A 72,089-nucleotide genomic window follows, 5' to 3' on the forward strand; every position below is an offset into this window, starting at 1 on the left:
GTATGCCAAAATGCATGAATGTTGTGGAAATGATCATTCATTCGATTTTCTGCCTTGTTGAGCTGAGAAAACGCGTTTGCTGCGTTCTTAGAGCTGTACGAGCTCAGGAAAGTGGTTTTCTCACACAACTAATGGATATTTATGTAAAACATTCAAAATAAGTTTGTAAACATTTTTAAACAGCAAAATCTTAAAAATAATAAACAAAAAAGTTGTTTTTTAAGATGTATGCCAAAATGCATGAATGTTGTGGAAATGATCATTCATTCGATTTTCTGCCTTGTTGAGCTGAGAAAACGCGATTGCTGCGTTCTTAGAGCTGTACGAGCTCAAGAAAGTGGTTTTCTCACACAACTAATGGATACTTATGTAAAACATTCAAAATAAGTTTGTAAACATTTTTAAACAGCAAAATCTTAAAAATAATAAACAAAAAAGTTGTTTTTTAAGATGTATGCCAAAATGCATGAATGTTGTGGAAATGATCATTCATTCGATTTTCTGCCTTGGTGAGCTGAGAAAACGCGTTTGCTGCGATCTTAGAGCTGTACGAGCTCAGGAAAGTGGTTTTCTCACACAACTAATGGATTAGTATGGATAATGGATAACATACAAAATAATGTTAATGGATAACATACAAAATAAGTTTGTAAACATTTTTAAACAGCAAAAACTTAAAAATAATAAACAAAAAAGTTTTTTTTTAACATGTCATTCAAAAAACATGAATGTTTTGGAAATGATCATTCATTCGATTTTCTGCCTTGTTGAGCTGAGAAAACGCGTTTGCTGCGTTCTTAGAGCTGTACGAGCTCAGGAAAGTGGTTTTCTCACACAACTAATGGATATTTATGTATAACATTCAAAATAAGTTTGTAAACATTTTTAAACAGCAAAAACTTAAAAATAATAAACAAAAAAGTTGTTTTTTAACATGTCATTCAAAAAACATGAATGTTGTGGAAATGATCATTCATTCGATTTTCTGCCTTGTTGAGCTGAGAAAACGCGATTGCTGCGTTCTTAGAGCTGTACGAGCTCAAGAAAGTGGTTTTCTCACACAACTAATGGATACTTATGTAAAACATTCAAAATAAGTTTGTAAACATTTTTAAACAGCAAAATCTTAAAAATAATAAACAAAAAAGTTGTTTTTTAAGATGTATGCCAAAATGCATGAATGTTGTGGAAATGATCATTCATTCGATTTTCTGCCTTGTTGAGCTGAGAAAACGCGTTTGCTGCGTTCTTAGAGCTGTACGAGCTCAGGAAAGTGGTTTTCTCACACAACTAATGGATATTTATGTATAACATTCAAAATAAGTTTGTAAACATTTTTAAACAGCAAAATCTTAAAAATAATAAACAAAAAAGTTGTTTTTTAAGATGTATGCCAAAATGCATGAATGTTGTGGAAATGATCATTCATTCGATTTTCTGCCTTGTTGAGCTGAGAAAACGCGTTTGCTGCGTTCTTAGAGCTGTACGAGCTCAGGAAAGTGGTTTTCTCACACAACTAATGGATATTTATGTATAACATTCAAAATAAGTTTGTAAACATTTTTAAACAGCAAAAACTTAAAAATAATAAACAAAAAAGTTGTTTTTTAAGATGTATGCCAAAATGCATGAATGTTGTGGAAATGATCATTCATTCGATTTTCTGCCTTGTTGAGCTGAGAAAACGCGTTTGCTGCGTTCTTAGAGCTGTACGAGCTCAGGAAAGTGGTTTTCTCACACAACTAATGGATATTTATGTAAAACATTCAAAATAAGTTTGTAAACATTTTTAAACAGCAAAATCTTAAAAATAATAAACAAAAAAGTTGTTTTTTAAGATGTATGCCAAAATGCATGAATGTTGTGGAAATGATCATTCATTCGATTTTCTGCCTTGTTGAGCTGAGAAAACGCGTTTGCTGCGTTCTTAGAGCTGTACGAGCTCAGGAAAGTGGTTTTCTCACACAACTAATGGATATTTATGTATAACATTCAAAATAAGTTTGTAAACATTTTTAAACAGCAAAAACTTAAAAATAATAAACAAAAAAGTTGTTTTTTAAGATGTATGCCAAAATGCATGAATGTTGTGGAAATGATCATTCATTCGATTTTCTGCCTTGTTGAGCTGAGAAAACGCGTTTGCTGCGTTCTTAGAGCTGTACGAGCTCAGGAAAGTGGTTTTCTCACACAACTAATGGATATTTATGTAAAACATTCAAAATAAGTTTGTAAACATTTTTAAACAGTAAAATCTTAAAAATAATAAACAAAAAAGTTGTTTTTTAAGATGTATGCCAAAATGCATGAATGTTGTGGAAATGATCATTCATTCGATTTTCTGCCTTGTTGAGCTGAGAAAACGCGATTGCTGCGTTCTTAGAGCTGTACGAGCTCAAGAAAGTGGTTTTCTCACACAACTAATGGATACTTATGTAAAACATTCAAAATAAGTTTGTAAACATTTTTAAACAGCAAAAACCTTAAAAATAATAAACAAAAAAGTTGTTTTTTAAGATGTATGCCAAAATGCATGAATGTTGTGGAAATGATCATTCATTCGATTTTCTGCCTTGGTGAGCTGAGAAAACGCGTTTGCTGCGATCTTAGAGCTGTACGAGCTCAGGAAAGTGGTTTTCTCACACAACTAATGGATTAGTATGGATAATGGATAACATACAAAATAATGTTAATGGATAACATACAAAATAAGTTTGTAAACATTTTTAAACAGCAAAAACTTAAAAATAATAAACAAAAAAGTTTTTTTTTAACATGTCATTCAAAAAACATGAATGTTTTGGAAATGATCATTCATTCGATTTTCTGCCTTGTTGAGCTGAGAAAACGCGTTTGCTGCGTTCTTAGAGCTGTACGAGCTCAGGAAAGTGGTTTTCTCACACATCTAATGGATATTTATGTATAACATTCAAAATAAGTTTGTAAACATTTTTAAACAGCAAAAACTTAAAAATAATAAACAAAAAAGTTGTTTTTTAACATGTCATTCAAAAAACATGAATGTTGTGGAAATGATCATTCATTCGATTTTCTGCCTTGTTGAGCTGAGAAAACGCGATTGCTGCGTTCTTAGAGCTGTACGAGCTCAAGAAAGTGGTTTTCTCACACAACTAATGGATACTTATGTAAAACATTCAAAATAAGTTTGTAAACATTTTTAAACAGCAAAATCTTAAAAATAATAAACAAAAAAGTTGTTTTTTAAGATGTATGCCAAAATGCATGAATGTTGTGGAAATGATCATTCATTCGATTTTCTGCCTTGTTGAGCTGAGAAAACGCGTTTGCTGCGTTCTTAGAGCTGTACGAGCTCAGGAAAGTGGTTTTCTCACACAACTAATGGATATTTATGTATAACATTCAAAATAAGTTTGTAAACATTTTTAAACAGCAAAATCTTAAAAATAATAAACAAAAAAGTTGTTTTTTAAGATGTATGCCAAAATGCATGAATGTTGTGGAAATGATCATTCATTCGATTTTCTGCCTTGTTGAGCTGAGAAAACGCGTTTGCTGCGTTCTTAGAGCTGTACGAGCTCAGGAAAGTGGTTTTCTCACACAACTAATGGATATTTATGTAAAACATTCAAAATAAGTTTGTAAACATTTTTAAACAGCAAAATCTTAAAAATAATAAACAAAAAAGTTGTTTTTTAACATGTCATTCAAAAAACATGAATGTTGTGGAAATGATCATTCATTCGATTTTCTGCCTTGTTGAGCTGAGAAAACGCGTTTGCTGCGTTCTTAGAGCTGTACGAGCTCAGGAAAGTGGTTTTCTCACACAACTAATGGATATTTATGTATAACATTCAAAATAAGTTTGTAAACATTTTTAAACAGCAAAATCTTAAAAATAATAAACAAAAAAGTTGTTTTTTAACATGTCATTCAAAAAACATGAATGTTGTGGAAATGATCATTCATTCGATTTTCTGCCTTGTTGAGCTGAGAAAACGCGTTTGCTGCGTTCTTAGACCTGTACGAGCTCAGGAAAGTGGTTTTCTCACACAACTAATGGATATTTATGTATAACATTCAAAATAAGTTTGTAAACATTTTTAAACAGCAAAAACTTAAAAATAATAAACAAAAAAGTTGTTTTTTAAGATGTATGCCAAAATGCATGAATGTTGTGGAAATGATCATTCATTCGATTTTCTGCCTTGTTGAGCTGAGAAAACGCGTTTGCTGCGTTCTTAGAGCTGTACGAGCTTAGGAAAGTGGTTTTCTCACACAACTAATGGATATTTATGTATAACATTCAAAATAAGTTTGTAAACATTTTTAAACAGCAAAATCTTAAAAATAATAAACAAAAAAGTTGTTTTTTAAGATGTATGCCAAAATGCATGAATGTTGTGGAAATGATCATTCATTCGATTTTCTGCCTTGTTGAGCTGAGAAAACGCGTTTGCTGCGTTCTTAGAGCTGTACGAGCTCAGGAAAGTGGTTTTCTCACACAACTAATGGATATTTATGTATAACATTCAAAATAAGTTTGTAAACATTTTTAAACAGCAAAATCTTAAAAATAATAAACAAAAAAGTTGTTTTTTAAGATGTATGCCAAAATGCATGAATGTTGTGGAAATGATCATTCATTCGATTTTCTGCCTTGTTGAGCTGAGAAAACGCGTTTGCTGCGTTCTTAGAGCTGTACGAGCTCAGGAAAGTGGTTTTCTCACACAACTAATGGATATTTATGTAAAACATTCAAAATAAGTTTGTAAACATTTTTAAACAGCAAAATCTTAAAAATAATAAACAAAAAAGTTGTTTTTTAACATGTCATTCAAAAAACATGAATGTTGTGGAAATGATCATTCATTCGATTTTCTGCCTTGTTGAGCTGAGAAAACGCGTTTGCTGCGTTCTTAGAGCTGTACGAGCTCAGGAAAGTGGTTTTCTCACACAACTAATGGATATTTATGTATAACATTCAAAATAAGTTTGTAAACATTTTTAAACAGCAAAATCTTAAAAATAATAAACAAAAAAGTTGTTTTTTAACATGTCATTCAAAAAACATGAATGTTGTGGAAATGATCATTCATTCGATTTTCTGCCTTGTTGAGCTGAGAAAACGTGTTTGCTGCGTTCTTAGAGCTGTACGAGCTCAGGAAAGTGGTTTTCTCACACAACTAATGGATATTTATGTATAACATTCAAAATAAGTTTGTAAACATTTTTAAACAGCAAAAACTTAAAAATAATAAACAAAAAAGTTGTTTTTTAAGATGTATGCCAAAATGCATGAATGTTGTGGAAATGATCATTCATTCGATTTTCTGCCTTGTTGAGCTGAGAAAACGCGTTTGCTGCGTTCTTAGAGCTGTACGAGCTCAGGAAAGTGGTTTTCTCACACAACTAATGGATATTTATGTAAAACATTCAAAATAAGTTTGTAAACATTTTTAAACAGCAAAATCTTAAAAATAATAAACAAAAAAGTTGTTTTTTAAGATGTATGCCAAAATGCATGAATGTTGTGGAAATGATCATTCATTCGATTTTCTGCCTTGTTGAGCTGAGAAAACGCGATTGCTGCGTTCTTAGAGCTGTACGAGCTCAAGAAAGTGGTTTTCTCACACAACTAATGGATACTTATGTAAAACATTCAAAATAAGTTTGTAAACATTTTTAAACAGCAAAATCTTAAAAATAATAAACAAAAAAGTTGTTTTTTAAGATGTATGCCAAAATGCATGAATGTTGTGGAAATGATCATTCATTCGATTTTCTGCCTTGGTGAGCTGAGAAAACGCGTTTGCTGCGATCTTAGAGCTGTACGAGCTCAGGAAAGTGGTTTTCTCACACAACTAATGGATTAGTATGGATAATGGATAACATACAAAATAATGTTAATGGATAACATACAAAATAAGTTTGTAAACATTTTTAAACAGCAAAAACTTAAAAATAATAAACAAAAAAGTTTTTTTTTAACATGTCATTCAAAAAACATGAATGTTTTGGAAATGATCATTCATTCGATTTTCTGCCTTGTTGAGCTGAGAAAACGCGTTTGCTGCGTTCTTAGAGCTGTACGAGCTCAGGAAAGTGGTTTTCTCACACAACTAATGGATATTTATGTATAACATTCAAAATAAGTTTGTAAACATTTTTAAACAGCAAAAACTTAAAAATAATAAACAAAAAAGTTGTTTTTTAACATGTCATTCAAAAAACATGAATGTTGTGGAAATGATCATTCATTCGATTTTCTGCCTTGTTGAGCTGAGAAAACGCGATTGCTGCGTTCTTAGAGCTGTACGAGCTCAAGAAAGTGGTTTTCTCACACAACTAATGGATACTTATGTAAAACATTCAAAATAAGTTTGTAAACATTTTTAAACAGCAAAATCTTAAAAATAATAAACAAAAAAGTTGTTTTTTAAGATGTATGCCAAAATGCATGAATGTTGTGGAAATGATCATTCATTCGATTTTCTGCCTTGTTGAGCTGAGAAAACGCGTTTGCTGCGTTCTTAGAGCTGTACGAGCTCAGGAAAGTGGTTTTCTCACACAACTAATGGATATTTATGTATAACATTCAAAATAAGTTTGTAAACATTTTTAAACAGCAAAATCTTAAAAATAATAAACAAAAAAGTTGTTTTTTAAGATGTATGCCAAAATGCATGAATGTTGTGGAAATGATCATTCATTCGATTTTCTGCCTTGTTGAGCTGAGAAAACGCGTTTGCTGCGTTCTTAGAGCTGTACGAGCTCAGGAAAGTGGTTTTCTCACACAACTAATGGATATTTATGTATAACATTCAAAATAAGTTTGTAAACATTTTTAAACAGCAAAATCTTAAAAATAATAAACAAAAAAGTTGTTTTTTAACATGTCATTCAAAAAACATGAATGTTGTGGAAATGATCATTCATTCGATTTTCTGCCTTGTTGAGCTGAGAAAACGCGTTTGCTGCGTTCTTAGAGCTGTACGAGCTCAGGAAAGTGGTTTTCTCACACAACTAATGGATATTTATGTATAACATTCAAAATAAGTTTGTAAACATTTTTAAACAGCAAAAACTTAAAAATAATAAACAAAAAAGTTGTTTTTTAAGATGTATGCCAAAATGCATGAATGTTGTGGAAATGATCATTCATTCGATTTTCTGCCTTGTTGAGCTGAGAAAACGCGTTTGCTGCGTTCTTAGAGCTGTACGAGCTTAGGAAAGTGGTTTTCTCACACAACTAATGGATATTTATGTATAACATTCAAAATAAGTTTGTAAACATTTTTAAACAGCAAAATCTTAAAAATAATAAACAAAAAAGTTGTTTTTTAAGATGTATGCCAAAATGCATGAATGTTGTGGAAATGATCATTCATTCGATTTTCTGCCTTGTTGAGCTGAGAAAACGCGTTTGCTGCGTTCTTAGAGCTGTACGAGCTCAGGAAAGTGGTTTTCTCACACAACTAATGGATATTTATGTATAACATTCAAAATAAGTTTGTAAACATTTTTAAACAGCAAAATCTTAAAAATAATAAACAAAAAAGTTGTTTTTTAAGATGTATGCCAAAATGCATGAATGTTGTGGAAATGATCATTCATTCGATTTTCTGCCTTGTTGAGCTGAGAAAACGCGTTTGCTGCGTTCTTAGAGCTGTACGAGCTCAGGAAAGTGGTTTTCTCACACAACTAATGGATATTTATGTAAAACATTCAAAATAAGTTTGTAAACATTTTTAAACAGCAAAATCTTAAAAATAATAAACAAAAAAGTTGTTTTTTAACATGTCATTCAAAAAACATGAATGTTGTGGAAATGATCATTCATTCGATTTTCTGCCTTGTTGAGCTGAGAAAACGCGTTTGCTGCGTTCTTAGAGCTGTACGAGCTCAGGAAAGTGGTTTTCTCACACAACTAATGGATATTTATGTATAACATTCAAAATAAGTTTGTAAACATTTTTAAACAGCAAAATCTTAAAAATAATAAACAAAAAAGTTGTTTTTTAACATGTCATTCAAAAAACATGAATGTTGTGGAAATGATCATTCATTCGATTTTCTGCCTTGTTGAGCTGAGAAAACGTGTTTGCTGCGTTCTTAGAGCTGTACGAGCTCAGGAAAGTGGTTTTCTCACACAACTAATGGATATTTATGTATAACATTCAAAATAAGTTTGTAAACATTTTTAAACAGCAAAAACTTAAAAATAATAAACAAAAAAGTTGTTTTTTAAGATGTATGCCAAAATGCATGAATGTTGTGGAAATGATCATTCATTCGATTTTCTGCCTTGTTGAGCTGAGAAAACGCGTTTGCTGCGTTCTTAGAGCTGTACGAGCTCAGGAAAGTGGTTTTCTCACACAACTAATGGATATTTATGTAAAACATTCAAAATAAGTTTGTAAACATTTTTAAACAGCAAAATCTTAAAAATAATAAACAAAAAAGTTGTTTTTTAAGATGTATGCCAAAATGCATGAATGTTGTGGAAATGATCATTCATTCGATTTTCTGCCTTGTTGAGCTGAGAAAACGCGATTGCTGCGTTCTTAGAGCTGTACGAGCTCAAGAAAGTGGTTTTCTCACACAACTAATGGATACTTATGTAAAACATTCAAAATAAGTTTGTAAACATTTTTAAACAGCAAAATCTTAAAAATAATAAACAAAAAAGTTGTTTTTTAAGATGTATGCCAAAATGCATGAATGTTGTGGAAATGATCATTCATTCGATTTTCTGCCTTGGTGAGCTGAGAAAACGCGTTTGCTGCGATCTTAGAGCTGTACGAGCTCAGGAAAGTGGTTTTCTCACACAACTAATGGATTAGTATGGATAATGGATAACATACAAAATAATGTTAATGGATAACATACAAAATAAGTTTGTAAACATTTTTAAACAGCAAAAACTTAAAAATAATAAACAAAAAAGTTTTTTTTTAACATGTCATTCAAAAAACATGAATGTTTTGGAAATGATCATTCATTCGATTTTCTGCCTTGTTGAGCTGAGAAAACGCGTTTGCTGCGTTCTTAGAGCTGTACGAGCTCAGGAAAGTGGTTTTCTCACACAACTAATGGATATTTATGTATAACATTCAAAATAAGTTTGTAAACATTTTTAAACAGCAAAAACTTAAAAATAATAAACAAAAAAGTTGTTTTTTAACATGTCATTCAAAAAACATGAATGTTGTGGAAATGATCATTCATTCGATTTTCTGCCTTGTTGAGCTGAGAAAACGCGATTGCTGCGTTCTTAGAGCTGTACGAGCTCAAGAAAGTGGTTTTCTCACACAACTAATGGATACTTATGTAAAACATTCAAAATAAGTTTGTAAACATTTTTAAACAGCAAAATCTTAAAAATAATAAACAAAAAAGTTGTTTTTTAAGATGTATGCCAAAATGCATGAATGTTGTGGAAATGATCATTCATTCGATTTTCTGCCTTGGTGAGCTGAGAAAACGCGTTTGCTGCGTTCTTAGAGCTGTACGAGCTCAGGAAAGTGGTTTTCTCACACAACTAATGGATATTTATGTATAACATTCAAAATAAGTTTGTAAACATTTTTAAACAGCAAAAACTTAAAAATAATAAACAAAAAAGTTGTTTTTTAAGATGTATGCCAAAATGCATGAATGTTGTGGAAATGATCATTCATTCGATTTTCTGCCTTGTTGAGCTGAGAAAACGCGTTTGCTGCGTTCTTAGAGCTGTACGAGCTCAGGAAAGTGGTTTTCTCACACAACTAATGGATATTTATGTAAAACATTCAAAATAAGTTTGTAAACATTTTTAAACAGCAAAATCTTAAAAATAATAAACAAAAAAGTTGTTTTTTAAGATGTATGCCAAAATGCATGAATGTTGTGGAAATGATCATTCATTCGATTTTCTGCCTTGTTGAGCTGAGAAAACGCGTTTGCTGCGTTCTTAGAGCTGTACGAGCTCAGGAAAGTGGTTTTCTCACACAACTAATGGATATTTATGTATAACATTCAAAATAAGTTTGTAAACATTTTTAAACAGCAAAAACTTAAAAATAATAAACAAAAAAGTTGTTTTTTAAGATGTATGCCAAAATGCATGAATGTTGTGGAAATGATCATTCATTCGATTTTCTGCCTTGTTGAGCTGAGAAAACGCGTTTGCTGCGTTCTTAGAGCTGTACGAGCTCAGGAAAGTGGTTTTCTCACACAACTAATGGATATTTATGTAAAACATTCAAAATAAGTTTGTAAACATTTTTAAACAGCAAAATCTTAAAAATAATAAACAAAAAAGTTGTTTTTTAAGATGTATGCCAAAATGCATGAATGTTGTGGAAATGATCATTCATTCGATTTTCTGCCTTGTTGAGCTGAGAAAACGCGATTGCTGCGTTCTTAGAGCTGTACGAGCTCAAGAAAGTGGTTTTCTCACACAACTAATGGATACTTATGTAAAACATTCAAAATAAGTTTGTAAACATTTTTAAACAGCAAAATCTTAAAAATAATAAACAAAAAAGTTGTTTTTTAAGATGTATGCCAAAATGCATGAATGTTGTGGAAATGATCATTCATTCGATTTTCTGCCTTGGTGAGCTGAGAAAACGCGTTTGCTGCGATCTTAGAGCTGTACGAGCTCAGGAAAGTGGTTTTCTCACACAACTAATGGATTAGTATGGATAATGGATAACATACAAAATAATGTTAATGGATAACATACAAAATAAGTTTGTAAACATTTTTAAACAGCAAAAACTTAAAAATAATAAACAAAAAAGTTTTTTTTTAACATGTCATTCAAAAAACATGAATGTTTTGGAAATGATCATTCATTCGATTTTCTGCCTTGTTGAGCTGAGAAAACGCGTTTGCTGCGTTCTTAGAGCTGTACGAGCTCAGGAAAGTGGTTTTCTCACACATCTAATGGATATTTATGTATAACATTCAAAATAAGTTTGTAAACATTTTTAAACAGCAAAAACTTAAAAATAATAAACAAAAAAGTTGTTTTTTAACATGTCATTCAAAAAACATGAATGTTGTGGAAATGATCATTCATTCGATTTTCTGCCTTGTTGAGCTGAGAAAACGCGATTGCTGCGTTCTTAGAGCTGTACGAGCTCAAGAAAGTGGTTTTCTCACACAACTAATGGATACTTATGTAAAACATTCAAAATAAGTTTGTAAACATTTTTAAACAGCAAAATCTTAAAAATAATAAACAAAAAAGTTGTTTTTTAAGATGTATGCCAAAATGCATGAATGTTGTGGAAATGATCATTCATTCGATTTTCTGCCTTGTTGAGCTGAGAAAACGCGTTTGCTGCGTTCTTAGAGCTGTACGAGCTCAGGAAAGTGGTTTTCTCACACAACTAATGGATATTTATGTATAACATTCAAAATAAGTTTGTAAACATTTTTAAACAGCAAAATCTTAAAAATAATAAACAAAAAAGTTGTTTTTTAAGATGTATGCCAAAATGCATGAATGTTGTGGAAATGATCATTCATTCGATTTTCTGCCTTGTTGAGCTGAGAAAACGCGTTTGCTGCGTTCTTAGAGCTGTACGAGCTCAGGAAAGTGGTTTTCTCACACAACTAATGGATATTTATGTAAAACATTCAAAATAAGTTTGTAAACATTTTTAAACAGCAAAATCTTAAAAATAATAAACAAAAAAGTTGTTTTTTAACATGTCATTCAAAAAACATGAATGTTGTGGAAATGATCATTCATTCGATTTTCTGCCTTGTTGAGCTGAGAAAACGCGTTTGCTGCGTTCTTAGAGCTGTACGAGCTCAGGAAAGTGGTTTTCTCACACAACTAATGGATATTTATGTATAACATTCAAAATAAGTTTGTAAACATTTTTAAACAGCAAAATCTTAAAAATAATAAACAAAAAAGTTGTTTTTTAACATGTCATTCAAAAAACATGAATGTTGTGGAAATGATCATTCATTCGATTTTCTGCCTTGTTGAGCTGAGAAAACGCGTTTGCTGCGTTCTTAGAGCTGTACGAGCTCAAGAAAGTGGTTTTCTCACACAACTAATGGATATTTATGTATAACATTCAAAATAAGTTTGTAAACATTTTTAAACAGCAAAAACTTAAAAATAATAAACAAAAAAGTTGTTTTTTAAGATGTATGCCAAAATGCATGAATGTTGTGGAAATGATCATTCATTCGATTTTCTGCCTTGTTGAGCTGAGAAAACGCGTTTGCTGCGTTCTTAGAGCTGTACGAGCTCAGGAAAGTGGTTTTCTCACACAACTAATGGATATTTATGTATAACATTCAAAATAAGTTTGTAAACATTTTTAAACAGCAAAATCTTAAAAATAATAAACAAAAAAGTTGTTTTTTAAGATGTATGCCAAAATGCATGAATGTTGTGGAAATGATCATTCATTCGATTTTCTGCCTTGTTGAGCTGAGAAAACGCGTTTGCTGCGTTCTTAGAGCTGTACGAGCTCAGGAAAGTGGTTTTCTCACACAACTAATGGATATTTATGTATAACATTCAAAATAAGTTTGTAAACATTTTTAAACAGCAAAATCTTAAAAATAATAAACAAAAAAGTTGTTTTTTAAGATGTATGCCAAAATGCATGAATGTTGTGGAAATAATCATTCATTCGATTTTCTGCCTTGTTGAGCTGAGAAAACGCGTTTGCTGCGTTCTTAGAGCTGTACGAGCTCAAGAAAGTGGTTTTCTCACACAACTAATGGATATTTATGTAAAACATTCAAAATAAGTTTGTAAACATTTTTAAACAGCAAAATCTTAAAAATAATAAACAAAAAAGTTGTTTTTTAACATGTCATTCAAAAAACATGAATGTTGTGGAAATGATCATTCATTCGATTTTCTGCCTTGTTGAGCTGAGAAAACGCGTTTGCTGCGTTCTTAGAGCTGTACGAGCTCAGGAAAGTGGTTTTCTCACACAACTAATGGATATTTATGTATAACATTCAAAATAAGTTTGTAAACATTTTTAAACAGCAAAATCTTAAAAATAATAAACAAAAAAGTTGTTTTTTAACATGTCATTCAAAAAACATGAATGTTGTGGAAATGATCATTCATTCGATTTTCTGCCTTGTTGAGCTGAGAAAACGCGTTTGCTGCGTTCTTAGAGCTGTACGAGCTCAGGAAAGTGGTTTTCTCACACAACTAATGGATATTTATGTATAACATTCAAAATAAGTTTGTAAACATTTTTAAACAGCAAAAACTTAAAAATAATAAACAAAAAAGTTGTTTTTTAAGATGTATGCCAAAATGCATGAATGTTGTGGAAATGATCATTCATTCGATTTTCTGCCTTGTTGAGCTGAGAAAACGCGTTTGCTGCGTTCTTAGAGCTGTACGAGCTCAGGAAAGTGGTTTTCTCACACAACTAATGGATATTTATGTAAAACATTCAAAATAAGTTTGTAAACATTTTTAAACAGCAAAATCTTAAAAATAATAAACAAAAAAGTTGTTTTTTAAGATGTATGCCAAAATGCATGAATGTTGTGGAAATGATCATTCATTCGATTTTCTGCCTTGTTGAGCTGAGAAAACGCGATTGCTGCGTTCTTAGAGCTGTACGAGCTCAAGAAAGTGGTTTTCTCACACAACTAATGGATACTTATGTAAAACATTCAAAATAAGTTTGTAAACATTTTTAAACAGCAAAATCTTAAAAATAATAAACAAAAAAGTTGTTTTTTAAGATGTATGCCAAAATGCATGAATGTTGTGGAAATGATCATTCATTCGATTTTCTGCCTTGGTGAGCTGAGAAAACGCGTTTGCTGCGATCTTAGAGCTGTACGAGCTCAGGAAAGTGGTTTTCTCACACAACTAATGGATTAGTATGGATAATGGATAACATACAAAATAATGTTAATGGATAACATACAAAATAAGTTTGTAAACATTTTTAAACAGCAAAAACTTAAAAATAATAAACAAAAAAGTTTTTTTTTAACATGTCATTCAAAAAACATGAATGTTTTGGAAATGATCATTCATTCGATTTTCTGCCTTGTTGAGCTGAGAAAACGCGTTTGCTGCGTTCTTAGAGCTGTACGAGCTCAGGAAAGTGGTTTTCTCACACAACTAATGGATATTTATGTATAACATTCAAAATAAGTTTGTAAACATTTTTAAACAGCAAAAACTTAAAAATAATAAACAAAAAAGTTGTTTTTTAACATGTCATTCAAAAAACATGAATGTTGTGGAAATGATCATTCATTCGATTTTCTGCCTTGTTGAGCTGAGAAAACGCGATTGCTGCGTTCTTAGAGCTGTACGAACTCAAGAAAGTGGTTTTCTCACACAACTAATGGATACTTATGTAAAACATTCAAAATAAGTTTGTAAACATTTTTAAACAGCAAAATCTTAAAAATAATAAACAAAAAAGTTGTTTTTTAAGATGTATGCCAAAATGCATGAATGTTGTGGAAATGATCATTCATTCGATTTTCTGCCTTGTTGAGCTGAGAAAACGCGTTTGCTGCGTTCTTAGAGCTGTACGAGCTCAGGAAAGTGGTTTTCTCACACAACTAATGGATATTTATGTATAACATTCAAAATAAGTTTGTAAACATTTTTAAACAGCAAAATCTTAAAAATAATAAACAAAAAAGTTGTTTTTTAACGTCATTCAAAAAACATGAATGTTGTGGAAATGATCATTCATTCGATTTTCTGCCTTGTTGAGCTGAGAAAACGCGTTTGCTGCGTTCTTAGAGCTGTACGAGCTCAGGAAAGTGGTTTTCTCACACAACTAATGGATATTTATGTAAAACATTCAAAATAAGTTTGTAAACATTTTTAAACAGCAAAATCTTAAAAATAATAAACAAAAAAGTTGTTTTTTAAGATGTATGCCAAAATGCATGAATGTTGTGGAAATGATCATTCATTCGATTTTCTGCCTTGTTGAGCTGAGAAAACGCGTTTGCTGCGTTCTTAGAGCTGTACGAGCTCAGGAAAGTGGTTTTCTCACACAACTAATGGATATTTATGTAAAACATTCAAAATAAGTTTGTAAACATTTTTAAACAGCAAAATCTTAAAAATAATAAACAAAAAAGTTGTTTTTTAAGATGTATGCCAAAATGCATGAATGTTGTGGAAATGATCATTCATTCGATTTTCTGCCTTGTTGAGCTGAGAAAACGCGTTTGCTGCGTTCTTAGAGCTGTACGAGCTCAGGAAAGTGGTTTTCTCACACAACTAATGGATATTTATGTATAACATTCAAAATAAGTTTGTAAACATTTTTAAACAGCAAAAACTTAAAAATAATAAACAAAAAAGTTGTTTTTTAAGATGTATGCCAAAATGCATGAATGTTGTGGAAATGATCATTCATTCGATTTTCTGCCTTGTTGAGCTGAGAAAACGCGTTTGCTGCGTTCTTAGAGCTGTACGAGCTCAGGAAAGTGGTTTTCTCACACAAGTAATGGATATTTATGTAAAACATTCAAAATAAGTTTGTAAACATTTTTAAACAGCAAAATCTTAAAAATAATAAACAAAAAAGTTGTTTTTTAAGATGTATGCCAAAATGCATGAATGTTGTGGAAATGATCATTCATTCGATTTTCTGCCTTGTTGAGCTGAGAAAACGCGTTTGCTGCGTTCTTAGAGCTGTACGAGCTCAGGAAAGTGGTTTTCTCACACAACTAATGGATATTTATGTATAACATTCAAAATAAGTTTGTAAACATTTTTAAACAGCAAAATCTTAAAAATAATAAACAAAAAAGTTGTTTTTTAAGATGTATGCCAAAATGCATGAATGTTGTGGAAATGATCATTCATTCGATTTTCTGCCTTGTTGAGCTGAGAAAACGCGTTTGCTGCGTTCTTAGAGCTGTACGAGCTCAGGAAAGTGGTTTTCTCACACAACTAATGGATATTTATGTATAACATTCAAAATAAGTTTGTAAACATTTTTAAACAGCAAAAACTTAAAAATAATAAACAAAAAAGTTGTTTTTTAAGATGTATGCCAAAATGCATGAATGTTGTGGAAATGATCATTCATTCGATTTTCTGCCTTGTTGAGCTGAGAAAACGCGTTTGCTGCGTTCTTAGAGCTGTACGAGCTCAGGAAAGTGGTTTTCTCACACAACTAATGGATATTTATGTATAACATTCAAAATAAGTTTGTAAACATTTTTAAACAGCAAAATCTTAAAAATAATAAACAAAAAAGTTGTTTTTTAAGATGTATGCCAAAATGCATGAATGTTGTGGAAATGATCATTCATTCGATTTTCTGCCTTGTTGAGCTGAGAAAACGCGTTTGCTGCGTTCTTGGAGCTGTACGAGCTCAGGAAAGTGGTTTTCTCACACAACTAATGGATATTTATGTATAACATTCAAAATAAGTTTGTAAACATTTTTAAACAGCAAAATCTTAAAAATAATAAACAAAAAAGTTGTTTTTTAAGATGTATGCCAAAATGCATGAATGTTGTGGAAATGATCATTCATTCGATTTTCTGCCTTGTTGAGCTGAGAAAACGCGTTTGCTGCGTTCTTAGAGCTGTACGAGCTCAGGAAAGTGGTTTTCTCACACAAGTAATGGATATTTATGTAAAACATTCAAAATAAGTTTGTAAACATTTTTAAACAGCAAAATCTTAAAAATAATAAACAAAAAAGTTGTTTTTTAACATGTCATTCAAAAAACATGAATGTTGTGGAAATGATCATTCATTCGATTTTCTGCCTTGTTGAGCTGAGAAAACGCGTTTGCTGCGTTCTTAGAGCTGTACGAGCTCAGGAAAGTGGTTTTCTCACACAACTAATGGATATTTATGTATAACATTCAAAATAAGTTTGTAAACATTTTTAAACAGCAAAATCTTAAAAATAATAAACAAAAAAGTTGTTTTTTAACATGTCATTCAAAAAACATGAATGTTGTGGAAATGATCATTCATTCGATTTTCTGCCTTGTTGAGCTGAGAAAACGCGTTTGCTGCGTTCTTAGAGCTGTACGAGCTCAGGAAAGTGGTTTTCTCACACAACTAATGGATATTTATGTATAACATTCAAAATAAGTTTGTAAACATTTTTAAACAGCAAAAACTTAAAAATAATAAACAAAAAAGTTGTTTTTTAAGATGTATGCCAAAATGCATGAATGTTGTGGAAATGATCATTCATTCGATTTTCTGCCTTGTTGAGCTGAGAAAACGCGTTTGCTGCGTTCTTAGAGCTGTACGAGCTCAGGAAAGTGGTTTTCTCACACAACTAATGGATATTTATGTAAAACATTCAAAATAAGTTTGTAAACATTTTTAAACAGCAAAATCTTAAAAATAATAAACAAAAAAGTTGTTTTTTAAGATGTATGCCAAAATGCATGAATGTTGTGGAAATGATCATTCATTCGATTTTCTGCCTTGGTGAGCTGAGAAAACGCGTTTGCTGCGATCTTAGAGCTGTACGAGCTCAGGAAAGTGGTTTTCTCACACAACTAATGGATTAGTATGGATAATGGATAACATACAAAATAATGTTAATGGATAACATACAAAATAAGTTTGTAAACATTTTTAAACAGCAAAAACTTAAAAATAATAAACAAAAAAGTTTTTTTTTAACATGTCATTCAAAAAACATGAATGTTTTGGAAATGATCATTCATTCGATTTTCTGCCTTGTTGAGCTGAGAAAACGCGTTTGCTGCGTTCTTAGAGCTGTACGAGCTCAGGAAAGTGGTTTTCTCACACATCTAATGGATATTTATGTATAACATTCAAAATAAGTTTGTAAACATTTTTAAACAGCAAAAACTTAAAAATAATAAACAAAAAAGTTGTTTTTTAACATGTCATTCAAAAAACATGAATGTTGTGGAAATGATCATTCATTCGACTTTCTGCCTTGTTGAGCTGAGAAAACGCGATTGCTGCGTTCTTAGAGCTGTACGAGCTCAAGAAAGTGGTTTTCTCACACAACTAATGGATACTTATGTAAAACATTCAAAATAAGTTTGTAAACATTTTTAAACAGCAAAATCTTAAAAATAATAAACAAAAAAGTTGTTTTTTAAGATGTATGCCAAAATGCATGAATGTTGTGGAAATGATCATTCATTCGATTTTCTGCCTTGTTGAGCTGAGAAAACGCGTTTGCTGCGTTCTTAGAGCTGTACGAGCTCAGGAAAGTGGTTTTCTCACACAACTAATGGATATTTATGTATAACATTCAAAATAAGTTTGTAAACATTTTTAAACAGCAAAATCTTAAAAATAATAAACAAAAAAGTTGTTTTTTAAGATGTATGCCAAAATGCATGAATGTTGTGGAAATGATCATTCATTCGATTTTCTGCCTTGTTGAGCTGAGAAAACGCGTTTGCTGCGTTCTTAGAGCTGTACGAGCTCAGGAAAGTGGTTTTCTCACACAACTAATGGATATTTATGTAAAACATTCAAAATAAGTTTGTAAACATTTTTAAACAGCAAAATCTTAAAAATAATAAACAAAAAAGTTGTTTTTTAACATGTCATTCAAAAAACATGAATGTTGTGGAAATGATCATTCATTCGATTTTCTGCCTTGTTGAGCTGAGAAAACGCGTTTGCTGCGTTCTTAGAGCTGTACGAGCTCAGGAAAGTGGTTTTCTCACACAACTAATGGATATTTATGTATAACATTCAAAATAAGTTTGTAAACATTTTTAAACAGCAAAAACTTAAAAATAATAAACAAAAAAGTTGTTTTTTAAGATGTATGCCAAAATGCATGAATGTTGTGGAAATGATCATTCATTCGATTTTCTGCCTTGTTGAGCTGAGAAAACGCGTTTGCTGCGTTCTTAGAGCTGTACGAGCTCAGGAAAGTGGTTTTCTCACACAACTAATGGATATTTATGTATAACATTCAAAATAAGTTTGTAAACATTTTTAAACAGCAAAATCTTAAAAATAATAAACAAAAAAGTTGTTTTTTAAGATGTATGCCAAAATGCATGAATGTTGTGGAAATGATCATTCATTCGATTTTCTGCCTTGTTGAGCTGAGAAAACGCGTTTGCTGCGTTCTTAGAGCTGTACGAGCTCAGGAAAGTGGTTTTCTCACACAACTAATGGATATTTATGTATAACATTCAAAATAAGTTTGTAAACATTTTTAAACAGCAAAATCTTAAAAATAATAAACAAAAAAGTTGTTTTTTAAGATGTATGCCAAAATGCATGAATGTTGTGGAAATGATCATTCATTCGATTTTCTGCCTTGTTGAGCTGAGAAAACGCGTTTGCTGCGTTCTTAGAGCTGTACGAGCTCAGGAAAGTGGTTTTCTCACACAACTAATGGATATTTATGTATAACATTCAAAATAAGTTTGTAAACATTTTTAAACAGCAAAAACTTAAAAATAATAAACAAAAAAGTTGTTTTTTAAGATGTATGCCAAAATGCATGAATGTTGTGGAAATGATCATTCATTCGATTTTCTGCCTTGTTGAGCTGAGAAAACGCGTTTGCTGCGTTCTTAGAGCTGTACGAGCTCAGGAAAGTGGTTTTCTCACACAACTAATGGATATTTATGTATAACATTCAAAATAAGTTTGTAAACATTTTTAAACAGCAAAATCTTAAAAATAATAAACAAAAAAGTTGTTTTTTAAGATGTATGCCAAAATGCATGAATGTTGTGGAAATGATCATTCATTCGATTTTCTGCCTTGTTGAGCTGAGAAAACGCGTTTGCTGCGTTCTTGGAGCTGTACGAGCTCAGGAAAGTGGTTTTCTCACACAACTAATGGATATTTATGTATAACATTCAAAATAAGTTTGTAAACATTTTTAAACAGCAAAATCTTAAAAATAATAAACAAAAAAGTTGTTTTTTAAGATGTATGCCAAAATGCATGAATGTTGTGGAAATGATCATTCATTCGATTTTCTGCCTTGTTGAGCTGAGAAAACGCGTTTGCTGCGTTCTTAGAGCTGTACGAGCTCAGGAAAGTGGTTTTCTCACACAAGTAATGGATATTTATGTAAAACATTCAAAATAAGTTTGTAAACATTTTTAAACAGCAAAATCTTAAAAATAATAAACAAAAAAGTTGTTTTTTAACATGTCATTCAAAAAACATGAATGTTGTGGAAATGATCATTCATTCGATTTTCTGCCTTGTTGAGCTGAGAAAACGCGTTTGCTGCGTTCTTAGAGCTGTACGAGCTCAGGAAAGTGGTTTTCTCACACAACTAATGGATATTTATGTATAACATTCAAAATAAGTTTGTAAACATTTTTAAACAGCAAAATCTTAAAAATAATAAACAAAAAAGTTGTTTTTTAACATGTCATTCAAAAAACATGAATGTTGTGGAAATGATCATTCATTCGATTTTCTGCCTTGTTGAGCTGAGAAAACGCGTTTGCTGCGTTCTTAGAGCTGTACGAGCTCAGGAAAGTGGTTTTCTCACACAACTAATGGATATTTATGTATAACATTCAAAATAAGTTTGTAAACATTTTTAAACAGCAAAAACTTAAAAATAATAAACAAAAAAGTTGTTTTTTAAGATGTATGCCAAAATGCATGAATGTTGTGGAAATGATCATTCATTCGATTTTCTGCCTTGTTGAGCTGAGAAAACGCGTTTGCTGCGTTCTTAGAGCTGTACGAGCTCAGGAAAGTGGTTTTCTCACACAACTAATGGATATTTATGTAAAACATTCAAAATAAGTTTGTAAACATTTTTAAACAGCAAAATCTTAAAAATAATAAACAAAAAAGTTGTTTTTTAAGATGTATGCCAAAATGCATGAATGTTGTGGAAATGATCATTCATTCGATTTTCTGCCTTGGTGAGCTGAGAAAACGCGTTTGCTGCGATCTTAGAGCTGTACGAGCTCAGGAAAGTGGTTTTCTCACACAACTAATGGATTAGTATGGATAATGGATAACATACAAAATAATGTTAATGGATAACATACAAAATAAGTTTGTAAACATTTTTAAACAGCAAAAACTTAAAAATAATAAACAAAAAAGTTTTTTTTTAACATGTCATTCAAAAAACATGAATGTTTTGGAAATGATCATTCATTCGATTTTCTGCCTTGTTGAGCTGAGAAAACGCGTTTGCTGCGTTCTTAGAGCTGTACGAGCTCAGGAAAGTGGTTTTCTCACACATCTAATGGATATTTATGTATAACATTCAAAATAAGTTTGTAAACATTTTTAAACAGCAAAAACTTAAAAATAATAAACAAAAAAGTTGTTTTTTAACATGTCATTCAAAAAACATGAATGTTGTGGAAATGATCATTCATTCGACTTTCTGCCTTGTTGAGCTGAGAAAACGCGATTGCTGCGTTCTTAGAGCTGTACGAGCTCAAGAAAGTGGTTTTCTCACACAACTAATGGATACTTATGTAAAACATTCAAAATAAGTTTGTAAACATTTTTAAACAGCAAAATCTTAAAAATAATAAACAAAAAAGTTGTTTTTTAAGATGTATGCCAAAATGCATGAATGTTGTGGAAATGATCATTCATTCGATTTTCTGCCTTGTTGAGCTGAGAAAACGCGTTTGCTGCGTTCTTAGAGCTGTACGAGCTCAGGAAAGTGGTTTTCTCACACAACTAATGGATATTTATGTATAACATTCAAAATAAGTTTGTAAACATTTTTAAACAGCAAAATCTTAAAAATAATAAACAAAAAAGTTGTTTTTTAAGATGTATGCCAAAATGCATGAATGTTGTGGAAATGATCATTCATTCGATTTTCTGCCTTGTTGAGCTGAGAAAACGCGTTTGCTGCGTTCTTAGAGCTGTACGAGCTCAGGAAAGTGGTTTTCTCACACAACTAATGGATATTTATGTAAAACATTCAAAATAAGTTTGTAAACATTTTTAAACAGCAAAATCTTAAAAATAATAAACAAAAAAGTTGTTTTTTAACATGTCATTCAAAAAACATGAATGTTGTGGAAATGATCATTCATTCGATTTTCTGCCTTGTTGAGCTGAGAAAACGCGTTTGCTGCGTTCTTAGAGCTGTACGAGCTCAGGAAAGTGGTTTTCTCACACAACTAATGGATATTTATGTATAACATTCAAAATAAGTTTGTAAACATTTTTAAACAGCAAAAACTTAAAAATAATAAACAAAAAAGTTGTTTTTTAAGATGTATGCCAAAATGCATGAATGTTGTGGAAATGATCATTCATTCGATTTTCTGCCTTGTTGAGCTGAGAAAACGCGTTTGCTGCGTTCTTAGAGCTGTACGAGCTCAGGAAAGTGGTTTTCTCACACAACTAATGGATATTTATGTATAACATTCAAAATAAGTTTGTAAACATTTTTAAACAGCAAAATCTTAAAAATAATAAACAAAAAAGTTGTTTTTTAAGATGTATGCCAAAATGCATGAATGTTGTGGAAATGATCATTCATTCGATTTTCTGCCTTGTTGAGCTGAGAAAACGCGTTTGCTGCGTTCTTAGAGCTGTACGAGCTCAGGAAAGTGGTTTTCTCACACAACTAATGGATATTTATGTATAACATTCAAAATAAGTTTGTAAACATTTTTAAACAGCAAAATCTTAAAAATAATAAACAAAAAAGTTGTTTTTTAACATGTCATTCAAAAAACATGAATGTTGTGGAAATGATCATTCATTCGATTTTCTGCCTTGTTAAGCTGAGAAAACGCGTTTGCTGCGTTCTTAGAGCTGTACGAGCTCAGGAAAGTGGTTTTCTCACACAACTAATGGATATTTATGTATAACATTCAAAATAAGTTTGTAAACATTTTTAAACAGCAAAAACTTAAAAATAATAAACAAAAAAGTTGTTTTTTAAGATGTATGCCAAAATGCATGAATGTTGTGGAAATGATCATTCATTCGATTTTCTGCCTTGTTGAGCTGAGAAAACGCGTTTGCTGCGTTCTTAGAGCTGTACGAGCTCAGGAAAGTGGTTTTCTCACACAACTAATGGATATTTATGTAAAACATTCAAAATAAGTTTGTAAACATTTTTAAACAGCAAAATCTTAAAAATAATAAACAAAAAAGTTGTTTTTTAAGATGTATGCCAAAATGCATGAATGTTGTGGAAATGATCATTCATTCGATTTTCTGCCTTGTTGAGCTGAGAAAACGCGATTGCTGCGTTCTTAGAGCTGTACGAGCTCAAGAAAGTGGTTTTCTCACACAACTAATGGATACTTATGTAAAACATTCAAAATAAGTTTGTAAACATTTTTAAACAGCAAAATCTTAAAAATAATAAACAAAAAAGTTGTTTTTTAAGATGTATGCCAAAATGCATGAATGTTGTGGAAATGATCATTCATTCGATTTTCTGCCTTGGTGAGCTGAGAAAACGCGTTTGCTGCGATCTTAGAGCTGTACGAGCTCAGGAAAGTGGTTTTCTCACACAACTAATGGATTAGTATGGATAATGGATAACATACAAAATAATGTTAATGGATAACATACAAAATAAGTTTGTAAACATTTTTAAACAGCAAAAACTTAAAAATAATAAACAAAAAAGTTTTTTTTTAACATGTCATTCAAAAAACATGAATGTTTTGGAAATGATCATTCATTCGATTTTCTGCCTTGTTGAGCTGAGAAAACGCGTTTGCTGCGTTCTTAGAGCTGTACGAGCTCAGGAAAGTGGTTTTCTCACACAACTAATGGATATTTATGTAAAACATTCAAAATAAGTTTGTAAACATTTTTAAACAGCAAAATCTTAAAAATAATAAACAAAAAAGTTGTTTTTTAAGATGTATGCCAAAATGCATGAATGTTGTGGAAATGATCATTCATTCGATTTTCTGCCTTGTTGAGCTGAGAAAACGCGTTTGCTGCGTTCTTAGAGCTGTACGAGCTCAGGAAAGTGGTTTTCTCACACAAGTAATGGATATTTATGTAAAACATTCAAAATAAGTTTGTAAACATTTTTAAACAGCAAAATCTTAAAAATAATAAACAAAAAAGTTGTTTTTTAAGATGTATGCCAAAATGCATGAATGTTGTGGAAATGATCATTCATTCGATTTTCTGCCTTGTTGAGCTGAGAAAACGCGTTTGCTGCGTTCTTAGAGCTGTACGAGCTCAGGAAAGTGGTTTTCTCACACAACTAATGGATATTTATGTATAACATTCAAAATAAGTTTGTAAACATTTTTAAACAGCAAAATCTTAAAAATAATAAACAAAAAAGTTGTTTTTTAAGATGTATGCCAAAATGCATGAATGTTGTGGAAATGATCATTCATTCGATTTTCTGCCTTGTTGAGCTGAGAAAACGCGTTTGCTGCGTTCTTAGAGCTGTACGAGCTCAGGAAAGTGGTTTTCTCACACAACTAATGGATATTTATGTATAACATTCAAAATAAGTTTGTAAACATTTTTAAACAGCAAAAACTTAAAAATAATAAACAAAAAAGTTGTTTTTTAACATGTCATTCAAAAAACATGAATGTTGTGGAAATGATCATTCATTCGATTTTCTGCCTTGTTGAGCTGAGAAAACGCGATTGCTGCGTTCTTAGAGCTGTACGAGCTCAAGAAAGTGGTTTTCTCACACAACTAATGGATACTTATGTAAAACATTCAAAATAAGTTTGTAAACATTTTTAAACAGCAAAATCTTAAAAATAATAAACAAAAAAGTTGTTTTTTAAGATGTATGCCAAAATGCATGAATGTTGTGGAAATGATCATTCATTCGATTTTCTGCCTTGTTGAGCTGAGAAAACGCGTTTGCTGCGTTCTTAGAGCTGTACGAGCTCAGGAAAGTGGTTTTCTCACACAACTAATGGATATTTATGTATAACATTCAAAATAAGTTTGTAAACATTTTTAAACAGCAAAATCTTAAAAATAATAAACAAAAAAGTTGTTTTTTAACATGTCATTCAAAAAACATGAATGTTGTGGAAATGATCATTCATTCGATTTTCTGCCTTGTTGAGCTGAGAAAACGCGTTTGCTGCGTTCTTAGAGCTGTACGAGCTCAGGAAAGTGGTTTTCTCACACAACTAATGGATATTTATGTAAAACATTCAAAATAAGTTTGTAAACATTTTTAAACAGCAAAATCTTAAAAATAATAAACAAAAAAGTTGTTTTTTAAGATGTATGCCAAAATGCATGAATGTTGTGGAAATGATCATTCATTCGATTTTCTGCCTTGTTGAGCTGAGAAAACGCGTTTGCTGCGTTCTTAGAGCTGTACGAGCTCAGGAAAGTGGTTTTCTCACACACTTAATGGATATTTATGTAAAACATTCAAAATAAGTTTGTAAACATTTTTAAACAGCAAAATCTTAAAAATAATAAACAAAAAAGTTGTTTTTTAAGATGTATGCCAAAATGCATGAATGTTGTGGAAATGATCATTCATTCGATTTTCTGCCTTGTTGAGCTGAGAAAACGCGTTTGCTGCGTTCTTAGAGCTGTACGAGCTCAGGAAAGTGGTTTTCTCACACAACTAATGGATATTTATGTATAACATTCAAAATAAGTTTGTAAACATTTTTAAACAGCAAAAACTTAAAAATAATAAACAAAAAAGTTGTTTTTTAAGATGTATGCCAAAATGCATGAATGTTGTGGAAATGATCATTCATTCGATTTTCTGCCTTGTTGAGCTGAGAAAACGCGTTTGCTGCGTTCTTAGAGCTGTACGAGCTCAGGAAAGTGGTTTTCTCACACAACTAATGGATATTTATGTATAACATTCAAAATAAGTTTGTAAACATTTTTAAACAGCAAAAACTTAAAAATAATAAACAAAAAAGTTGTTTTTTAAGATGTATGCCAAAATGCATGAATGTTGTGGAAATGATCATTCATTCGATTTTCTGCCTTGTTGAGCTGAGAAAACGCGTTTGCTGCGTTCTTAGAGCTGTACGAGCTCAGGAAAGTGGTTTTCTCACACAAGTAATGGATATTTATGTAAAACATTCAAAATAAGTTTGTAAACATTTTTAAACAGCAAAATCTTAAAAATAATAAACAAAAAAGTTGTTTTTTAAGATGTATGCCAAAATGCATGAATGTTGTGGAAATGATCATTCATTCGATTTTCTGCCTTGTTGAGCTGAGAAAACGCGTTTGCTGCGTTCTTAGAGCTGTACGAGCTCAGGAAAGTGGTTTTCTCACACAACTAATGGATATTTATGTATAACATTCAAAATAAGTTTGTAAACATTTTTAAACAGCAAAATCTTAAAAATAATAAACAAAAAAGTTGTTTTTTAAGATGTATGCCAAAATGCATGAATGTTGTGGAAATGATCATTCATTCGATTTTCTGCCTTGTTGAGCTGAGAAAACGCGTTTGCTGCGTTCTTAGAGCTGTACGAGCTCAGGAAAGTGGTTTTCTCACACAACTAATGGATATTTATGTATAACATTCAAAATAAGTTTGTAAACATTTTTAAACAGCAAAAACTTAAAAATAATAAACAAAAAAGTTGTTTTTTAAGATGTATGCCAAAATGCATGAATGTTGTGGAAATGATCATTCATTCGATTTTCTGCCTTGTTGAGCTGAGAAAACGCGTTTGCTGCGTTCTTAGAGCTGTACGAGATCAGGAAAGTGGTTTTCTCACACAACTAATGGATATTTATGTATAACATTCAAAATAAGTTTGTAAACATTTTTAAACAGCAAAATCTTAAAAATAATAAACAAAAAAGTTGTTTTTTAAGATGTATGCCAAAATGCATGAATGTTGTGGAAATGATCATTCATTCGATTTTCTGCCTTGTTGAGCTGAGAAAACGCGTTTGCTGCGTTCTTAGAGCTGTACGAGCTCAGGAAAGTGGTTTTCTCACACAACTAATGGATATTTATGTATAACATTCAAAATAAGTTTGTAAACATTTTTAAACAGCAAAATCTTAAAAATAATAAACAAAAAAGTTGTTTTTTAAGATGTATGCCAAAATGCATGAATGTTGTGGAAATGATCATTCATTCGATTTTCTGCCTTGTTGAGCTGAGAAAACGCGTTTGCTGCGTTCTTAGAGCTGTACGAGCTCAGGAAAGTGGTTTTCTCACACAAGTAATGGATATTTATGTAAAACATTCAAAATAAGTTTGTAAACATTTTTAAACAGCAAAATCTTAAAAATAATAAACAAAAAAGTTGTTTTTTAACATGTCATTCAAAAAACATGAATGTTGTGGAAATGATCATTCATTCGATTTTCTGCCTTGTTGAGCTGAGAAAACGCGTTTGCTGCGTTCTTAGAGCTGTACGAGCTCAGGAAAGTGGTTTTCTCACACAACTAATGGATACTTATGTAAAACATTCAAAATAAGTTTGTAAACATTTTTAAACAGCAAAATCTTAAAAATAATAAACAAAAAAGTTGTTTTTTAAGATGTATGCCAAAATGCATGAATGTTGTGGAAATGATCATTCATTCGATTTTCTGCCTTGTTGAGCTGAGAAAACGCGTTTGCTGCGTTCTTAGAGCTGTACGAGCTCAGGAAAGTGGTTTTCTCACACAACTAATGGATATTTATGTATAACATTCAAAATAAGTTTGTAAACATTTTTAAACAGCAAAATCTTAAAAATAATAAACAAAAAAGTTGTTTTTTAACATGTCATTCAAAAAACATGAATGTTGTGGAAATGATCATTCATTCGATTTTCTGCCTTGTTGAGCTGAGAAAACGCGTTTGCTGCGTTCTTAGAGCTGTACGAGCTCAGGAAAGTGGTTTTCTCACACAACTAATGGATATTTATGTAAAACATTCAAAATAAGTTTGTAAACATTTTTAAACAGCAAAATCTTAAAAATAATAAACAAAAAAGTTGTTTTTTAAGATGTATGCCAAAATGCATGAATGTTGTGGAAATGATCATTCATTCGATTTTCTGCCTTGTTGAGCTGAGAAAACGCGTTTGCTGCGTTCTTAGAGCTGTACGAGCTCAGGAAAGTGGTTTTCTCACACACTTAATGGATATTTATGTAAAACATTCAAAATAAGTTTGTAAACATTTTTAAACAGCAAAATCTTAAAAATAATAAACAAAAAAGTTGTTTTTTAAGATGTATGCCAAAATGCATGAATGTTGTGGAAATGATCATTCATTCGATTTTCTGCCTTGTTGAGCTGAGAAAACGCGTTTGCTGCGTTCTTAGAGCTGTACGAGCTCAGGAAAGTGGTTTTCTCACACAACTAATGGATATTTATGTATAACATTCAAAATAAGTTTGTAAACATTTTTAAACAGCAAAAACTTAAAAATAATAAACAAAAAAGTTGTTTTTTAAGATGTATGCCAAAATGCATGAATGTTGTGGAAATGATCATTCATTCGATTTTCTGCCTTGTTGAGCTGAGAAAACGCGTTTGCTGCGTTCTTAGAGCTGTACGAGCTCAGGAAAGTGGTTTTCTCACACAACTAATGGATATTTATGTATAACATTCAAAATAAGTTTGTAAACATTTTTAAACAGCAAAAACTTAAAAATAATAAACAAAAAAGTTGTTTTTTAAGATGTATGCCAAAATGCATGAATGTTGTGGAAATGATCATTCATTCGATTTTCTGCCTTGTTGAGCTGAGAAAACGCGTTTGCTGCGTTCTTAGAGCTGTACGAGCTCAGGAAAGTGGTTTTCTCACACAAGTAATGGATATTTATGTAAAACATTCAAAATAAGTTTGTAAACATTTTTAAACAGCAAAATCTTAAAAATAATAAACAAAAAAGTTGTTTTTTAAGATGTATGCCAAAATGCATGAATGTTGTGGAAATGATCATTCATTCGATTTTCTGCCTTGTTGAGCTGAGAAAACGCGTTTGCTGCGTTCTTAGAGCTGTACGAGCTCAGGAAAGTGGTTTTCTCACACAAATAATGGATATTTATGTATAACATTCAAAATAAGTTTGTAAACATTTTTAAACAGCAAAATCTTAAAAATAATAAACAAAAAAGTTGTTTTTTAAGATGTATGCCAAAATGCATGAATGTTGTGGAAATGATCATTCATTCGATTTTCTGCCTTGTTGAGCTGAGAAAACGCGTTTGCTGCGTTCTTAGAGCTGTACGAGCTCAGGAAAGTGGTTTTCTCACACAACTAATGGATATTTATGTATAACATTCAAAATAAGTTTGTAAACATTTTTAAACAGCAAAAACTTAAAAATAATAAACAAAAAAGTTGTTTTTTAAGATGTATGCCAAAATGCATGAATGTTGTGGAAATGATCATTCATTCGATTTTCTGCCTTGTTGAGCTGAGAAAACGCGTTTGCTGCGTTCTTAGAGCTGTACGAGATCAGGAAAGTGGTTTTCTCACACAACTAATGGATATTTATGTATAACATTCAAAATAAGTTTGTAAACATTTTTAAACAGCAAAATCTTAAAAATAATAAACAAAAAAGTTGTTTTTTAAGATGTATGCCAAAATGCATGAATGTTGTGGAAATGATCATTCATTCGATTTTCTGCCTTGTTGAGCTGAGAAAACGCGTTTGCTGCGTTCTTAGAGCTGTACGAGCTCAGGAAAGTGGTTTTCTCACACAACTAATGGATATTTATGTATAACATTCAAAATAAGTTTGTAAACATTTTTAAACAGCAAAATCTTAAAAATAATAAACAAAAAAGTTGTTTTTTAAGATGTATGCCAAAATGCATGAATGTTGTGGAAATGATCATTCATTCGATTTTCTGCCTTGTTGAGCTGAGAAAACGCGTTTGCTGCGTTCTTAGAGCTGTACGAGCTCAGGAAAGTGGTTTTCTCACACAAGTAATGGATATTTATGTAAAACATTCAAAATAAGTTTGTAAACATTTTTAAACAGCAAAATCTTAAAAATAATAAACAAAAAAGTTGTTTTTTAACATGTCATTCAAAAAACATGAATGTTGTGGAAATGATCATTCATTCGATTTTCTGCCTTGTTGAGCTGAGAAAACGCGTTTGCTGCGTTCTTAGAGCTGTACGAGCTCAGGAAAGTGGTTTTCTCACACAACTAATGGATATTTATGTATAACATTCAAAATAAGTTTGTAAACATTTTTAAACAGCAAAATCTTAAAAATAATAAACAAAAAAGTTGTTTTTTAACATGTCATTCAAAAAACATGAATGTTGTGGAAATGATCATTCATTCGATTTTCTGCCTTGTTGAGCTGAGAAAACGCGTTTGCTGCGTTCTTAGAGCTGTACGAGCTCAGGAAAGTGGTTTTCTCACACAACTAATGGATATTTATGTATAACATTCAAAATAAGTTTGTAAACATTTTTAAACAGCAAAAACTTAAAAATAATAAACAAAAAAGTTGTTTTTTAAGATGTATGCCAAAATGCATGAATGTTGTGGAAATGATCATTCATTCGATTTTCTGCCTTGTTGAGCTGAGAAAACGCGTTTGCTGCGTTCTTAGAGCTGTACGAGCTCAGGAAAGTGGTTTTCTCACACAACTAATGGATATTTATGTAAAACATTCAAAATAAGTTTGTAAACATTTTTAAATAGCAAAATCTTAAAAATAATAAACAAAAAAGTTGTTTTTTAAGATGTATGCCAAAATGCATGAATGTTGTGGAAATGATCATTCATTCGATTTTCTGCCTTGTTGAGCTGAGAAAACGCGTTTGCTGCGTTCTTAGAGCTGTACGAGCTCAGGAAAGTGGTTTTCTCACACAACTAATGGATATTTATGTATAACATTCAAAATAAGTTTGTAAACATTTTTAAACAGCAAAATCTTAAAAATAATAAACAAAAAAGTTGTTTTTTAACATGTCATTCAAAAAACATGAATGTTGTGGAAATGATCATTCATTCGATTTTCTGCCTTGTTGAGCTGAGAAAACGCGTTTGCTGCGTTCTTAGAGCTGTACGAGCTCAGGAAAGTGGTTTTCTCACACAACTAATGGATATTTATGTATAACATTCAAAATAAGTTTGTAAACATTTTTAAACAGCAAAAACTTAAAAATAATAAACAAAAAAGTTGTTTTTTAAGATGTATGCCAAAATGCATGAATGTTGTGGAAATGATCATTCATTCGATTTTCTGCCTTGTTGAGCTGAGAAAACGCGTTTGCTGCGTTCTTAGAGCTGTACGAGCTCAGGAAAGTGGTTTTCTCACACAACTAATGGATATTTATGTAAAACATTCAAAATAAGTTTGTAAACATTTTTAAACAGCAAAATCTTAAAAATAATAAACAAAAAAGTTGTTTTTTAAGATGTATGCCAAAATGCATGAATGTTGTGGAAATGATCATTCATTCGATTTTCTGCCTTGTTGAGCTGAGAAAACGCGTTTGCTGCGTTCTTAGAGCTGTACGAGCTCAGGAAAGTGGTTTTCTCACACAACTAATGGATATTTATGTAAAACATTCAAAATAAGTTTGTAAACATTTTTAAACAGCAAAATCTTAAAAATAATAAACAAAAAAGTTGTTTTTTAAGATGTATGCCAAAATGCATGAATGTTGTGGAAATGATCATTCATTCGATTTTCTGCCTTGTTGAGCTGAGAAAACGCGTTTGCTGCGTTCTTAGAGCTGTACGAGCTCAGGAAAGTGGTTTTCTCACACAACTAATGGATATTTATGTATAACATTCAAAATAAGTTTGTAAACATTTTTAAACAGCAAAAACTTAAAAATAATAAACAAAAAAGTTGTTTTTTAAGATGTATGCCAAAATGCATGAATGTTGTGGAAATGATCATTCATTCGATTTTCTGCCTTGTTGAGCTGAGAAAACGCGTTTGCTGCGTTCTTAGAGCTGTACGAGCTCAGGAAAGTGGTTTTCTCACACAACTAATGGATATTTATGTAAAACATTCAAAATAAGTTTGTAAACATTTTTAAACAGCAAAATCTTAAAAATAATAAACAAAAAAGTTGTTTTTTAACATGTCATTCAAAAAACATGAATGTTGTGGAAATGATCATTCATTCGATTTTCTGCCTTGTTAAGCTGAGAAAACGCGTTTGCTGCGTTCTTAGAGCTGTACGAGCTCAGGAAAGTGGTTTTCTCACACAACTAATGGATATTTATGTATAACATTCAAAATAAGTTTGTAAACATTTTTAAACAGCAAAAACTTAAAAATAATAAACAAAAAAGTTGTTTTTTAAGATGTATGCCAAAATGCATGAATGTTGTGGAAATGATCATTCATTCGATTTTCTGCCTTGTTGAGCTGAGAAAACGCGTTTGCTGCGTTCTTAGAGCTGTACGAGCTCAGGAAAGTGGTTTTCTCACACAACTAATGGATATTTATGTAAAACATTCAAAATAAGTTTGTAAACATTTTTAAACAGCAAAATCTTAAAAATAATAAACAAAAAAGTTGTTTTTTAAGATGTATGCCAAAATGCATGAATGTTGTGGAAATGATCATTCATTCGATTTTCTGCCTTGTTGAGCTGAGAAAACGCGATTGCTGCGTTCTTAGAGCTGTACGAGCTCAAGAAAGTGGTTTTCTCACACAACTAATGGATACTTATGTAAAACATTCAAAATAAGTTTGTAAACATTTTTAAACAGCAAAATCTTAAAAATAATAAACAAAAAAGTTGTTTTTTAAGATGTATGCCAAAATGCATGAATGTTGTGGAAATGATCATTCATTCGATTTTCTGCCTTGGTGAGCTGAGAAAACGCGTTTGCTGCGATCTTAGAGCTGTACGAGCTCAGGAAAGTGGTTTTCTCACACAACTAATGGATTAGTATGGATAATGGATAACATACAAAATAATGTTAATGGATAACATACAAAATAAGTTTGTAAACATTTTTAAACAGCAAAAACTTAAAAATAATAAACAAAAAAGTTTTTTTTTAACATGTCATTCAAAAAACATGAATGTTTTGGAAATGATCATTCATTCGATTTTCTGCCTTGTTGAGCTGAGAAAACGCGTTTGCTGCGTTCTTAGAGCTGTACGAGCTCAGGAAAGTGGTTTTCTCACACAACTAATGGATATTTATGTATAACATTCAAAATAAGTTTGTAAACATTTTTAAACAGCAAAAACTTAAAAATAATAAACAAAAAAGTTGTTTTTTAACATGTCATTCAAAAAACATGAATGTTGTGGAAATGATCATTCATTCGATTTTCTGCCTTGTTGAGCTGAGAAAACGCGATTGCTGCGTTCTTAGAGCTGTACGAGCTCAAGAAAGTGGTTTTCTCACACAACTAATGGATACTTATGTAAAACATTCAAAATAAGTTTGTAAACATTTTTAAACAGCAAAATCTTAAAAATAATAAACAAAAAAGTTGTTTTTTAAGATGTATGCCAAAATGCATGAATGTTGTGGAAATGATCATTCATTCGATTTTCTGCCTTGTTGAGCTGAGAAAACGCGTTTGCTGCGTTCTTAGAGCTGTACGAGCTCAGGAAAGTGGTTTTCTCACACAACTAATGGATATTTATGTATAACATTCAAAATAAGTTTGTAAACATTTTTAAACAGCAAAATCTTAAAAATAATAAACAAAAAAGTTGTTTTTTAACATGTCATTCAAAAAACATGAATGTTGTGGAAATGATCATTCATTCGATTTTCTGCCTTGTTGAGCTGAGAAAACGCGTTTGCTGCGTTCTTAGAGCTGTACGAGCTCAGGAAAGTGGTTTTCTCACACAACTAATGGATATTTATGTAAAACATTCAAAATAAGTTTGTAAACATTTTTAAACAGCAAAATCTTAAAAATAATAAACAAAAAAGTTGTTTTTTAAGATGTATGCCAAAATGCATGAATGTTGTGGAAATGATCATTCATTCGATTTTCTGCCTTGTTGAGCTGAGAAAACGCGTTTGCTGCGTTCTTAGAGCTGTACGAGCTCAGGAAAGTGGTTTTCTCACACAACTAATGGATATTTATGTAAAACATTCAAAATAAGTTTGTAAACATTTTTAAACAGCAAAATCTTAAAAATAATAAACAAAAAAGTTGTTTTTTAAGATGTATGCCAAAATGCATGAATGTTGTGGAAATGATCATTCATTCGATTTTCTGCCTTGTTGAGCTGAGAAAACGCGTTTGCTGCGTTCTTAGAGCTGTACGAGCTCAGGAAAGTGGTTTTCTCACACAACTAATGGATATTTATGTATAACATTCAAAATAAGTTTGTAAACATTTTTAAACAGCAAAAACTTAAAAATAATAAACAAAAAAGTTGTTTTTTAAGATGTATGCCAAAATGCATGAATGTTGTGGAAATGATCATTCATTCGATTTTCTGCCTTGTTGAGCTGAGAAAACGCGTTTGCTGCGTTCTTAGAGCTGTACGAGCTCGGGAAAGTGGTTTTCTCACACAACTAATGGATATTTATGTATAACATTCAAAATAAGTTTGTAAACATTTTTAAACAGCAAAAACTTAAAAATAATAAACAAAAAAGTTGTTTTTTAAGATGTATGCCAAAATGCATGAATGTTGTGGAAATGATCATTCATTCGATTTTCTGCCTTGTTGAGCTGAGAAAACGCGTTTGCTGCGTTCTTAGAGCTGTACGAGCTCAGGAAAGTGGTTTTCTCACACAAGTAATGGATATTTATGTAAAACATTCAAAATAAGTTTGTAAACATTTTTAAACAGCAAAATCTTAAAAATAATAAACAAAAAAGTTGTTTTTTAAGATGTATGCCAAAATGCATGAATGTTGTGGAAATGATCATTCATTCGATTTTCTGCCTTGTTGAGCTGAGAAAACGCGTTTGCTGCGTTCTTAGAGCTGTACGAGCTCAGGAAAGTGGTTTTCTCACACAACTAATGGATATTTATGTATAACATTCAAAATAAGTTTGTAAACATTTTTAAACAGCAAAATCTTAAAAATAATAAACAAAAAAGTTGTTTTTTAAGATGTATGCCAAAATGCATGAATGTTGTGGAAATGATCATTCATTCGATTTTCTGCCTTGTTGAGCTGAGAAAACGCGTTTGCTGCGTTCTTAGAGCTGTACGAGCTCAGGAAAGTGGTTTTCTCACACAACTAATGGATATTTATGTATAACATTCAAAATAAGTTTGTAAACATTTTTAAACAGCAAAAACTTAAAAATAATAAACAAAAAAGTTGTTTTTTAACATGTCATTCAAAAAACATGAATGTTGTGGAAATGATCATTCATTCGATTTTCTGCCTTGTTGAGCTGAGAAAACGCGATTGCTGCGTTCTTAGAGCTGTACGAGCTCAAGAAAGTGGTTTTCTCACACAACTAATGGATACTTATGTAAAACATTCAAAATAAGTTTGTAAACATTTTTAAACAGCAAAATCTTAAAAATAATAAACAAAAAAGTTGTTTTTTAAGATGTATGCCAAAATGCATGAATGTTGTGGAAATGATCATTCATTCGATTTTCTGCCTTGTTGAGCTGAGAAAACGCGTTTGCTGCGTTCTTAGAGCTGTACGAGCTCAGGAAAGTGGTTTTCTCACACAACTAATGGATATTTATGTATAACATTCAAAATAAGTTTGTAAACATTTTTAAACAGCAAAATCTTAAAAATAATAAACAAAAAAGTTGTTTTTTAACATGTCATTCAAAAAACATGAATGTTGTGGAAATGATCATTCATTCGATTTTCTGCCTTGTTGAGCTGAGAAAACGCGTTTGCTGCGTTCTTAGAGCTGTACGAGCTCAGGAAAGTGGTTTTCTCACACACTTAATGGATATTTATGTAAAACATTCAAAATAAGTTTGTAAACATTTTTAAACAGCAAAATCTTAAAAATAATAAACAAAAAAGTTGTTTTTTAAGATGTATGCCAAAATGCATGAATGTTGTGGAAATGATCATTCATTCGATTTTCTGCCTTGTTGAGCTGAGAAAACGCGTTTGCTGCGTTCTTAGAGCTGTACGAGCTCAGGAAAGTGGTTTTCTCACACAACTAATGGATATTTATGTATAACATTCAAAATAAGTTTGTAAACATTTTTAAACAGCAAAAACTTAAAAATAATAAACAAAAAAGTTGTTTTTTAAGATGTATGCCAAAATGCATGAATGTTGTGGAAATGATCATTCATTCGATTTTCTGCCTTGTTGAGCTGAGAAAACGCGTTTGCTGCGTTCTTAGAGCTGTACGAGCTCAGGAAAGTGGTTTTCTCACACAACTAATGGATATTTATGTATAACATTCAAAATAAGTTTGTAAACATTTTTAAACAGCAAAAACTTAAAAATAATAAACAAAAAAGTTGTTTTTTAAGATGTATGCCAAAATGCATGAATGTTGTGGAAATGATCATTCATTCGATTTTCTGCCTTGTTGAGCTGAGAAAACGCGTTTGCTGCGTTCTTAGAGCTGTACGAGCTCAGGAAAGTGGTTTTCTCACACAAGTAATGGATATTTATGTAAAACATTCAAAATAAGTTTGTAAACATTTTTAAACAGCAAAATCTTAAAAATAATAAACAAAAAAGTTGTTTTTTAAGATGTATGCCAAAATGCATGAATGTTGTGGAAATGATCATTCATTCGATTTTCTGCCTTGTTGAGCTGAGAAAACGCGTTTGCTGCGTTCTTAGAGCTGTACGAGCTCAGGAAAGTGGTTTTCTCACACAACTAATGGATATTTATGTATAACATTCAAAATAAGTTTGTAAACATTTTTAAACAGCAAAATCTTAAAAATAATAAACAAAAAAGTTGTTTTTTAAGATGTATGCCAAAATGCATGAATGTTGTGGAAATGATCATTCATTCGATTTTCTGCCTTGTTGAGCTGAGAAAACGCGTTTGCTGCGTTCTTAGAGCTGTACGAGCTCAGGAAAGTGGTTTTCTCACACAACTAATGGATATTTATGTATAACATTCAAAATAAGTTTGTAAACATTTTTAAACAGCAAAAACTTAAAAATAATAAACAAAAAAGTTGTTTTTTAAGATGTATGCCAAAATGCATGAATGTTGTGGAAATGATCATTCATTCGATTTTCTGCCTTGTTGAGCTGAGAAAACGCGTTTGCTGCGTTCTTAGAGCTGTACGAGATCAGGAAAGTGGTTTTCTCACACAACTAATGGATATTTATGTATAACATTCAAAATAAGTTTGTAAACATTTTTAAACAGCAAAATCTTAAAAATAATAAACAAAAAAGTTGTTTTTTAAGATGTATGCCAAAATGCATGAATGTTGTGGAAATGATCATTCATTCGATTTTCTGCCTTGTTGAGCTGAGAAAACGCGTTTGCTGCGTTCTTAGAGCTGTACGAGCTCAGGAAAGTGGTTTTCTCACACAACTAATGGATATTTATGTATAACATTCAAAATAAGTTTGTAAACATTTTTAAACAGCAAAATCTTAAAAATAATAAACAAAAAAGTTGTTTTTTAAGATGTATGCCAAAATGCATGAATGTTGTGGAAATGATCATTCATTCGATTTTCTGCCTTGTTGAGCTGAGAAAACGCGTTTGCTGCGTTCTTAGAGCTGTACGAGCTCAGGAAAGTGGTTTTCTCACACAAGTAATGGATATTTATGTAAAACATTCAAAATAAGTTTGTAAACATTTTTAAACAGCAAAATCTTAAAAATAATAAACAAAAAAGTTGTTTTTTAACATGTCATTCAAAAAACATGAATGTTGTGGAAATGATCATTCATTCGATTTTCTGCCTTGTTGAGCTGAGAAAACGCGTTTGCTGCGTTCTTAGAGCTGTACGAGCTCAGGAAAGTGGTTTTCTCACACAACTAATGGATACTTATGTAAAACATTCAGAATAAGTTTGTAAACATTTTTAAACAGCAAAATCTTAAAAATAATAAACAAAAAAGTTGTTTTTTAAGATGTATGCCAAAATGCATGAATGTTGTGGAAATGATCATTCATTCGATTTTCTGCCTTGTTGAGCTGAGAAAACGCGTTTGCTGCGTTCTTAGAGCTGTACGAGCTCAGGAAAGTGGTTTTCTCACACAACTAATGGATATTTATGTATAACATTCAAAATAAGTTTGTAAACATTTTTAAACAGCAAAATCTTAAAAATAATAAACAAAAAAGTTGTTTTTTAACATGTCATTCAAAAAACATGAATGTTGTGGAAATGATCATTCATTCGATTTTCTGCCTTGTTGAGCTGAGAAAACGCGTTTGCTGCGTTCTTAGAGCTGTACGAGCTCAGGAAAGTGGTTTTCTCACACAAATAATGGATATTTATGTAAAACATTCAAAATAAGTTTGTAAACATTTTTAAACAGCAAAATCTTAAAAATAATAAACAAAAAAGTTGTTTTTTAAGATGTATGCCAAAATGCATGAATGTTGTGGAAATGATCATTCATTCGATTTTCTGCCTTGTTGAGCTGAGAAAACGCGTTTGCTGCGTTCTTAGAGCTGTACGAGCTCAGGAAAGTGGTTTTCTCACACACTTAATGGATATTTATGTAAAACATTCAAAATAAGTTTGTAAACATTTTTAAACAGCAAAATCTTAAAAATAATAAACAAAAAAGTTGTTTTTTAAGATGTATGCCAAAATGCATGAATGTTGTGGAAATGATCATTCATTCGATTTTCTGCCTTGTTGAGCTGAGAAAACGCGTTTGCTGCGTTCTTAGAGCTGTACGAGCTCAGGAAAGTGGTTTTCTCACACAACTAATGGATATTTATGTATAACATTCAAAATAAGTTTGTAAACATTTTTAAACAGCAAAAACTTAAAAATAATAAACAAAAAAGTTGTTTTTTAAGATGTATGCCAAAATGCATGAATGTTGTGGAAATGATCATTCATTCGATTTTCTGCCTTGTTGAGCTGAGAAAACGCGTTTGCTGCGTTCTTAGAGCTGTACGAGCTCAGGAAAGTGGTTTTCTCACACAACTAATGGATATTTATGTATAACATTCAAAATAAGTTTGTAAACATTTTTAAACAGCAAAAACTTAAAAATAATAAACAAAAAAGTTGTTTTTTAAGATGTATGCCAAAATGCATGAATGTTGTGGAAATGATCATTCATTCGATTTTCTGCCTTGTTGAGCTGAGAAAACGCGTTTGCTGCGTTCTTAGAGCTGTACGAGCTCAGGAAAGTGGTTTTCTCACACAAGTAATGGATATTTATGTAAAACATTCAAAATAAGTTTGTAAACATTTTTAAACAGCAAAATCTTAAAAATAATAAACAAAAAAGTTGTTTTTTAAGATGTATGCCAAAATGCATGAATGTTGTGGAAATGATCATTCATTCGATTTTCTGCCTTGTTGAGCTGAGAAAACGCGTTTGCTGCGTTCTTAGAGCTGTACGAGCTCAGGAAAGTGGTTTTCTCACACAACTAATGGATATTTATGTATAACATTCAAAATAAGTTTGTAAACATTTTTAAACAGCAAAATCTTAAAAATAATAAACAAAAAAGTTGTTTTTTAAGATGTATGCCAAAATGCATGAATGTTGTGGAAATGATCATTCATTCGATTTTCTGCCTTGTTGAGCTGAGAAAACGCGTTTGCTGCGTTCTTAGAGCTGTACGAGCTCAGGAAAGTGGTTTTCTCACACAACTAATGGATATTTATGTATAACATTCAAAATAAGTTTGTAAACATTTTTAAACAGCAAAAACTTAAAAATAATAAACAAAAAAGTTGTTTTTTAAGATGTATGCCAAAATGCATGAATGTTGTGGAAATGATCATTCATTCGATTTTCTGCCTTGTTGAGCTGAGAAAACGCGTTTGCTGCGTTCTTAGAGCTGTACGAGATCAGGAAAGTGGTTTTCTCACACAACTAATGGATATTTATGTATAACATTCAAAATAAGTTTGTAAACATTTTTAAACAGCAAAATCTTAAAAATAATAAACAAAAAAGTTGTTTTTTAAGATGTATGCCAAAATGCATGAATGTTGTGGAAATGATCATTCATTCGATTTTCTGCCTTGTTGAGCTGAGAAAACGCGTTTGCTGCGTTCTTAGAGCTGTACGAGCTCAGGAAAGTGGTTTTCTCACACAACTAATGGATATTTATGTATAACATTCAAAATAAGTTTGTAAACATTTTTAAACAGCAAAATCTTAAAAATAATAAACAAAAAAGTTGTTTTTTAAGATGTATGCCAAAATGCATGAATGTTGTGGAAATGATCATTCATTCGATTTTCTGCCTTGTTGAGCTGAGAAAACGCGTTTGCTGCGTTCTTAGAGCTGTACGAGCTCAGGAAAGTGGTTTTCTCACACAAGTAATGGATATTTATGTAAAACATTCAAAATAAGTTTGTAAACATTTTTAAACAGCAAAATCTTAAAAATAATAAACAAAAAAGTTGTTTTTTAACATGTCATTCAAAAAACATGAATGTTGTGGAAATGATCATTCATTCGATTTTCTGCCTTGTTGAGCTGAGAAAACGCGTTTGCTGCGTTCTTAGAGCTGTACGAGCTCAGGAAAGTGGTTTTCTCACACAACTAATGGATATTTATGTATAACATTCAAAATAAGTTTGTAAACATTTTTAAACAGCAAAATCTTAAAAATAATAAACAAAAAAGTTGTTTTTTAACATGTCATTCAAAAAACATGAATGTTGTGGAAATGATCATTCATTCGATTTTCTGCCTTGTTGAGCTGAGAAAACGCGTTTGCTGCGTTCTTAGAGCTGTACGAGCTCAGGAAAGTGGTTTTCTCACACAACTAATGGATATTTATGTATAACATTCAAAATAAGTTTGTAAACATTTTTAAACAGCAAAAACTTAAAAATAATAAACAAAAAAGTTGTTTTTTAAGATGTATGCCAAAATGCATGAATGTTGTGGAAATGATCATTCATTCGATTTTCTGCCTTGTTGAGCTGAGAAAACGCGTTTGCTGCGTTCTTAGAGCTGTACGAGCTCAGGAAAGTGGTTTTCTCACACAACTAATGGATATTTATGTAAAACATTCAAAATAAGTTTGTAAACATTTTTAAATAGCAAAATCTTAAAAATAATAAACAAAAAAGTTGTTTTTTAAGATGTATGCCAAAATGCATGAATGTTGTGGAAATGATCATTCATTCGATTTTCTGCCTTGTTGAGCTGAGAAAACGCGTTTGCTGCGTTCTTAGAGCTGTACGAGCTCAGGAAAGTGGTTTTCTCACACAACTAATGGATATTTATGTATAACATTCAAAATAAGTTTGTAAACATTTTTAAACAGCAAAATCTTAAAAATAATAAACAAAAAAGTTGTTTTTTAACATGTCATTCAAAAAACATGAATGTTGTGGAAATGATCATTCATTCGATTTTCTGCCTTGTTGAGCTGAGAAAACGCGTTTGCTGCGTTCTTAGAGCTGTACGAGCTCAGGAAAGTGGTTTTCTCACACAACTAATGGATATTTATGTATAACATTCAAAATAAGTTTGTAAACATTTTTAAACAGCAAAAACTTAAAAATAATAAACAAAAAAGTTGTTTTTTAAGATGTATGCCAAAATGCATGAATGTTGTGGAAATGATCATTCATTCGATTTTCTGCCTTGTTGAGCTGAGAAAACGCGTTTGCTGCGTTCTTAGAGCTGTACGAGCTCAGGAAAGTGGTTTTCTCACACAACTAATGGATATTTATGTAAAACATTCAAAATAAGTTTGTAAACATTTTTAAACAGCAAAATCTTAAAAATAATAAACAAAAAAGTTGTTTTTTAACATGTCATTCAAAAAACATGAATGATGTGGAAATGATCATTCATTCGATTTTCTGCCTTGTTGAGCTGAGAAAACGCGTTTGCTGCGTTCTTAGAGCTGTACGAGCTTAGGAAAGTGGTTTTCTCACACAACTAATGGATATTTATGTATAACATTCAAAATAAGTTTGTAAACATTTTTAAACAGCAAAATCTTAAAAATAATAAACAAAAAAGTTGTTTTTTAACATGTCATTCAAAAAACATGAATGTTGTGGAAATGATCATTCATTCGATTTTCTGCCTTGTTGAGCTGAGAAAACGCGTTTGCTGCGTTCTTAGAGCTGTACGAGCTCAGGAAAGTGGTTTTCTCACACAACTAATGGATATTTATGTATAACATTCAAAATAAGTTTGTAAACATTTTTAAACAGCAAAAACTTAAAAATAATAAACAAAAAAGTTGTTTTTTAAGATGTATGCCAAAATGCATGAATGTTGTGGAAATGATCATTCATTCGATTTTCTGCCTTGTTGAGCTGAGAAAACGCGTTTGCTGCGTTCTTAGAGCTGTACGAGCTCAGGAAAGTGGTTTTCTCACACAACTAATGGATATTTATGTATAACATTCAAAATAAGTTTGTAAACATTTTTAAACAGCAAAAACTTAAAAATAATAAACAAAAAAGTTGTTTTTTAAGATGTATGCCAAAATGCATGAATGTTGTGGAAATGATCATTCATTCGATTTTCTGCCTTGTTGAGCTGAGAAAACGCGTTTGCTGCGTTCTTAGAGCTGTACGAGCTCAGGAAAGTGGTTTTCTCACACAACTAATGGATATTTATGTAAAACATTCAAAATAAGTTTGTAAACATTTTTAAACAGCAAAATCTTAAAAATAATAAACAAAAAAGTTGTTTTTTAACATGTCATTCAAAAAACATGAATGTTGTGGAAATGATCATTCATTCGATTTTCTGCCTTGTTGAGCTGAGAAAACGCGTTTGCTGCGTTCTTAGAGCTGTACGAGCTCAGGAAAGTGGTTTTCTCCAAAACTAATGGATATTTATGTATAACATTCAAAATAAGTTTGTAAACATTTTTAAACAGCAAAATCTTAAAAATAATAAACAAAAAAGTTGTTTTTTAAGATGTATGCCAAAATGCATGAATGTTGTGGAAATGATCATTCATTCGATTTTCTGCCTTGTTGAGCTGAGAAAACGCGTTTGCTGCGTTCTTAGAGCTGTACGAGCTCAGGAAAGTGGTTTTCTCACACAACTAATGGATATTTATGTAAAACATTCAAAATAAGTTTGTAAACATTTTTAAACAGCAAAATCTTAAAAATAATAAACAAAAAAGTTGTTTTTTAACATGTCATTCAAAAAACATGAATGTTGTGGAAATGATCATTCATTCGATTTTCTGCCTTGTTGAGCTGAGAAAACGCGTTTGCTGCGTTCTTAGAGCTGTACGAGCTCAGGAATGTGGTTTTCTCACACAACTAATGGATATTTATGTATAACATTCAAAATAAGTTTGTAAACATTTTTAAACAGCAAAATCTTAAAAATAATAAACAAAAAAGTTGTTTTTTAACATGTCATTCAAAAAACATGAATGTTGTGGAAATGATCATTCATTCGATTTTCTGCCTTGTTGAGCTGAGAAAACGCGTTTGCTGCGTTCTTAGAGCTGTACGAGCTCAGGAAAGTGGTTTTCTCACACAACTAATGGATATTTATGTATAACATTCAAAATAAGTTTGTAAACATTTTTAAACAGCAAAAACTTAAAAATAATAAACACAAAAGTTGTTTTTTAAGATGTATGCCAAAATGCATGAATGTTGTGGAAATGATCATTCATTCGATTTTCTGCCTTGTTGAGCTGAGAAAACGCGATTGCTGCGTTCTTAGAGCTGTACGAGCTCAGGAAAGTGGTTTTCTCACACAACTAATGGATATTTATGTATAACATTCAAAATAAGTTTGTAAACATTTTTAAACAGCAAAATCTTAAAAATAATAAACAAAAAAGTTGTTTTTTAACATGTCATTCAAAAAACATGAATGTTGTGGAAATGATCATTCATTCGATTTTCTGCCTTGTTGAGCTGAGAAAACGCGTTTGCTGCGTTCTTAGAGCTGTACGAGCTCAGGAAAGTGGTTTTCTCACACAACTAATGGATATTTATGTATAACATTCAAAATAAGTTTGTAAACATTTTTAAACAGCAAAAACTTAAAAATAATAAACAAAAAAGTTGTTTTTTAAGATGTATGCCAAAATGCATGAATGTTGTGGAAATGATCATTCATTCGATTTTCTGCCTTGTTGAGCTGAGAAAACGCGTTTGCTGCGTTCTTAGAGCTGTACGAGCTCAGGAAAGTGGTTTTCTCACACAACTAATGGATATTTATGTAAAACATTCAAAATAAGTTTGTAAACATTTTTAAATAGCAAAATCTTAAAAATAATAAACAAAAAAGTTGTTTTTTAAGATGTATGCCAAAATGCATGAATGTTGTGGAAATGATCATTCATTCGATTTTCTGCCTTGTTGAGCTGAGAAAACGCGTTTGCTGCGTTCTTAGAGCTGTACGAGCTCAGGAAAGTGGTTTTCTCACACAACTAATGGATATTTATGTATAACATTCAAAATAAGTTTGTAAACATTTTTAAACAGCAAAATCTTAAAAATAATAAACAAAAAAGTTGTTTTTTAACATGTCATTCAAAAAACATGAATGTTGTGGAAATGATCATTCATTCGATTTTCTGCCTTGTTGAGCTGAGAAAACGCGTTTGCTGCGTTCTTAGAGCTGTACGAGCTCAGGAAAGTGGTTTTCTCACACAACTAATGGATATTTATGTATAACATTCAAAATAAGTTTGTAAACATTTTTAAACAGCAAAAACTTAAAAATAATAAACAAAAAAGTTGTTTTTTAAGATGTATGCCAAAATGCATGAATGTTGTGGAAATGATCATTCATTCGATTTTCTGCCTTGTTGAGCTGAGAAAACGCGTTTGCTGCGTTCTTAGAGCTGTACGAGCTCAGGAAAGTGGTTTTCTCACACAACTAATGGATATTTATGTAAAACATTCAAAATAAGTTTGTAAACATTTTTAAACAGCAAAATCTTAAAAATAATAAACAAAAAAGTTGTTTTTTAACATGTCATTCAAAAAACATGAATGATGTGGAAATGATCATTCATTCGATTTTCTGCCTTGTTGAGCTGAGAAAACGCGTTTGCTGCGTTCTTAGAGCTGTACGAGCTTAGGAAAGTGGTTTTCTCACACAACTAATGGATATTTATGTATAACATTCAAAATAAGTTTGTAAACATTTTTAAACAGCAAAATCTTAAAAATAATAAACAAAAAAGTTGTTTTTTAACATGTCATTCAAAAAACATGAATGTTGTGGAAATGATCATTCATTCGATTTTCTGCCTTGTTGAGCTGAGAAAACGCGTTTGCTGCGTTCTTAGAGCTGTACGAGCTCAGGAAAGTGGTTTTCTCACACAACTAATGGATATTTATGTATAACATTCAAAATAAGTTTGTAAACATTTTTAAACAGCAAAAACTTAAAAATAATAAACAAAAAAGTTGTTTTTTAAGATGTATGCCAAAATGCATGAATGTTGTGGAAATGATCATTCATTCGATTTTCTGCCTTGTTGAGCTGAGAAAACGCGTTTGCTGCGTTCTTAGAGCTGTACGAGCTCAGGAAAGTGGTTTTCTCACACAACTAATGGATATTTATGTATAACATTCAAAATAAGTTTGTAAACATTTTTAAACAGCAAAATCTTAAAAATAATAAACAAAAAAGTTGTTTTTTAAGATGTATGCCAAAATGCATGAATGTTGTGGAAATGATCATTCATTCGATTTTCTGCCTTGTTGAGCTGAGAAAACGCGTTTGCTGCGTTCTTAGAGCTGTACGAGCTCAGGAAAGTGGTTTTCTCACACAACTAATGGATATTTATGTAAAACATTCAAAATAAGTTTGTAAACATTTTTAAACAGCAAAATCTTAAAAATAATAAACAAAAAAGTTGTTTTTTAAGATGTATGCCAAAATGCATGAATGTTGTGGAAATGATCATTCATTCGATTTTCTGCCTTGTTGAGCTGAGAAAACGCGTTTGCTGCGTTCTTAGAGCTGTACGAGCTCAGGAAAGTGGTTTTCTCACACAACTAATGGATATTTATGTATAACATTCAAAATAAGTTTGTAAACATTTTTAAACAGCAAAAACTTAAAAATAATAAACAAAAAAGTTGTTTTTTAAGATGTATGCCAAAATGCATGAATGTTGTGGAAATGATCATTCATTCGATTTTCTGCCTTGTTGAGCTGAGAAAACGCGTTTGCTGCGTTCTTAGAGCTGTACGAGCTCAGGAAAGTGGTTTTCTCACACAACTAATGGATATTTATGTAAAACATTCAAAATAAGTTTGTAAACATTTTTAAACAGCAAAATCTTAAAAATAATAAACAAAAAAGTTGTTTTTTAACATGTCATTCAAAAAACATGAATGTTGTGGAAATGATCATTCATTCGATTTTCTGCCTTGTTGAGCTGAGAAAACGCGTTTGCTGCGTTCTTAGAGCTGTACGAGCTCAGGAAAGTGGTTTTCTCCAAAACTAATGGATATTTATGTATAACATTCAAAATAAGTTTGTAAACATTTTTAAACAGCAAAATCTTAAAAATAATAAACAAAAAAGTTGTTTTTTAAGATGTATGCCAAAATGCATGAATGTTGTGGAAATGATCATTCATTCGATTTTCTGCCTTGTTGAGCTGAGAAAACGCGTTTGCTGCGTTCTTAGAGCTGTACGAGCTCAGGAAAGTGGTTTTCTCACACAACTAATGGATATTTATGTAAAACATTCAAAATAAGTTTGTAAACATTTTTAAACAGCAAAATCTTAAAAATAATAAACAAAAAAGTTGTTTTTTAACATGTCATTCAAAAAACATGAATGTTGTGGAAATGATCATTCATTCGATTTTCTGCCTTGTTGAGCTGAGAAAACGCGTTTGCTGCGTTCTTAGAGCTGTACGAGCTCAGGAATGTGGTTTTCTCACACAACTAATGGATATTTATGTATAACATTCAAAATAAGTTTGTAAACATTTTTAAACAGCAAAATCTTAAAAATAATAAACAAAAAAGTTGTTTTTTAACATGTCATTCAAAAAACATGAATGTTGTGGAAATGATCATTCATTCGATTTTCTGCCTTGTTGAGCTGAGAAAACGCGTTTGCTGCGTTCTTAGAGCTGTACGAGCTCAGGAAAGTGGTTTTCTCACACAACTAATGGATATTTATGTATAACATTCAAAATAAGTTTGTAAACATTTTTAAACAGCAAAAACTTAAAAATAATAAACACAAAAGTTGTTTTTTAAGATGTATGCCAAAATGCATGAATGTTGTGGAAATGATCATTCATTCGATTTTCTGCCTTGTTGAGCTGAGAAAACGCGTTTGCTGCGTTCTTAGAGCTGTACGAGCTCAGGAAAGTGGTTTTCTCACACAACTAATGGATATTTATGTAAAACATTCAAAATAAGTTTGTAAACATTTTTAAACAGCAAAATCTTAAAAATAATAAACAAAAAAGTTGTTTTTTAACATGTCATTCAAAAAACATGAATGTTGTGGAAATGATCATTCATTCGATTTTCTGCCTTGTTGAGCTGAGAAAACGCGTTTGCTGCGTTCTTAGAGCTGTACGAGCTCAGGAATGTGGTTTTCTCACACAACTAATGGATATTTATGTATAACATTCAAAATAAGTTTGTAAACATTTTTAAACAGCAAAATCTTAAAAATAATAAACAAAAAAGTTGTTTTTTAACATGTCATTCAAAAAACATGAATGTTGTGGAAATGATCATTCATTCGATTTTCTGCCTTGTTGAGCTGAGAAAACGCGTTTGCTGCGTTCTTAGAGCTGTACGAGCTCAGGAAAGTGGTTTTCTCACACAACTAATGGATATTTATGTATAACATTCAAAATAAGTTTGTAAACATTTTTAAACAGCAAAAACTTAAAAATAATAAACAAAAAAGTTGTTTTTTAAGATGTATGCCAAAATGCATGAATGTTGTGGAAATGATCATTCATTCGATTTTCTGCCTTGTTGAGCTGAGAAAACGCGTTTGCTGCGTTCTTAGAGCTGTACGAGCTCAGGAAAGTGGTTTTCTCACACAACTAATGGATATTTATGTATAACATTGAAAATAAGTTTGTAAACATTTTTAAACAGCAAAATCTTAAAAATAATAAACAAAAAAGTTGTTTTTTAAGATGTATGCCAAAATGCATGAATGTTGTGGAAATGATCATTCATTCGATTTTCTGCCTTGTTGAGCTAAGAAAACGCGTTTGCTGCGTTCTTAGAGCTGTACGAGCTCAGGAAAGTGGTTTTCTCACACAACTAATGGATATTTATGTAAAACATTCAAAATAAGTTTGTTAACATTTTTAAACAGCAAAATCTTAAAAATAATAAACAAAAAAGTTGTTTTTTAACATGTCATTCAAAAAACATGAATGTTGTGGAAATGATCATTCATTCGATTTTCTGCCTTGTTGAGCTGAGAAAACGCGTTTGCTGCGTTCTTAGAGCTGTACGAGCTCAGAAAAGTGGTTTTCTCACACAACTAATGGATATTTATGTATAACATTCAAAATAAGTTTGTAAACATTTTTAAACAGCAAAATCTTAAAAATAATAAACAAAAAAGTTGTTTTTTAAGATGTATGCCAAAATGCATGAATGTTGTGGAAATGATCATTCATTCGATTTTCTGCCTTGGTGAGCTGAGAAAACGCGTTTGCTGCGATCTTAGAGCTGTACGAGCTCAGGAAAGTGGTTTTCTCACACAACTAATGGATTAGTATGGATAATGGATAACATACAAAATAATGTTAATGGATAACATACAAAATAAGTTTGTAAACATTTTTAAACAGCAAAAACTTAAAAATAATAAACAAAAAAGTTTTTTTTTAACATGTCATTCAAAAAACATGAATGTTTTGGAAATGATCATTCATTCGATTTTCTGCCTTGTTGAGCTGAGAAAACGCGTTTGCTCCGTTCTTAGAGCTGTACGAGCTCAGGAAAGTGGTTTTCTCACACAACTAATGGATATTTATGTATAACATTCAAAATAAGTTTGTAAACATTTTTAAACAGCAAAAACTTAAAAATAATAAACAAAAAAGTTGTTTTTTAAGATGTATGCCAAAATGCATGAATGTTGTGGAAATGATCATTCATTCGATTTTCTGCCTTGTTGAGCTGAGAAAACGCGTTTGCTGCGTTCTTAGAGCTGTACGAGCTCAGGAAAGTGGTTTTCTCACACAACTAATGGATATTTATGTAAAACATTCAAAATAAGTTTGTAAACATTTTTAAACAGCAAAATCTTAAAAATAATAAACAAAAAAGTTGTTTTTTAACATGTCATTCAAAAAACATGAATGTTGTGGAAATGATCATTCATTCGATTTTCTGCCTTGTTGAGCTGAGAAAACGCGTTTGCTGCGTTCTTAGAGCTGTACGAGCTCAGGAAAGTGGTTTTCTCACACAACTAATGGATATTTATGTATAACATTCAAAATAAGTTTGTAAACATTTTTAAACAGCAAAATCTTAAAAATAATAAACAAAAAAGTTGTTTTTTAAGATGTATGCCAAAATGCATGAATGTTGTGGAAATGATCATTCATTCGATTTTCTGCCTTGTTGAGCTGAGAAAACGCGTTTGCTGCGTTCTTAGAGCTGTACGAGCTCAGGAAAGTGGTTTTCTCACACAACTAATGGATATTTATGTAAAACATTCAAAATAAGTTTGTAAACATTTTTAAACAGCAAAATCTTAAAAATAATAAACAAAAAAGTTGTTTTTTAACATGTCATTCAAAAAACATGAATGTTGTGGAAATGATCATTCATTCGATTTTCTGCCTTGTTGAGCTGAGAAAACGCGTTTGCTGCGTTCTTAGAGCTGTACGAGCTCAGGAATGTGGTTTTCTCACACAACTAATGGATATTTATGTATAACATTCAAAATAAGTTTGTAAACATTTTTAAACAGCAAAATCTTAAAAATAATAAACAAAAAAGTTGTTTTTTAACATGTCATTCAAAAAACATGAATGTTGTGGAAATGATCATTCATTCGATTTTCTGCCTTGTTGAGCTGAGAAAACGCGTTTGCTGCGTTCTTAGAGCTGTACGAGCTCAGGAAAGTGGTTTTCTCACACAACTAATGGATATTTATGTATAACATTCAAAATAAGTTTGTAAACATTTTTAAACAGCAAAAACTTAAAAATAATAAACAAAAAAGTTGTTTTTTAAGATGTATGCCAAAATGCATGAATGTTGTGGAAATGATCATTCATTCGATTTTCTGCCTTGTTGAGCTGAGAAAACGCGTTTGCTGCGTTCTTAGAGCTGTACGAGCTCAGGAAAGTGGTTTTCTCACACAACTAATGGATATTTATGTATAACATTGAAAATAAGTTTGTAAACATTTTTTAACAGCAAAATCTTAAAAATAATAAACAAAAAAGTTGTTTTTTAAGATGTATGCCAAAATGCATGAATGTTGTGGAAATGATCATTCATTCGATTTTCTGCCTTGTTGAGCTAAGAAAACGCGTTTGCTGCGTTCTTAGAGCTGTACGAGCTCAGGAAAGTGGTTTTCTCACACAACTAATGGATATTTATGTAAAACATTCAAAATAAGTTTGTAAACATTTTTAAACAGCAAAATCTTAAAAATAATAAACAAAAAAGTTGTTTTTTAACATGTCATTCAAAAAACATGAATGTTGTGGAAATGATCATTCATTCGATTTTCTGCCTTGTTGAGCTGAGAAAACGCGTTTGCTGCGTTCTTAGAGCTGTACGAGCTCAGAAAAGTGGTTTTCTCACACAACTAATGGATATTTATGTATAACATTCAAAATAAGTTTGTAAACATTTTTAAACAGCAAAATCTTAAAAATAATAAACAAAAAAGTTGTTTTTTAAGATGTATGCCAAAATGCATGAATGTTGTGGAAATGATCATTCATTCGATTTTCTGCCTTGGTGAGCTGAGAAAACGCGTTTGCTGCGATCTTAGAGCTGTACGAGCTCAGGAAAGTGGTTTTCTCACACAACTAATGGATTAGTATGGATAATGGATAACATACAAAATAATGTTAATGGATAACATACAAAATAAGTTTGTAAACATTTTTAAACAGCAAAAACTTAAAAATAATAAACAAAAAAGTTTTTTTTTAACATGTCATTCAAAAAACATGAATGTTTTGGAAATGATCATTCATTCGATTTTCTGCCTTGTTGAGCTGAGAAAACGCGTTTGCTCCGTTCTTAGAGCTGTACGAGCTCAGGAAAGTGGTTTTCTCACACAACTAATGGATATTTATGTATAACATTCAAAATAAGTTTGTAAACATTTTTAAACAGCAAAAACTTAAAAATAATAAACAAAAAAGTTGTTTTTTAAGATGTATGCCAAAATGCATGAATGTTGTGGAAATGATCATTCATTCGATTTTCTGCCTTGTTGAGCTGAGAAAACGCGTTTGCTGCGTTCTTAGAGCTGTACGAGCTCAGGAAAGTGGTTTTCTCACACAACTAATGGATATTTATGTAAAACATTCAAAATAAGTTTGTAAACATTTTTAAACAGCAAAATCTTAAAAATAATAAACAAAAAAGTTGTTTTTTAACATGTCATTCAAAAAACATGAATGTTGTGGAAATGATCATTCATTCGATTTTCTGCCTTGTTGAGCTGAGAAAACGCGTTTGCTGCGTTCTTAGAGCTGTACGAGCTCAGGAAAGTGGTTTTCTCACACAACTAATGGATATTTATGTATAACATTCAAAATAAGTTTGTAAACATTTTTAAACAGCAAAATCTTAAAAATAATAAACAAAAAAGTTGTTTTTTAACATGTCATTCAAAAAACATGAATGTTGTGGAAATGATCATTCATTCGATTTTCTGCCTTGTTGAGCTGAGAAAACGCGTTTGCTGCGTTCTTAGAGCTGTACGAGCTCAGGAAAGTGGTTTTCTCACACAACTAATGGATATTTATGTAAAACATTCAAAATAAGTTTGTAAACATTTTTAAACAGCAAAATCTTAAAAATAATAAACAAAAAAGTTGTTTTTTACCATGTCATTCAAAAAACATGAATGTTGTGGAAATGATCATTCATTCGATTTTCTGCCTTGTTGAGCTGAGAAAACGCGTTTGCTGCGTTCTTAGAGCTGTACGAGCTCAGGAAAGTGGTTTTCTCACACAACTAATGGATATTTATGTATAACATTCAAAATAAGTTTGTAAACATTTTTAAACAGCAAAAACTTTAAAATAATAAACAAAAAAGTTGTTTTTTAAGATGTATGCCAAAATGCATGAATGTTGTGGAAATGATCATTCATTCGATTTTCTGCCTTGTTGAGCTGAGAAAACGCGTTTGCTGCGTTCTTAGAGCTGTACGAGCTCAGGAAAGTGGTTTTCTCACACAACTAATGGATATTTATGTAAAACATTCAAAATAAGTTTGTAAACATTTTTAAACAGCAAAATCTTAAAAATAATAAACAAAAAAGTTGTTTTTTAACATGTCATTCAAAAAACATGAATGTTGTGGAAATGATCATTCATTCGATTTTCTGCCTTGTTGAGCTGAGAAAACGCGTTTGCTGCATTCTTAGAGCTGTACGAGCTCAGGAAAGTGGTTTTCTCACACAACTAATGGATATTTATGTATAACATTCAAAATAAGTTTGTAAACATTTTTAAACAGCAAAAACTTAAAAATAATAAACAAAAAAGTTGTTTTTTAAGATGTATGTCAAAATGCATGAATGTTGTGGAAATGATCATTCATTCGATTTTCTGCCTTGTTGAGCTGAGAAAACGCGTTTGCTGCGTTCTTAGAGCTGTACGAGCTCAGGAAAGTGGTTTTCTCACACAACTAATGGATATTTATGTATAACATTCAAAATAAGTTTGTAAACATTTTTAAACAGCAAAATCTTAAAAATAATAAACAAAAAAGTTGTTTTTTTAAGATGTATGCCAAAATGTATGAATGTTGTGGAAATGATCATTCATTCGATTTTCTGCCTTGTTGAGCTGAGAAAACGCGTTTGCTGCGTTCTTAGAGCTGTACGAGCTCAGGAAAGTGGTTTTCTCACACAACTAATGGATATTTATGTAAAACATACAAAATAAGTTTGTAAACATTTTTAAACTGCAAAATCTTAAAAATAATAAACAAAAAAGTTGTTTTTTAAGATGTATGCCAAAATGCATGAATGTTGTGGAAATGATCATTCATTCGATTTTCTGCCTTGGTGAGCTGAGAAAACGCGTTTGCTGCGATCTTAGAGCTGTACGAGCTCAGGAAAGTGGTTTTCTCACACAACTAATGGATTAGTATGGATAATGGATAACATACAAAATAATGTTAATGGATAACATACAAAATAAGTTTGTAAACATTTTTAAACAGCAAAAACCTAAAAATAATAAACAAAAAAGTTGTTTTTTAACATGTCATTCAAAAAACATGAATGTTGTGGAAATGATCATTCATTCGATTTTCTGCCTTGTTGAGCTGAGAAAACGCGTTTGCTGCGTTCTTAGAGCTGTACGAGCTCAGAAAAGTGGTTTTCTCACACAACTAATGGATATTTATGTATAACATTCAAAATAAGTTTGTAAACATTTTTAAACAGCAAAAACTTAAAAATAATAAACAAAAAAGTTGTTTTTTAAGATGTATGCCAAAATGCATGAATGTTGTGGAAATGATCATTCATTCGATTTTCTGCCTTGTTGAGCTGAGAAAACGCGTTTGCTGCGTTCTTAGAGCTGTACGAGCTCAGGAAAGTGGTTTTCTCACACAACTAATGGATATTTATGTATAACATTGAAAATAAGTTTGTAAACATTTTTAAACAGCAAAATCTTAAAAATAATAAACAAAAAAGTTGTTTTTTAAGATGTATGCCAAAATGCATGAATGTTGTGGAAATGATCATTCATTCGATTTTCTGCCTTGTTGAGCTAAGAAAACGCGTTTGCTGCGTTCTTAGAGCTGTACGAGCTCAGGAAAGTGGTTTTCTCACACAACTAATGGATATTTATGTAAAACATTCAAAATAAGTTTGTTAACATTTTTAAACAGCAAAATCTTAAAAATAATAAACAAAAAAGTTGTTTTTTAACATGTCATTCAAAAAACATGAATGTTGTGGAAATGATCATTCATTCGATTTTCTGCCTTGTTGAGCTGAGAAAACGCGTTTGCTGCGTTCTTAGAGCTGTACGAGCTCAGAAAAGTGGTTTTCTCACACAACTAATGGATATTTATGTATAACATTCAAAATAAGTTTGTAAACATTTTTAAACAGCAAAATCTTAAAAATAATAAACAAAAAAGTTGTTTTTTAAGATGTATGCCAAAATGCATGAATGTTGTGGAAATGATCATTCATTCGATTTTCTGCCTTGGTGAGCTGAGAAAACGCGTTTGCTGCGATCTTAGAGCTGTACGAGCTCAGGAAAGTGGTTTTCTCACACAACTAATGGATTAGTATGGATAATGGATAACATACAAAATAATGTTAATGGATAACATACAAAATAAGTTTGTAAACATTTTTAAACAGCAAAAACTTAAAAATAATAAACAAAAAAGTTTTTTTTTAACATGTCATTCAAAAAACATGAATGTTTTGGAAATGATCATTCATTCGATTTTCTGCCTTGTTGAGCTGAGAAAACGCGTTTGCTCCGTTCTTAGAGCTGTACGAGCTCAGGAAAGTGGTTTTCTCACACAACTAATGGATATTTATGTATAACATTCAAAATAAGTTTGTAAACATTTTTAAACAGCAAAAACTTAAAAATAATAAACAAAAAAGTTGTTTTTTAAGATGTATGCCAAAATGCATGAATGTTGTGGAAATGATCATTCATTCGATTTTCTGCCTTGTTGAGCTGAGAAAACGCGTTTGCTGCGTTCTTAGAGCTGTACGAGCTCAGGAAAGTGGTTTTCTCACACAACTAATGGATATTTATGTAAAACATTCAAAATAAGTTTGTAAACATTTTTAAACAGCAAAATCTTAAAAATAATAAACAAAAAAGTTGTTTTTTAACATGTCATTCAAAAAACATGAATGTTGTGGAAATGATCATTCATTCGATTTTCTGCCTTGTTGAGCTGAGAAAACGCGTTTGCTGCGTTCTTAGAGCTGTACGAGCTCAGGAAAGTGGTTTTCTCACACAACTAATGGATATTTATGTATAACATTCAAAATAAGTTTGTAAACATTTTTAAACAGCAAAATCTTAAAAATAATAAACAAAAAAGTTGTTTTTTAAGATGTATGCCAAAATGCATGAATGTTGTGGAAATGATCATTCATTCGATTTTCTGCCTTGTTGAGCTGAGAAAACGCGTTTGCTGCGTTCTTAGAGCTGTACGAGCTCAGGAAAGTGGTTTTCTCACACAACTAATGGATATTTATGTAAAACATTCAAAATAAGTTTGTAAACATTTTTAAACAGCAAAATCTTAAAAATAATAAACAAAAAAGTTGTTTTTTAACATGTCATTCAAAAAACATGAATGTTGTGGAAATGATCATTCATTCGATTTTCTGCCTTGTTGAGCTGAGAAAACGCGTTTGCTGCGTTCTTAGAGCTGTACGAGCTCAGGAATGTGGTTTTCTCACACAACTAATGGATATTTATGTATAACATTCAAAATAAGTTTGTAAACATTTTTAAACAGCAAAATCTTAAAAATAATAAACAAAAAAGTTGTTTTTTAACATGTCATTCAAAAAACATGAATGTTGTGGAAATGATCATTCATTCGATTTTCTGCCTTGTTGAGCTGAGAAAACGCGTTTGCTGCGTTCTTAGAGCTGTACGAGCTCAGGAAAGTGGTTTTCTCACACAACTAATGGATATTTATGTATAACATTCAAAATAAGTTTGTAAACATTTTTAAACAGCAAAAACTTAAAAATAATAAACAAAAAAGTTGTTTTTTAAGATGTATGCCAAAATGCATGAATGTTGTGGAAATGATCATTCATTCGATTTTCTGCCTTGTTGAGCTGAGAAAACGCGTTTGCTGCGTTCTTAGAGCTGTACGAGCTCAGGAAAGTGGTTTTCTCACACAACTAATGGATATTTATGTATAACATTGAAAATAAGTTTGTAAACATTTTTTAACAGCAAAATCTTAAAAATAATAAACAAAAAAGTTGTTTTTTAAGATGTATGCCAAAATGCATGAATGTTGTGGAAATGATCATTCATTCGATTTTCTGCCTTGTTGAGCTAAGAAAACGCGTTTGCTGCGTTCTTAGAGCTGTACGAGCTCAGGAAAGTGGTTTTCTCACACAACTAATGGATATTTATGTAAAACATTCAAAATAAGTTTGTAAACATTTTTAAACAGCAAAATCTTAAAAATAATAAACAAAAAAGTTGTTTTTTAACATGTCATTCAAAAAACATGAATGTTGTGGAAATGATCATTCATTCGATTTTCTGCCTTGTTGAGCTGAGAAAACGCGTTTGCTGCGTTCTTAGAGCTGTACGAGCTCAGAAAAGTGGTTTTCTCACACAACTAATGGATATTTATGTATAACATTCAAAATAAGTTTGTAAACATTTTTAAACAGCAAAATCTTAAAAATAATAAACAAAAAAGTTGTTTTTTAAGATGTATGCCAAAATGCATGAATGTTGTGGAAATGATCATTCATTCGATTTTCTGCCTTGGTGAGCTGAGAAAACGCGTTTGCTGCGATCTTAGAGCTGTACGAGCTCAGGAAAGTGGTTTTCTCACACAACTAATGGATTAGTATGGATAATGGATAACATACAAAATAATGTTAATGGATAACATACAAAATAAGTTTGTAAACATTTTTAAACAGCAAAAACTTAAAAATAATAAACAAAAAAGTTTTTTTTTAACATGTCATTCAAAAAACATGAATGTTTTGGAAATGATCATTCATTCGATTTTCTGCCTTGTTGAGCTGAGAAAACGCGTTTGCTCCGTTCTTAGAGCTGTACGAGCTCAGGAAAGTGGTTTTCTCACACAACTAATGGATATTTATGTATAACATTCAAAATAAGTTTGTAAACATTTTTAAACAGCAAAAACTTAAAAATAATAAACAAAAAAGTTGTTTTTTAAGATGTATGCCAAAATGCATGAATGTTGTGGAAATGATCATTCATTCGATTTTCTGCCTTGTTGAGCTGAGAAAACGCGTTTGCTGCGTTCTTAGAGCTGTACGAGCTCAGGAAAGTGGTTTTCTCACACAACTAATGGATATTTATGTAAAACATTCAAAATAAGTTTGTAAACATTTTTAAACAGCAAAATCTTAAAAATAATAAACAAAAAATTTGTTTTTTAACATGTCATTCAAAAAACATGAATGTTGTGGAAATGATCATTCATTCGATTTTCTGCCTTGTTGAGCTGAGAAAACGCGTTTGCTGCGTTCTTAGAGCTGTACGAGCTCAGGAAAGTGGTTTTCTCACACAACTAATGGATATTTATGTATAACATTCAAAATAAGTTTGTAAACATTTTTAAACAGCAAAATCTTAAAAATAATAAACAAAAAAGTTGTTTTTTAACATGTCATTCAAAAAACATGAATGTTGTGGAAATGATCATTCATTCGATTTTCTGCCTTGTTGAGCTGAGAAAACGCGTTTGCTGCGTTCTTAGAGCTGTACGAGCTCAGGAAAGTGGTTTTCTCACACAACTAATGGATATTTATGTAAAACATTCAAAATAAGTTTGTAAACATTTTTAAACAGCAAAATCTTAAAAATAATAAACAAAAAAGTTGTTTTTTACCATGTCATTCAAAAAACATGAATGTTGTGGAAATGATCATTCATTCGATTTTCTGCCTTGTTGAGCTGAGAAAACGCGTTTGCTGCGTTCTTAGAGCTGTACGAGCTCAGGAAAGTGGTTTTCTCACACAACTAATGGATATTTATGTATAACATTCAAAATAAGTTTGTAAACATTTTTAAACAGCAAAAACTTTAAAATAATAAACAAAAAAGTTGTTTTTTAAGATGTATGCCAAAATGCATGAATGTTGTGGAAATGATCATTCATTCGATTTTCTGCCTTGTTGAGCTGAGAAAACGCGTTTGCTGCGTTCTTAGAGCTGTACGAGCTCAGGAAAGTGGTTTTCTCACACAACTAATGGATATTTATGTAAAACATTCAAAATAAGTTTGTAAACATTTTTAAACAGCAAAATCTTAAAAATAATAAACAAAAAAGTTGTTTTTTAACATGTCATTCAAAAAACATGAATGTTGTGGAAATGATCATTCATTCGATTTTCTGCCTTGTTGAGCTGAGAAAACGCGTTTGCTGCGTTCTTAGAGCTGTACGAGCTCAGGAAAGTGGTTTTCTCACACAACTAATGGATATTTATGTATAACATTCAAAATAAGTTTGTAAACATTTTTAAACAGCAAAATCTTAAAAATAATAAACAAAAAAGTTGTTTTTTAAGATGTATGCCAAAATGTATGAATGTTGTGGAAATGATCATTCATTCGATTTTCTGCCTTGTTGAGCTGAGAAAACGCGTTTGCTGCGTTCTTAGAGCTGTACGAGCTCAGGAAAGTGGTTTTCTCACACAACTAATGGATATTTATGTAAAACATACAAAATAAGTTTGTAAACATTTTTAAACTGCAAAATCTTAAAAATAATAAACAAAAAAGTTGTTTTTTAAGATGTATGCCAAAATGCATGAATGTTGTGGAAATGATCATTCATTCGATTTTCTGCCTTGGTGAGCTGAGAAAACGCGTTTGCTGCGATCTTAGAGCTGTACGAGCTCAGGAAAGTGGTTTTCTCACACAACTAATGGATTAGTATGGATAATGGATAACATACAAAATAATGTTAATGGATAACATACAAAATAAGTTTGTAAACATTTTTAAACAGCAAAAACCTAAAAATAATAAACAAAAAAGTTGTTTTTTAACATGTCATTCAAAAAACATGAATGTTGTGGAAATGATCATTCATTCGATTTTCTGCCTTGGTGAGCTGAGAAAACGCGTTTGCTGCGATCTTAGAGCTGTACGAGCTCAGGAAAGTGGTTTTCTCACACAACTAATGGATTAGTATGGATAATGGATAACATACAAAATAATGTTAATGGATAACATACAAAATAAGTTTGTAAACATTTTTAAACAGCAAAAACTTAAAAATAATAAACAAAAAAGTTTTTTTTTAACATGTCATTCAAAAAACATGAATGTTTTGGAAATGATCATTCATTCGATTTTCTGCCTTGTTGAGCTGAGAAAACGCGTTTGCTCCGTTCTTAGAGCTGTACGAGCTCAGGAAAGTGGTTTTCTCACACAACTAATGGATATTTATGTATAACATTCAAAATAAGTTTGTAAACATTTTTAAACAGCAAAAACTTAAAAATAATAAACAAAAAAGTTGTTTTTTAAGATGTATGCCAAAATGCATGAATGTTGTGGAAATGATCATTCATTCGATTTTCTGCCTTGTTAAGCTGAGAAAACGCGTTTGCTGCGTTCTTAGAGCTGTACGAGCTCAGGAAAGTGGTTTTCTCACACAACTAATGGATATTTATGTAAAACATTCAAAATAAGTTTGTAAACATTTTTAAACAGCAAAATCTTGAAAATAATAAACAAAAAAGTTGTTTTTTAACATGTCATTCAAAAAACATGAATGTTGTGGAAATGATCATTCATTCGATTTTCTGCCTTGTTGAGCTGAGAAAACGCGTTTGCTGCGTTCTTAGAGCTGTACGAGCTCAGGAAAGTGGTTTTCTCACACAACTAATGGATATTTATGTATAACATTCAAAATAAGTTTGTAAACATTTTTAAACAGCAAAATCTTAAAAATAATAAACAAAAAAGTTGTTTTTTAAGATGTATGCCAAAATGCATGAATGTTGTGGAAATGATCATTCATTCGATTTTCTGCCTTGTTGAGCTGAGAAAACGCGTTTGCTGCGTTCTTAGAGCTGTACGAGCTCAGGAAAGTGGTTTTCTCACACAACTAATGGATATTTATGTAAAACATTCAAAATAAGTTTGTAAACATTTTTAAACAGCAAAATCTTAAAAATAATAAACAAAAAAGTTGTTTTTTAACATGTCATTCAAAAAACATGAATGTTGTGGAAATGATCATTCATTCGATTTTCTGCCTTGTTGAGCTGAGAAAACGCGTTTGCTGCGTTCTTAGAGCTGTACGAGCTCAGGAATGTGGTTTTCTCACACAACTAATGGATATTTATGTATAACATTCAAAATAAGTTTGTAAACATTTTTAAACAGCAAAATCTTAAAAATAATAAACAAAAAAGTTGTTTTTTAACATGTCATTCAAAAAACATGAATGTTGTGGAAATGATCATTCATTCGATTTTCTGCCTTGTTGAGCTGAGAAAACGCGTTTGCTGCGTTCTTAGAGCTGTACGAGCTCAGGAAAGTGGTTTTCTCACACAACTAATGGATATTTATGTATAACATTCAAAATAAGTTTGTAAACATTTTTAAACAGCAAAAACTTAAAAATAATAAACAAAAAAGTTGTTTTTTAAGATGTATGCCAAAATGCATGAATGTTGTGGAAATGATCATTCATTCGATTTTCTGCCTTGTTGAGCTGAGAAAACGCGTTTGCTGCGTTCTTAGAGCTGTACGAGCTCAGGAAAGTGGTTTTCTCACACAACTAATGGATATTTATGTATAACATTCAAAATAAGTTTGTAAACATTTTTAAACAGCAAAAACTTAAAAATATTAAACAAAAAAGTTGTTTTTTAAGATGTATGCCAAAATGCATGAATGTTGTGGAAATGATCATTCATTCGATTTTCTGCCTTGTTGAGCTGAGAAAACGCGTTTGCTGCGTTCTTAGAGCTGTACGAGCTCAGGAAAGTGGTTTTCTCACACAACTAATGGATATTTATGTAAAACATTCAAAATAAGTTTGTAAACATTTTTAAACAGCAAAATCTTAAAAATAATAAACAAAAAAGTTGTTTTTTAACATGTCATTCAAAAAACATGAATGTTGTGGAAATGATCATTCATTCGATTTTCTGCCTTGTTGAGCTGAGAAAACGCGTTTGCTGCGTTCTTAGAGCTGTACGAGCTCAGGAAAGTGGTTTTCTCACACAACTAATGGATATTTATGTATAACATTCAAAATAAGTTTGTAAACATTTTTAAACAGCAAAATCTTAAAAATAATAAACAAAAAAGTTGTTTTTTAACATGTCATTCAAAAAACATGAATGTTGTGGAAATGATCATTCATTCGATTTTCTGCCTTGTTGAGCTGAGAAAACGCGTTTGCTGCGTTCTTAGAGCTGTACGAGCTCAGGAAAGTGGTTTTCTCACACAACTAATGGATATTTATGTAAAACATTCAAAATAAGTTTGTAAACATTTTTAAACAGCAAAATCTTAAAAATAATAAACAAAAAAGTTGTTTTTTACCATGTCATTCAAAAAACATGAATGTTGTGGAAATGATCATTCATTCGATTTTCTGCCTTGTTGAGCTGAGAAAACGCGTTTGCTGCGTTCTTAGAGCTGTACGAGCTCAGGAAAGTGGTTTTCTCACACAACTAATGGATATTTATGTATAACATTCAAAATAAGTTTGTAAACATTTTTAAACAGCAAAAACTTTAAAATAATAAACAAAAAAGTTGTTTTTTAAGATGTATGCCAAAATGCATGAATGTTGTGGAAATGATCATTCATTCGATTTTCTGCCTTGTTGAGCTGAGAAAACGCGTTTGCTGCGTTCTTAGAGCTGTACGAGCTCAGGAAAGTGGTTTTCTCACACAACTAATGGATATTTATGTATAACATTCAAAATAAGTTTGTAAACATTTTTAAACAGCAAAAACTTAAAAATAATAAACAAAAAAGTTGTTTTTTAAGATGTATGCCAAAATGCATGAATGTTGTGGAAATGATCATTCATTCGATTTTCTGCCTTGTTGAGCTGAGAAAACGCGTTTGCTGCGTTCTTAGAGCTGTACGAGCTCAGGAAAGTGGTTTTCTCACACAACTAATGGATATTTATGTATAACATTGAAAATAAGTTTGTAAACATTTTTAAACAGCAAAATCTTAAAAATAATAAACAAAAAAGTTGTTTTTTAAGATGTATGCCAAAATGCATGAATGTTGTGGAAATGATCATTCATTCGATTTTCTGCCTTGTTGAGCTGAGAAAACGCGTTTGCTGCGTTCTTAGAGCTGTACGAGCTCAGGAAAGTGGTTTTCTCACACAACTAATGGATATTTATGTAAAACATTCAAAATAAGTTTGTAAACATTTTTAAACAGCAAAATCTTAAAAATAATAAACAAAAAAGTTGTTTTTTAACATGTCATTCAAAAAACATGAATGTTGTGGAAATGATCATTCATTCGATTTTCTGCCTTGTTGAGCTGAGAAAACGCGTTTGCTGCGTTCTTAGAGCTGTACGAGCTCAGGAAAGTGGTTTTCTCACACAACTAATGGATATTTATGTATAACATTCAAAATAAGTTTGTAAACATTTTTAAACAGCAAAATCTTAAAAATAATAAACAAAAAAGTTGTTTTTTAACATGTCATTCAAAAAACATGAATGTTGTGGAAATGATCATTCATTCGATTTTCTGCCTTGTTGAGCTGAGAAAACGCGTTTGCTGCGTTCTTAGAGCTGTACGAGCTCAGGAAAGTGGTTTTCTCACACAACTAATGGATATTTATGTAAAACATTCAAAATAAGTTTGTAAACATTTTTAAACAGCAAAATCTTAAAAATAATAAACAAAAAAGTTGTTTTTTACCATGTCATTCAAAAAACATGAATGTTGTGGAAATGATCATTCATTCGATTTTCTGCCTTGTTGAGCTGAGAAAACGCGTTTGCTGCGTTCTTAGAGCTGTACGAGCTCAGGAAAGTGGTTTTCTCACACAACTAATGGATATTTATGTATAACATTCAAAATAAGTTTGTAAACATTTTTAAACAGCAAAAACTTTAAAATAATAAACAAAAAAGTTGTTTTTTAAGATGTATGCCAAAATGCATGAATGTTGTGGAAATGATCATTCATTCGATTTTCTGCCTTGTTGAGCTGAGAAAACGCGTTTGCTGCGTTCTTAGAGCTGTACGAGCTCAGGAAAGTGGTTTTCTCACACAACTAATGGATATTTATGTAAAACATTCAAAATAAGTTTGTAAACATTTTTAAACAGCAAAATCTTAAAAATAATAAACAAAAAAGTTGTTTTTTAACATGTCATTCAAAAAACATGAATGTTGTGGAAATGATCATTCATTCGATTTTCTGCCTTGTTGAGCTGAGAAAACGCGTTTGCTGCGTTCTTAGAGCTGTACGAGCTCAGGAAAGTGGTTTTCTCACACAACTAATGGATATTTATGTATAACATTCAAAATAAGTTTGTAAACATTTTTAAACAGCAAAAACTTAAAAATAATAAACAAAAAAGTTGTTTTTTAAGATGTATGTCAAAATGCATGAATGTTGTGGAAATGATCATTCATTCGATTTTCTGCCTTGTTGAGCTGAGAAAACGCGTTTGCTGCGTTCTTAGAGCTGTACGAGCTCAGGAAAGTGGTTTTCTCACACAACTAATGGATATTTATGTATAACATTCAAAATAAGTTTGTAAACATTTTTAAACAGCAAAATCTTAAAAATAATAAACAAAAAAGTTGTTTTTTAAGATGTATGCCAAAATGTATGAATGTTGTGGAAATGATCATTCATTCGATTTTCTGCCTTGTTGAGCTGAGAAAACGCGTTTGCTGCGTTCTTAGAGCTGTACGAGCTCAGGAAAGTGGTTTTCTCACACAACTAATGGATATTTATGTAAAACATACAAAATAAGTTTGTAAACATTTTTAAACTGCAAAATCTTAAAAATAATAAACAAAAAAGTTGTTTTTTAAGATGTATGCCAAAATGCATGAATGTTGTGGAAATGATCATTCATTCGATTTTCTGCCTTGGTGAGCTGAGAAAACGCGTTTGCTGCGATCTTAGAGCTGTACGAGCTCAGGAAAGTGGTTTTCTCACACAACTAATGGATTAGTATGGATAATGGATAACATACAAAATAATGTTAATGGATAACATACAAAATAAGTTTGTAAACATTTTTAAACAGCAAAAACCTAAAAATAATAAACAAAAAAGTTGTTTTTTAACATGTCATTCAAAAAACATGAATGTTGTGGAAATGATCATTCATTCGATTTTCTGCCTTGGTGAGCTGAGAAAACGCGTTTGCTGCGATCTTAGAGCTGTACGAGCTCAGGAAAGTGGTTTTCTCACACAACTAATGGATTAGTATGGATAATGGATAACATACAAAATAATGTTAATGGATAACATACAAAATAAGTTTGTAAACATTTTTAAACAGCAAAAACTTAAAAATAATAAACAAAAAAGTTTTTTTTTAACATGTCATTCAAAAAACATGAATGTTTTGGAAATGATCATTCATTCGATTTTCTGCCTTGTTGAGCTGAGAAAACGCGTTTGCTCCGTTCTTAGAGCTGTACGAGCTCAGGAAAGTGGTTTTCTCACACAACTAATGGATATTTATGTATAACATTCAAAATAAGTTTGTAAACATTTTTAAACAGCAAAAACTTAAAAATAATAAACAAAAAAGTTGTTTTTTAAGATGTATGCCAAAATGCATGAATGTTGTGGAAATGATCATTCATTCGATTTTCTGCCTTGTTAAGCTGAGAAAACGCGTTTGCTGCGTTCTTAGAGCTGTACGAGCTCAGGAAAGTGGTTTTCTCACACAACTAATGGATATTTATGTAAAACATTCAAAATAAGTTTGTAAACATTTTTAAACAGCAAAATCTTGAAAATAATAAACAAAAAAGTTGTTTTTTAACATGTCATTCAAAAAACATGAATGTTGTGGAAATGATCATTCATTCGATTTTCTGCCTTGTTGAGCTGAGAAAACGCGTTTGCTGCGTTCTTAGAGCTGTACGAGCTCAGGAAAGTGGTTTTCTCACACAACTAATGGATATTTATGTATAACATTCAAAATAAGTTTGTAAACATTTTTAAACAGCAAAATCTTAAAAATAATAAACAAAAAAGTTGTTTTTTAAGATGTATGCCAAAATGCATGAATGTTGTGGAAATGATCATTCATTCGATTTTCTGCCTTGTTGAGCTGAGAAAACGCGTTTGCTGCGTTCTTAGAGCTGTACGAGCTCAGGAAAGTGGTTTTCTCACACAACTAATGGATATTTATGTAAAACATTCAAAATAAGTTTGTAAACATTTTTAAACAGCAAAATCTTAAAAATAATAAACAAAAAAGTTGTTTTTTAACATGTCATTCAAAAAACATGAATGTTGTGGAAATGATCATTCATTCGATTTTCTGCCTTGTTGAGCTGAGAAAACGCGTTTGCTGCGTTCTTAGAGCTGTACGAGCTCAGGAATGTGGTTTTCTCACACAACTAATGGATATTTATGTATAACATTCAAAATAAGTTTGTAAACATTTTTAAACAGCAAAATCTTAAAAATAATAAACAAAAAAGTTGTTTTTTAACATGTCATTCAAAAAACATGAATGTTGTGGAAATGATCATTCATTCGATTTTCTGCCTTGTTGAGCTGAGAAAACGCGTTTGCTGCGTTCTTAGAGCTGTACGAGCTCAGGAAAGTGGTTTTCTCACACAACTAATGGATATTTATGTATAACATTCAAAATAAGTTTGTAAACATTTTTAAACAGCAAAAACTTAAAAATAATAAACAAAAAAGTTGTTTTTTAAGATGTATGCCAAAATGCATGAATGTTGTGGAAATGATCATTCATTCGATTTTCTGCCTTGTTGAGCTGAGAAAACGCGTTTGCTGCGTTCTTAGAGCTGTACGAGCTCAGGAAAGTGGTTTTCTCACACAACTAATGGATATTTATGTATAACATTCAAAATAAGTTTGTAAACATTTTTAAACAGCAAAAACTTAAAAATATTAAACAAAAAAGTTGTTTTTTAAGATGTATGCCAAAATGCATGAATGTTGTGGAAATGATCATTCATTCGATTTTCTGCCTTGTTGAGCTGAGAAAACGCGTTTGCTGCGTTCTTAGAGCTGTACGAGCTCAGGAAAGTGGTTTTCTCACACAACTAATGGATATTTATGTAAAACATTCAAAATAAGTTTGTAAACATTTTTAAACAGCAAAATCTTAAAAATAATAAACAAAAAAGTTGTTTTTTACCATGTCATTCAAAAAACATGAATGTTGTGGAAATGATCATTCATTCGATTTTCTGCCTTGTTGAGCTGAGAAAACGCGTTTGCTGCGTTCTTAGAGCTGTACGAGCTCAGGAAAGTGGTTTTCTCACACAACTAATGGATATTTATGTATAACATTCAAAATAAGTTTGTAAACATTTTTAAACAGCAAAAACTTTAAAATAATAAACAAAAAAGTTGTTTTTTAAGATGTATGCCAAAATGCATGAATGTTGTGGAAATGATCATTCATTCGATTTTCTGCCTTGTTGAGCTGAGAAAACGCGTTTGCTGCGTTCTTAGAGCTGTACGAGCTCAGGAAAGTGGTTTTCTCACACAACTAATGGATATTTATGTATAACATTCAAAATAAGTTTGTAAACATTTTTAAACAGCAAAAACTTAAAAATAATAAACAAAAAAGTTGTTTTTTAAGATGTATGCCAAAATGCATGAATGTTGTGGAAATGATCATTCATTCGATTTTCTGCCTTGTTGAGCTGAGAAAACGCGTTTGCTGCGTTCTTAGAGCTGTACGAGCTCAGGAAAGTGGTTTTCTCACACAACTAATGGATATTTATGTATAACATTGAAAATAAGTTTGTAAACATTTTTAAACAGCAAAATCTTAAAAATAATAAACAAAAAAGTTGTTTTTTAAGATGTATGCCAAAATGCATGAATGTTGTGGAAATGATCATTCATTCGATTTTCTGCCTTGTTGAGCTGAGAAAACGCGTTTGCTGCGTTCTTAGAGCTGTACGAGCTCAGGAAAGTGGTTTTCTCACACAACTAATGGATATTTATGTAAAACATTCAAAATAAGTTTGTAAACATTTTTAAACAGCAAAATCTTAAAAATAATAAACAAAAAAGTTGTTTTTTAACATGTCATTCAAAAAACATGAATGTTGTGGAAATGATCATTCATTCGATTTTCTGCCTTGTTGAGCTGAGAAAACGCGTTTGCTGCGTTCTTAGAGCTGTACGAGCTCAGGAAAGTGGTTTTCTCACACAACTAATGGATATTTATGTATAACATTCAAAATAAGTTTGTAAACATTTTTAAACAGCAAAATCTTAAAAATAATAAACAAAAAAGTTGTTTTTTAACATGTCATTCAAAAAACATGAATGTTGTGGAAATGATCATTCATTCGATTTTCTGCCTTGTTGAGCTGAGAAAACGCGTTTGCTGCGTTCTTAGAGCTGTACGAGCTCAGGAAAGTGGTTTTCTCACACAACTAATGGATATTTATGTAAAACATTCAAAATAAGTTTGTAAACATTTTTAAACAGCAAAATCTTAAAAATAATAAACAAAAAAGTTGTTTTTTACCATGTCATTCAAAAAACATGAATGTTGTGGAAATGATCATTCATTCGATTTTCTGCCTTGTTGAGCTGAGAAAACGCGTTTGCTGCGTTCTTAGAGCTGTACGAGCTCAGGAAAGTGGTTTTCTCACACAACTAATGGATATTTATGTATAACATTCAAAATAAGTTTGTAAACATTTTTAAACAGCAAAAACTTTAAAATAATAAACAAAAAAGTTGTTTTTTAAGATGTATGCCAAAATGCATGAATGTTGTGGAAATGATCATTCATTCGATTTTCTGCCTTGTTGAGCTGAGAAAACGCGTTTGCTGCGTTCTTAGAGCTGTACGAGCTCAGGAAAGTGGTTTTCTCACACAACTAATGGATATTTATGTAAAACATTCAAAATAAGTTTGTAAACATTTTTAAACAGCAAAATCTTAAAAATAATAAACAAAAAAGTTGTTTTTTAACATGTCATTCAAAAAACATGAATGTTGTGGAAATGATCATTCATTCGATTTTCTGCCTTGTTGAGCTGAGAAAACGCGTTTGCTGCGTTCTTAGAGCTGTACGAGCTCAGGAAAGTGGTTTTCTCACACAACTAATGGATATTTATGTATAACATTCAAAATAAGTTTGTAAACATTTTTAAACAGCAAAAACTTAAAAATAATAAACAAAAAAGTTGTTTTTTAAGATGTATGTCAAAATGCATGAATGTTGTGGAAATGATCATTCATTCGATTTTCTGCCTTGTTGAGCTGAGAAAACGCGTTTGCTGCGTTCTTAGAGCTGTACGAGCTCAGGAAAGTGGTTTTCTCACACAACTAATGGATATTTATGTATAACATTCAAAATAAGTTTGTAAACATTTTTAAACAGCAAAATCTTAAAAATAATAAACAAAAAAGTTGTTTTTTAAGATGTATGCCAAAATGTATGAATGTTGTGGAAATGATCATTCATTCGATTTTCTGCCTTGTTGAGCTGAGAAAACGCGTTTGCTGCGTTCTTAGAGCTGTACGAGCTCAGGAAAGTGGTTTTCTCACACAACTAATGGATATTTATGTAAAACATACAAAATAAGTTTGTAAACATTTTTAAACTGCAAAATCTTAAAAATAATAAACAAAAAAGTTGTTTTTTAAGATGTATGCCAAAATGCATGAATGTTGTGGAAATGATCATTCATTCGATTTTCTGCCTTGGTGAGCTGAGAAAACGCGTTTGCTGCGATCTTAGAGCTGTACGAGCTCAGGAAAGTGGTTTTCTCACACAACTAATGGATTAGTATGGATAATGGATAACATACAAAATAATGTTAATGGATAACATACAAAATAAGTTTGTAAACATTTTTAAACAGCAAAAACCTAAAAATAATAAACAAAAAAGTTGTTTTTTAACATGTCATTCAAAAAACATGAATGTTGTGGAAATGATCATTCATTCGATTTTCTGCCTTGGTGAGCTGAGAAAACGCGTTTGCTGCGATCTTAGAGCTGTACGAGCTCAGGAAAGTGGTTTTCTCACACAACTAATGGATTAGTATGGATAATGGATAACATACAAAATAATGTTAATGGATAACATACAAAATAAGTTTGTAAACATTTTTAAACAGCAAAAACTTAAAAATAATAAACAAAAAAGTTTTTTTTTAACATGTCATTCAAAAAACATGAATGTTTTGGAAATGATCATTCATTCGATTTTCTGCCTTGTTGAGCTGAGAAAACGCGTTTGCTCCGTTCTTAGAGCTGTACGAGCTCAGGAAAGTGGTTTTCTCACACAACTAATGGATATTTATGTATAACATTCAAAATAAGTTTGTAAACATTTTTAAACAGCAAAAACTTAAAAATATTAAACAAAAAAGTTGTTTTTTAAGATGTATGCCAAAATGCATGAATGTTGTGGAAATGATCATTCATTCGATTTTCTGCCTTGTTGAGCTGAGAAAACGCGTTTGCTGCGTTCTTAGAGCTGTACGAGCTCAGGAAAGTGGTTTTCTCACACAACTAATGGATATTTATGTAAAACATTCAAAATAAGTTTGTAAACATTTTTAAACAGCAAAATCTTAAAAATAATAAACAAAAAAGTTGTTTTTTAACATGTCATTCAAAAAACATGAATGTTGTGGAAATGATCATTCATTCGATTTTCTGCCTTGTTGAGCTGAGAAAACGCGTTTGCTGCGTTCTTAGAGCTGTACGAGCTCAGGAAAGTGGTTTTCTCACACAACTAATGGATATTTATGTATAACATTCAAAATAAGTTTGTAAACATTTTTAAACAGCAAAATCTTAAAAATAATAAACAAAAAAGTTGTTTTTTAAGATGTATGCCAAAATGCATGAATGTTGTGGAAATGATCATTCATTCGATTTTCTGCCTTGTTGAGCTGAGAAAACGCGTTTGCTGCGTTCTTAGAGCTGTACGAGCTCAGGAAAGTGGTTTTCTCACACAACTAATGGATATTTATGTAAAACATTCAAAATAAGTTTGTAAACATTTTTAAACAGCAAAATCTTAAAAATAATAAACAAAAAAGTTGTTTTTTAACATGTCATTCAAAAAACATGAATGTTGTGGAAATGATCATTCATTCGATTTTCTGCCTTGTTGAGCTGAGAAAACGCGTTTGCTGCGTTCTTAGAGCTGTACGAGCTCAGGAATGTGGTTTTCTCACACAACTAATGGATATTTATGTAAAACATTCAAAATAAGTTTGTAAACATTTTTAAACAGCAAAATCTTAAAAATAATAAACAAAAAAGTTGTTTTTTAACATGTCATTCAAAAAACATGAATGTTGTGGAAATGATCATTCATTCGATTTTCTGCCTTGTTGAGCTGAGAAAACGCGTTTGCTGCGTTCTTAGAGCTGTACGAGCTCAGGAAAGTGGTTTTCTCACACAACTAATGGATATTTATGTATAACATTCAAAATAAGTTTGTAAACATTTTTAAACAGCAAAATCTTAAAAATAATAAACAAAAAAGTTGTTTTTTAACATGTCATTCAAAAAACATGAATGTTGTGGAAATGATCATTCATTCGATTTTCTGCCTTGTTGAGCTGAGAAAACGCGTTTGCTGCGTTCTTAGAGCTGTACGAGCTCAGGAAAGTGGTTTTCTCACACAACTAATGGATATTTATGTAAAACATTCAAAATAAGTTTGTAAACATTTTTAAACAGCAAAATCTTAAAAATAATAAACAAAAAAGTTGTTTTTTACCATGTCATTCAAAAAACATGAATGTTGTGGAAATGATCATTCATTCGATTTTCTGCCTTGTTGAGCTGAGAAAACGCGTTTGCTGCGTTCTTAGAGCTGTACGAGCTCAGGAAAGTGGTTTTCTCACACAACTAATGGATATTTATGTATAACATTCAAAATAAGTTTGTAAACATTTTTAAACAGCAAAAACTTTAAAATAATAAACAAAAAAGTTGTTTTTTAAGATGTATGCCAAAATGCATGAATGTTGTGGAAATGATCATTCATTCGATTTTCTGCCTTGTTGAGCTGAGAAAACGCGTTTGCTGCGTTCTTAGAGCTGTACGAGCTCAGGAAAGTGGTTTTCTCACACAACTAATGGATATTTATGTATAACATTCAAAATAAGTTTGTAAACATTTTTAAACAGCAAAAACTTAAAAATAATAAACAAAAAAGTTGTTTTTTAAGATGTATGCCAAAATGCATGAATGTTGTGGAAATGATCATTCATTCGATTTTCTGCCTTGTTGAGCTGAGAAAACGCGTTTGCTGCGTTCTTAGAGCTGTACGAGCTCAGGAAAGTGGTTTTCTCACACAACTAATGGATATTTATGTATAACATTGAAAATAAGTTTGTAAACATTTTTAAACAGCAAAATCTTAAAAATAATAAACAAAAAAGTTGTTTTTTAAGATGTATGCCAAAATGCATGAATGTTGTGGAAATGATCATTCATTCGATTTTCTGCCTTGTTGAGCTGAGAAAACGCGTTTGCTGCGTTCTTAGAGCTGTACGAGCTCAGGAAAGTGGTTTTCTCACACAACTAATGGATATTTATGTAAAACATTCAAAATAAGTTTGTAAACATTTTTAAACAGCAAAATCTTAAAAATAATAAACAAAAAAGTTGTTTTTTAACATGTCATTCAAAAAACATGAATGTTGTGGAAATGATCATTCATTCGATTTTCTGCCTTGTTGAGCTGAGAAAACGCGTTTGCTGCGTTCTTAGAGCTGTACGAGCTCAGGAAAGTGGTTTTCTCACACAACTAATGGATATTTATGTATAACATTCAAAATAAGTTTGTAAACATTTTTAAACAGCAAAATCTTAAAAATAATAAACAAAAAAGTTGTTTTTTAACATGTCATTCAAAAAACATGAATGTTGTGGAAATGATCATTCATTCGATTTTCTGCCTTGTTGAGCTGAGAAAACGCGTTTGCTGCGTTCTTAGAGCTGTACGAGCTCAGGAAAGTGGTTTTCTCACACAACTAATGGATATTTATGTAAAACATTCAAAATAAGTTTGTAAACATTTTTAAACAGCAAAATCTTAAAAATAATAAACAAAAAAGTTGTTTTTTACCATGTC

The sequence above is a fragment of the Clarias gariepinus genome, chromosome 20 (genome assembly GCF_024256425.1).
Source record: "Clarias gariepinus isolate MV-2021 ecotype Netherlands chromosome 20, CGAR_prim_01v2, whole genome shotgun sequence".
NCBI classification, from domain to species: Eukaryota; Metazoa; Chordata; class Actinopteri; order Siluriformes; family Clariidae; genus Clarias; species Clarias gariepinus.